At 38.2% G+C, this 72,089-nt stretch overlaps 3 protein-coding genes across 24 annotated transcripts; 2 read left to right on the top strand and 1 right to left on the bottom strand.

Annotated features, from left to right (window-relative positions):
- The first annotated feature begins 13,617 nt into the window (after nucleotides 1–13,617).
- Nucleotides 13,618–25,020, top strand: LOC131255802 (dynamin-related protein 12A-like). Of its 22 annotated transcripts, none has more exons than XM_058256644.1 (8): nucleotides 13,748–14,049; nucleotides 19,563–19,723; nucleotides 19,876–19,907; nucleotides 20,198–20,510; nucleotides 20,604–20,667; nucleotides 20,759–20,866; nucleotides 24,457–24,500; nucleotides 24,598–25,020. In XM_058256644.1, the coding sequence occupies exons 4-8, from the start codon at nucleotides 20,427–20,429 to the stop codon at nucleotides 24,775–24,777; spliced, it is 480 nt and encodes a 159-aa protein (XP_058112627.1). In that variant the 5' UTR covers nucleotides 13,748–14,049; nucleotides 19,563–19,723; nucleotides 19,876–19,907; nucleotides 20,198–20,426; the 3' UTR covers nucleotides 24,778–25,020. The 22 variants fall into 22 exon arrangements, with proteins under 22 accessions (XP_058112615.1, XP_058112631.1, XP_058112627.1 ...); XM_058256636.1 differs by having other exon boundaries at nucleotides 13,751–14,049; nucleotides 20,170–20,510; XM_058256638.1 differs by having other exon boundaries at nucleotides 13,751–14,049; nucleotides 20,179–20,510.
- Nucleotides 25,021–29,287: 4,267 nt separating this feature from the next.
- On the bottom strand, nucleotides 29,288–32,668 carry LOC131255213 (receptor-like protein 53). The gene is made up of 5 exons (XM_058255908.1): nucleotides 32,011–32,668; nucleotides 31,738–31,863; nucleotides 30,836–31,593; nucleotides 29,567–30,571; nucleotides 29,288–29,314 (listed from the first exon to the last, which is right to left on the bottom strand). Exons 1-5 carry the CDS (start codon nucleotides 32,666–32,668, stop codon nucleotides 29,288–29,290), a joined length of 2,574 nt encoding a protein of 857 aa, XP_058111891.1.
- A 28,236-nt stretch (nucleotides 32,669–60,904) lies between these two features.
- On the top strand, nucleotides 60,905–65,914 carry LOC131256502 (condensin-2 complex subunit H2-like). The gene is made up of 3 exons (XM_058257373.1): nucleotides 60,905–61,117; nucleotides 61,220–61,319; nucleotides 65,510–65,914. Exons 1-3 carry the CDS (start codon nucleotides 60,928–60,930, stop codon nucleotides 65,520–65,522), a joined length of 303 nt encoding a protein of 100 aa, XP_058113356.1. The 5' UTR covers nucleotides 60,905–60,927; the 3' UTR covers nucleotides 65,523–65,914.
- Nucleotides 65,915–72,089: the final 6,175 nt, after the last annotated feature.

A 72,089-nucleotide genomic window follows, 5' to 3' on the forward strand; every position in this document is an offset into this window, starting at 1 on the left:
GCCAACTAGAATTATACGCGTTTGAAATCAGAGCACTGAAAGGTATTTCATAATTGTTCATGGCATTAGATTGCACATGTAAGAACTCTTGGAATGCAGGAATTGTAGGACATTCCTTCATCAAATGTATGTTACTTGTGCACATGTCGTAAACAGTTTCAAGGGTATACTTGGGTTTGACCGTTTTTAACTTCTTTAATTTTATGGCATTAACTTTCTTGTGAAGCTATCCACCCTGGCATTGACATTGTCTTTTTCCCTTGAGACATAAATTTCTAATTTTCCAAGAACTGAGTTGACTTGGGATGAGTCGACTTGGCTTAAGTATCCTGAGATTGCGCGTTTTCACCTAGCATATCAAAGTAGTCCTACACATAATCGGGATCCTCATTCAAAACTCCCCATTACACATCATCTCTATAAATTGAGGCATGAATGAAGTTGGTTCTTCATTAAAAAAAGAAAAAATGCTTTTCTAATCCCAAGGGTTGGTCAAGTGAGAGAGAGAGAGAGAGAGTTGCCTTGTAAACGATGTTTGGTACACTTAATTAAATGGTATGAAATTGCATGTTTGGAAATGTCATGGTATTTTGACCGTCCAATCTCACATTTGAAATCAAACTCTTCCTTCAAGAAAAAACATTGATTTAAGTAAAACCTATGCTTAGTACACCAAGAAACTACAATCAACGGACCAGATTTACATTAATGTTGGTCACCTGTGCATATATGCAACTCAAATGTCATATGTAAATAGCACATAAGGATGCACGGCATTGATAAAATACATACATCAATGTGGGGCCCATAGATGTACTAGATTTCACAATCCAACAAAAATCTACTAGTATTTACTGTCGGGACTCAAATGATATGGTACCTAAATCAATCTAATTCTTGCCGTGGTTTCCAAAAAGCCAGGTGAAATTTATTTGAGACCAAATGCAATTTCATACCATCTAATCCCATGTTCCAAACAGGAGCCAGGCTAATCCAGTCTCAGGACAGGATAGTAGAGAATTGCCTTGTAAACCCTTAAGTGACAGGCTGAGCCAGATAAGTAGTTGTGCACTGTCTAAACCTGACCTAATTGAGTAACGGGCCTAAATTTCGAGCCTGAGTCAAGCCCTCAGGACCAGTACTCCAGACCAAGCACGTCCTGAGGTGGGTTGGACCGGTGCATTGACAGCCCTATGAGTAATCCGGCTGATTCAATCATTTGTTCTGCTTGGGTGTTCTCCTATGGTTGTTGCATTGTATTCTATGGTGTGGCCCACCCAATATATAGGTGAAATGGCCTGATATTTTGTGCGTCCTACACCTCTCCTAACGATAAAATGAGACAGAGGAGGCACGCGGATTCATGTGATCTTTGAAATACAGCCATCCATGGCAGAGCCGTCCTGTTGTTCGCTTTTGAGGGATGCGGGCAGAAAAATGAGTCAACAATTAAAGAAGGGGCGGCCTAGGTGAGGAACCAAGTTCAACATTTATATGGGTTGGATTAATGCCCATTCCACTTTTAGGCGAAATCGATGGTTTTATTTTTAACATTTTTAATCGGCCAAGTTAACATTTCCAGGTCACTATTTCCAACAATCAATGCTTTTGATAGTTGAACTAGATCGAAGCCAAGGTTTCCATGGTTTAGATCAGTGCCCAAGAACTATTTGACAAATTCAACGGTTTAAATCAATGGTTTAAGTCACTGAACATGGATATAGTGTATCTTGATTATTAGACAAAGCCACATCTACCACAAACTGTTCATCTGGTTTCAACGACCTAGATCTGTGAACATAGCGTGATTAAAGCCAAAAGAACAGTCAGATTATCTAGAAGTTTCGACATCACTCACGTGAACGGACCATTTCATTTTGGGCCGTCTATTTGATCGTTGGCTGTCCATTGATTGCAACTGGGGCAATTTTGTCTTTTACCTCCCAGGTGGAGAAAAGACAAGAAAACGTTTATGAACAGTTGAGATTTGACAACGTGCAGGGAGATGGATGATCCTTGACGGTCTATCTGTACAGATATCCATCAATGGTATGATGTCCGTCCAACTGGAGATCCTCACCGGAACTGTTACAAACAAAAATCAATCCTACAATCTTCTAACATTAGCCCATCAAATCGTACCAGGTGGACGGTTGGATCGTCATATCATGCAGCAACAGTGGTTCCATCACGGAAGGGCTAATGGTGATGAACTTCAAGCGCGATTGATGCAAAAACAAATGAAATTGATATTCCAAATTCCAAAGCAGTTCGTTCTACCCGCACACTACGTGCAAACAGACGGTAAATACTAAGATTACCAATAAAAAAAATAAAAAATAAAATAAAATAAAATAAGGTGTTGTATCAAAATATGTACCTTAACAGCCATTAACATAGCCATTAATGACTGCACGTAATCATTTGTGGTGTGTTATTAGCTGACATGGATGGAGGAGTTCATCTGGATCAGATCCAATCCATCCAACAGATGGGCCACTTCATTTTAAGTATTGATACCAAACATAACACTGATCCAATACTCAAGTAGGTTTAAATATAAGAAAGAGTGTAAAATCTGCCTGGTGCTGCCTGTCTGAGTTTAAGACCGACCCAATTTTTATTTAGGTTCATATGCAGGAGGCGCCTGATGGACGGCGTGGATCTCAAGCATTCTCCCCCACATAGTGATTGGGCAGATGGTCAGGCCAGGCCAAACTTTGTTAAGCCTGGCCCATTGTTCAACGTACGCCCGGGCTCAGCCCAGGCTGCGACGAGCCAAAATAGCAGTTGGGCGAGGGTTTCTTTGATGGAGCAAGGGCTACAAAATGAATATGACCTCTCAACAAATTAAAATGAGGTTTTACATATTGTCTATATATTACAAAATTGCCCTTCCTAATGGGCATGGTCAGGCTGAGCTGACAGGCAGTTTGTACAAGGTCTAAAGGTGGGTGATTGAGATACGGGTATGAATTTTAAGATGGGCCTAAAAGCCCAACAAGTAAGTTACAGTATAATTACATTTTTAGATCAAAACACTCTTAGATGGATGTTATTAAAAACATTGCTTGTGATTCACACTCTTAGCTTGAAAATTGTCTTATTTATTTCAAAATGCCTCAAGCTTACTAAATCATTCTAGTCTGAATAGTATAGCCCATAACCTTGAATTCCCTACAAAATCACGACCATAAGCTCGGAGTTGTCATTTTAGACATATGCTCCAACCACAATGGGAACGTCTCTGGGAAGGGTTGAGAACGTCTAACCTAAGAGTTTTTTTTTATAAAGAATGTATATAACGAGAATTCACAGGAAAAGGGGTGTCAATGGGATGGGTGCCAGGCGAACTCTGTCCAAACCGGTACGATATTGTACAACATAGACCTCGGCCCTGTCCAAGCCCGTGACGAACCAAAAAAGTTTAACCCGAGCCTGGGCCTGGCTAAGATATTTATGCTAGGCCTGAGTATAAGTGTTTCTTAGATGGATCATAGGCTACAAACAAATATAAAAATGCAATAGAATAAATGAACACTTTTATTTATTGTATGTATTATAAAATTTCCCTTACAAACCTTAATGGGCTTATCCTGGATGGGCTCATGGACTGTTGTACACTGTCCAAACCCAGCATGTTTGAGAGATGTGTCTAAATTTATGCTCGGCTGGCTCAAAAGCACCGCCCATTGACAGCGCAATCGACACCTTGAAAGGATCTGTAAAGCGGTAGATAAGACCTAATGGGATGTCTCGAACAGCTCTGAGTGATGAGCCGGTGCACATGATCTGAACCATTTGTTTGGTGGGTCCTATTATGGATTGGCAAAATCATGAATTTCTCACTCATCCGACACCGAATAAAGGTTTGGAAAGGAATATTGGCAGTGGTCAGATCAATTTTAAAAGGTCGACCGCTAGGACGGTTATGATTGTGTGATGGATGCCTTTTGGGACAATGGACAGCAACAAATTAGAAAATTGAAAGAGATATGATCAGTGGTCTGGATCATGGACTACTTCCCTCATTTCCATTTTTGTGTGGGAGGGAGCAGATGATTAAAGTCCTCAGGTTTTATTTTTAGGGGTAGTATACGGCCAATCTCGCAATCGTGTGTAACACCTAACCCAAACCCAATACCTGCGTCCAAATGTGTGTAGACGTCCACGGCATTGTGTGTATTCCATCTAATCCACACATCAGATGAGTCCCACAATAATGATGAAAATCCATACTAAAACTTTCTAATTCTATAAGTATATTACTATATGGCCACACCATGGAAAGTAATGAAAATCCGTCCTAAAACTTTCTAATTCTAGACAATGATTAGATCGGCATTGCTTCCCAACTTAGTGGGGCTACAGGTTAGATTAGATCAGCATTTTCCTACAAACAGAATGGCATGATTTTTATTTATTTATTTGTTTAACAGAAGCTAGTTGCCTCCGCCTCACCCACCCGAAGTTGCTATGGTCGGAAGCTAATGGAGCCCACCGATATGAACAAAAGAACAAGGCAGACCCGTAACTCAAGTGAACTGGGATGGAATGCCTACCATCGAAACCTTTATGGGATACACAAATTTTGGATCAGGTAATGTTTTTGTTTTCATTTCATCTCAGTTAGAATGACCCTATGAACGGTTTGGATGACATATAAACATTATGGTGGGCTCCAAAATGGTCTCAGCGGTAGGTATTTTCATCCCTACTGTTTCCTGTAGTGTGACCCACTTGACTTTTGCATTTATCTTAATTTTTGAATTGTGTCCTTTCATGAGCTGGAAAAACTGATGGACAGGATGGATTTTTCAATGACATCACGGTAAGCTGCATGTAGCTTCTGACCAAAGGAACTTCATGTGGGCATGGGATATAGGCAAGTGGTCATCTAAACAACATGCCAAAGCGCTGTGAAAAGCATCAAACAAGCAAGTTTTGATAGCGGAAGCGGATTGAGTCCTACCCCGGCCGGTACAGACCAGGTCCGGGCAAGTGATATGTGAGGCCTACTGTAATATATGGAGCCTGGAGGACATCTGTGGAGCCCACCGCAATATATGGAGCCTGGACAGACTAGGTTCTGGCAGGGTATCTGTGGGGCCCACCGTGATATATGGATCTTATCTACACTGTCCATATCCATTTTCCCACATCATTTTATGATATAACCCCAAAAATGAGGCAGATCCAAGGCTAAGTAGGCTTGAATGAGCAAGAATGCATAGCATCCATCGGAGGTCCACTTGAATGGAATATATCCTGAAAATTTATACATTAATCATAAAATCCTAAAATGGACGACCCTAAGTTATTTAGTCACTGCTCCAATTAGGTGAGTGCAATTTTTGGCCTATGCTCCTTTTACAAGAGGGCCACATGTATATATAGTGAATAAGCTGCCATTATTAAATAAAATAATCATATAGCTTGCACCAAAAGAAGAAGATGAACAATAAATTAGCCGAAACTTCTAAACCAGGCATTACTATGGAATGCACAGCCTACCAATCTTTCATGTAATGGATCATCTGAGGTGTGATACTAGTGGTGAATCACATGCCCCTACTCTGATAATGAGAAAGTTGTACATGTTAAAGGAGGAAATAGATATATAGTAGCACGACATCCTTATGAGATGCATCGTGAAACAAAAGGTTTGTGATATGCTCATAGATGTCAGGAGCAACGGAAAGTTTGTATCGAAGATTATAGTAGAAAAGCTACAACTGGAGGTAGAAAAACATCACTCTTTTTATAACATTGAATGGAATAAGGAAAAACACCACTCTTTATATACTATTGGATGGAAAGGAGATAAGCGGAACAAAGGTAACTGAACAATGCCATATTCCCTTCTCCATTAGTAAATATTATAATGATGAAGTAATGTGTGACATAGCCGATATGAATATTTATCACATGTTACTTAGTCAACCATGACAATAACATATTAATGCTACACATAAAGATTAAGATCAATATATTTATTTTTGTTAAATATGATAAAAAAGATTATCCTCGTTCCTATAGGAATGGAGAACAAACTTAAGACTTTTAAAGTGGAGGGATAGTCTCTGTAATTGAACAAGATTTCGTTGAACAATTTGAGGAGACACGAGAGATAAATGCATTAGTTGAAAAGAAATGTATTTAGAGCCCATGAACATCCTAAAGGATTTGAAACTAATGTTGCATGAGTTTAATGCGATTGTACTCGATGAACTTCCTAAGGAAATACCTCTCATGCGAGATATACAAAACCACATTGATGTTATCCTAAGAATAAGTCTGCCTAATTGCTCACATTATCATAAAGAATGCGAGAACTTGCAAGCACAAGTAGTGAAATTAATCTATAGAAGTCAAGTCAGAGAGAGCATAGGTACATATGATATGCCAGCTCAAGAGCCTAATACAAAGTACAAAGAAATGTTTAATAAACATAGGTGCTAGAAGTTATTTGAGTATCATGAGGCAAGTCCCTTGAGTTACTTGATAGCGAGTTTTTTCCACTTGAAGGGGGTCTGATGTAGAACGTGACACAAATATATTCTTAGCATAAGTGAACCAAAAGAAGGTGAACTGTCAATTAGCCATAACTTTTGATCTGTGTATGGTTACCGAAAGCACAACCTATCAATCTTTACCATAACGGGCCATCCAAGGTCAACTCACCCACTATGTAAGTCATATCAATTCATCTCATAGGTAAATGCATTATTCCAACTAAAAAACGTGATTTTAGGAAAAAAAAAATTAATTTTATTAATTTCAATTTTTGTGGTTTTTGTTTTTAAGTTGTATATTTCCATCCTATATATATATATATATATATATATATTACTTGTAATTATGCTTAGAAATTTTTTACCCAAAGTTTATTTAAAATTTTTAGTTTTAGAAGTAAAGTTTTGAAAGAGTTTTGTTAGAATTATAACTTTTATTAGGATAGAATTTTGATGTTTGTTGTATTTACAAATTTTAGTTTTTTTTTTCTTTATTAATTGTGTAATTGAGATAATTAGACAATATATATTATTCAATAAAACATTTGAGTTTTATCTTTTTTTATTATTTTTAAGTAGAATCAAAAAAATTCTATTGTGAATTCAAAGGTTTTATTAACTGAGGAAGATGATGACCATGGGTATATATATTGAGCCTCACAGTGGCTAGAGCAATCCTTGTAAATATCCTCTACATGTATGACAGTCATAATCTCTCTCTTGTCGGCCGATGGATTCCAAGATCCTAATCTCTCTCTTCGTGGCCTACCAATGGATTCCCAATAAGAGATATACAACAATCGTCTACGTTCAAATGCAAAAGGTCAGAGTATTGACCGTTGGGATCTTCTAATCTGATAAATTCATGCAACATGCTAGTTAGATGTTTAATCTAAAGAGATCAATGGTCTGGATTAGAAAACCATGAGTCCAATCTATCAGAGTTGAAAACGGATGGACTTCTTATGAAGATAGGGGACCATGTATGATATTATTCCCGTTCATTGTGTAGGTAATCGCAGCGCGTATACAGACCAATGCGATGGACTAAATAGCGATGGGTTCGTATTTGGTGATCAGGTCCGTTCATCCCGTGGGGCCACCATAAAAATGTTGAGCGGGACCATTCTTCAGGTGGTCCTGCATCATAAGAATGGTCTAGTACAAGAAACTTCCCAAATTGTGCACCACCCTGATGAGTGGCGAGCCTAATTTTGGTCCAAGGCATAATTACGGTGGGCCCGACCAGATAATAGTTCAGAGCATGACAACTTCGCCACGTACGCACGGGTGGAGTAATCACCTCTTCATTTTCTCCTGAGTTGCGGCTATGCTTTGTATCCTCGCATCCTCTGTCTGTAGAAGGCCCAACGGTTGGGTGATCCGTACCGATGATCTGATTCAGCCCAATGGTGCGAGGAGCTTGATGCAAATATCTCCTCATTTGCACAATCCTAATCCTTCAATTGGTAGCCTGCAACAAGGAGATAAAAGAAAAGAAATACAACATTGGTTTACTTCAACTGAAAAAAAAGGCCCAACATTGGATGGCTAAGATCTACGAAAATTGGTGAGCTACGGTCCACCTACGGTCCGCCCATCACATGAATAGTATGGATCACCGAGCCATGGGCCCCAACATATATACCCCTGCATATTGTGTTATCAGCTTGAGCAAGTGGTCCGCACCTCCACGATCAAACGGTCAACACATTAAGCTTTGCAAAGCCCACACGCGTGTATAAGGTAGGTCATGAACATTAGTGGTGGCGCAATAGCCAAACCATCCATCAAGTAGGTGACCTTGTAGATATTCTGGCACATTCAGCAGGGGGTCCACAATGTTAGAAAGAGTTCAACAGATAAGAAAACTTCAGACTAGTTTTCTCATCGGCACATGAATAATGAATGGGACTGGTTTTTAGGTCCAGGAAATCGGCGTGCGATGGGATTTCACCACCTATGGGTTTTGAACCCAAGGCCTCGTGGTGAAACTCCTCAAAGTCTACTACTAAGATAAGGATTCAAACCTTATTACACCAATTCATGCCGGAGGTAAAAATGTCAGTAGGTGAGGATACACTAAGGGAAATAGTTTAGAAGGTGAGTGTTGCTGTATATACTTATTCCAATCACATAGTCCACTTAAATCTTAGAGAGGATTGATTTATGGACCCTAGGTCTAACATGAGGTGACGTACCTGATGGTTTGAGCTGGAGTCTTTTGGTTTGAGCTGGAGTTTTTTTTTTTCCCCTCACGCGGACATACACCGAATAGGTATTCGAACCCATGACCTTAGCGTTGAAACTCTTGTGAGTACTAAGCCATGAATAAGGACCCATCCAAGGTGGATTTAATGTAAACATCACTGTGTCCTCAATCAAGCCGCTACCCAACCAACCCCCTTTGCTTGCCCCTCCCACCTAGCTCCAAATCGAAGGGAAGGTACTCAAATGGGGTAGCTTATGGAAACCTTTTGGAAAAGAGTATTGGAATGCAAAGTTCATATTAAGCATGCAGGTTCATTTTGTAAAATTCTCTTATTATTTAAGAATTTTTTTTAAAAACCTGCATACTTAATATGAAATTTATAAAAGACTATAGTTAGAAAATGAAACAATCAGCCCTAACAGTATAATATTGTCCACTTTGTCTGAGGGCGCACGACTTTGTTTTCAGGGTTCACCCAAGGCTCACCCCAAAACATGTTATAACATCGAAGGTCGAACCCCACATATAGCCAGGACTTTGAACGACTGCCCAAGCGATGTGGGACAAGTTTCGTGCACAGTCACCAGGTACAGTAGCTTGCCCAGCACGATAGCTCACCCCAGGCACCCAGCCCCACCCATATTGTGCCCGCCCACATTGTAACAGGGAGAGGGTAGCTGTTACGCCGCTGCGTAATGGTAACCGGGTTGTCGCATTCTCCCACTGTTGAAACAGACTCGTCCTCGGCTTTGATACCAAATGAAATGGCCAGCCCCAACAATATAATATTGTCCGTTTTGCCCGTGGGCACACGACTTTGTTCTCAGGGTTCACCCAAGGCTCACCCCAAAACGCGTTATGCCATTGAAGGTCAAACCCCACATATAGCTAGGACTTCGAATGACTGCCCAAGCGATGTGGGACAAGTTCCATCCACAATCACCAGCTATAGTGGCTCGCCCAGCACGGTAGCTCGCCCAGACACCTAGCCCCACCCACATTGTAACAGGGAGAGGGTAGCTACTACGCCGATGCGTAACGATGACCGGGTCGTCACATTCTCCCACTGTTGGAATAAAGTCGTCCTCGGCTCTGATACCAAATGAAACGGCCAGCCCCAACAGTATAATATTGTCTGCTTTGCTTGAGGGCGCACGACTTTGCTCGAAGGTGCACGACTTTGTTCTCAGAGTTTGCCTAAGGCTCACCCCAAAATGCGTTATACCATTGAAGGTCGAACTCCACATATAGTCAAGACTTCGAACGGCTGCCCAAGTGATGTGGGACAAGTTTCGTCCACAGTCACCAGTTATAATAGCTGGCCCGGCGCGGTAGCTCGCCCAAGCACCCAACCCTACCCACATCACGTCTGCCCACATTGTAACGGTGACCGGGTCATCACAGAAAAGGTTTTTAAAAAGCCATCTCATTAATCAAGATAATTATCGTTCCACTATCATTACCGCTGCCTTGCCAGCAAATGGGTGGGTGGGCCATGTTTATGTAAAACTCACCTCATCCACAAGGTGCACCACCCTATGTTAGGTTAATGACCCAAAGATTAGCTCCATTCACCCCATGTTAGGCCAAGAACCCAAAAATTGGCTCCATAAGTGAATCAGGTGGACCAAAGGATAGGAAACAATATATAAGACAATGCTTATCCTCTAAACTATTTCCATTAGTGCGGTCCATGTGAATCATGCATAGGTGTGATATTTTTGCCATATACATAAATTTTTGTGTAGAATCTAATGGTTGGAGTGGATTTAAATAATTATCATGGTGAGCTATATATAAATCAAGGGTCGACATCTCTAGGATAACTATTTCCTTTGTTGTCACCAGGATCAATACTATCTTTATGTCTTTGGGCCTAATATTGGACTAAATATCTAAAGGTTGGAGTGGATCTTACGTAGACGCCGTGATGGGTCTGTTTAAACCAATAGTGACATCCCATACAATTCTCCCTCTTAAATAATCTATCTGTACCATTAAAGAGGGATGTCGGGACTTGATTTTTAATGAGCCTCATGGCGATGTTTACAAGAGATCCACTCTGACCGTTAGATGTGTAATCCCAATTTAGGTTTAAAGCCAAAACATCATATTGGCTTGTAATTCAGGTGAGCCATGCCAAAGAAAACAGTAGGAGATAGACATTTACCCTTGCTTTTTTTAGGGACTGCTATGGTGACCATACAAAATCTACTTCATCCATTAGATACCACACAAAAATTCAGGACTAGGGCATAAAAATCAGCCCATCTATAATTCAGGTGGGCCATACCAACCCTTGATTTTATGCCGAATACACTAATCATCTTTCAAATTTAGTAATGCAGCAACAAAATTGTACCATTGTGTTAGAGAAATGGTCCAGTGCTCTGACAGCACTATGACTTACAGTGCCCCTGGTTGGATTCGGATACTTGGACAGTCAATGCATTGATTTAAACTATTCATTAACTGGGAGCGGATTGGATACTGAACGCTTCTGTAGCCTTTTGACTACTGAAGTGACGCGGTAAAATGGCATTGGTTAGATACCAATAAGCTGTTTCGTTCCAATAAATGCTCTTCCAACGTAGATCCAGTAGTGGATGGTTTCCGTCTAGGCCGTGAACGCACTTAGCCACGCACAGGTAATTGTTTTTCTTAAGAAAAAAAAGAAGCGGATTTCTTGTTTCCTGCGCTGGAACCAGGTGGGGCTCACTGTGATGTTTGTGAGAAATCCTACCTGTCCATCCGTTTTTTGAGTTCAATTCAGGACATGAAGCCAAAAATGAACCGTTTCCAGAGCTTAAGTGGGCCAAAAACGTGATAATTGAACTTTTACAGTTGAAATATTTGTGGGCCACCGAAGTTTTGAGTCATGCTAATATTTGTGATTTCAGTTCATCCCAATAGGAATAAAGTTATTAACAGTATGGATGGCTGGTAAACATCACTGTAGAACCCAGGTAGATTTTAACGGTAGGAATTTCCCTAACCACATTTTCTTTTAGTATGGCCCACTTGAGCTTTGGATACGGTTCATTTTTGGCAACATATCCTGAAATGAACTCAAAAAACGAATGAAAGGGGCAGATTTCTCACAAACATCACAGTGGCCCCACCTGTTCCCAGCGCAGGAACTTCCTGCGAAAGCCTTCCGCAGGAAATCACGTCCAGAAAAAAGGCATGGCATGTGGAGTTTGGAAAAGTTTACCGGTATGTGGCGAAGGAAGCGGATTGCGTACTGAGTAAACTCAGTGGGGTCTACCATGATTTATATATTTTATCCAGTCTGTCCATCCATTCTGTCCATCCATTTTATAAGATAATTTTAGGGCCTTAGCTCAAAACCTACTCATATAAAAGACAAAAGTCAGCCACACCAAAAGAAACATCATGAATTGAATTTATATCATTGAAAAATTTGGGCTACAGAAGTTTTGGATCAAGATTATATTTGTTATTTTTACTTTCATCCATGTTTTTTGATCCTTTGAACAGTTTGGATGAAAAATAAACATCACATTGAGGCCTGGGAAGGTTTCAATGGTGGAAATCATTATTTCCACTGTTTCCTACGGTATGGTCCACTTGAGATTTTTATAACCTTTAATTTTGGGTCAACGCCTAAAATTAGATGAAAATACAGATGAAAGGTGTGGATAAATTACATAAATTCACAGTGGGCCCAACTTCTTAGCATTACATTCCAATTTCGTGGCCGAGTGGGTGCAAGGCAGAAACGGAGAAAGATCCGGAGAAAGATCCGTTAACGGATCTAACGGAGTAGCATTTATACCAAGGGAACATACCAGTGGTATCTAACCAATGGCGCTTTGCCACATCGTTCAGTATCCAATCCGCTCCCTCATTAACTATACTTTTTGCATGGTGGCCCATTAAATGTGTTCTGAACTAACAGACGGTTTAGATTGATTGATCGAGCTATCCAAGTGAATCCATGCAACTAGCTGTACTATGAGTTAAGAGGCGACAATGGGCTGGGTTTGGGCCAGGTCCGACTAAGGCCTCCCAACATTTATGCATAAGGCCTAGGCCTAGCCTGAATCGAGCATGGGCCTAACACAGCGTGTGGAAGCCTGAGCAGAAAAAAAAAAAAAAAAAGGCCAACCCAACCCATGACAAGTATATTTAGGGACCATTTTGTTTTTTATTCTGGTTAGCTTGATAGTATACCCCACTTTCAGTTCACACTTCACTGTTGGTGACCCCCGTTAGGGATGGATACCAAGGCCTCAGTGTTGAAACCAGGTATCTTTTACTCAGTCTACCACTTGAGCTATAGATCAGGGTGTATTTAGGGACGTTTGGAAAGTTAGTTACTTACTGCAAGGTACTTACGTAATAAGTAGCTTATTTTGGTTTATTCTTATTAATGATAAAAGTACATGGCATGTTAGGTAGACACTGTACTTATTAGCCAAAAAGTAGAAAGGCAGGTTTGGTTTTTCAGCGACACAAGTATTTATCTTTCAAGTTCACCGTCCATTATAAGTAGCTTATCTTGGTTTATTCTTATTAATGATATATAAAAGTACGTAGCATGTTGGGTAGACATTGTACTTATTAGCCAAAAAATAGAAAGGCAGGTTTGGTTTTTCAGCCACACAAGTATTTATCTTTCAAGTTCACTGTCCATTATGTTGGGCCAACCTTTGATGTGGATTTTTCATTGCGTAGGTACACTTGAAAATAGAGTCCTTACATTTTTGGATGGTACCGTAAAGCGAGCTCGAAAGAAAACAATTGCAAAGGAAAAAGGGACGACGAACTTGGTCACAAAACACATGTAGCAACATGGGCTTGGTGGTTTCAATGGTCCGCACGGTTTTTATTTTGTGGGGTATGTAGGCGATTTAAAGAAAGGAGCGCCCCCGCCCACTTCAACATCTCATTCCAACCGCTCATCTCGCCTCACTATCATTGGTGGAATATGGACCTCTCTCTTCACAGCTGGTGCATTCGGCCTCTGGTACTACTTCCCACTCATCGATCCTGCCTTGATTCATTTCTCCTTTCCTCTTTTTATTTTGAGATTTTGATTCAAAGATGTCTGTTTTGAAATGGGATCGGAAGGCCGGAGAAGACGAAAGTGCAGAGCGCGCTGAGCGGCGCCCTGGACAGCACTCTGGTGGCGCTCGCCACAACCAACCTCAGCATCATTGCTAGTGAGGTCCCGGTGTATTATGTTGTCTTGGAGTATCTGCTGCCCGTCGCCGTTCATTTGCTGCTCTTCAGAGCAGATCTGCGTCACATCCTGCAGTCCACCGGTGCTGCTTTTGGCTTTCTTGCTTGGATTAGGTAACTCTTATTAGCGAATAGTAGGGCTTTTGATAGTGCTTTACTTTGGAAGTCTACTAAAATTGTATATGCCATCGTGGCCCCACCATGAAGATCGCCTCTTGCAACATTAGGTTGGTACACTTGTCAGGTGGGCCACACATGTACATCAGTTTTAGACTGTTGTCAGGTCTGATCTATATCTCCAGTGTTTCTGCATGTGGTGGCCCACTTGTTTGGTGGACTGATCTGATTTTCGTGTCAGGTGTTCTTCATTGTTTTGGTCCACTGTATGGACAGTCTTGAATGTTCTAGGCATGACTTGTTTGCACATGAACTAGGTTCAGGACTAAATCCTTAAGTAGATTTTAAGAGGATAAGGTCTTTTATTAGATGTTTCTTTTATAATTAGAATTAAAGAGACATAATGATTAAAAAGAGAGTAAAAAAGAAAGGTAAAAGATAGGATTGAAGAACGTTTCAATGTTGCTACCTTTAAGGTTGCCCCATACTATTATATCAGTTTGCAAGTGGGTTAAAAGCAAACCCGCCTCCAGGATACAACAAGCCCAACCTTTCGATCTGAGAATTGTGTCCTTATATTTGCAAAATCAAAGTGGGTGCCTACCAGACACAACAACCTCAAATATGCCCAAGAATAAGAGAAATTACTAAGTTGTGTCATTCAGAATAGGATTACAAAATAGCAGAAAACTGAATCTTGGTCTAAGAAAGCTGTAGAGATTTGAGAGACAGGAAGAGAGAGAGGAGAGGCTTAGAGTCTTTGGAGCATATTCAGCCACTCTGAATAGATACAGACCCCTTCAGATGCTTTTTGATGGGTTTGCTATATTTCGAAATCTGCCATCACCCCAATTCAAATTACAATGATCTCTAGATCCAACCCATCTAATCACACCTAATTGACCCAGGGGCACAATCCAACAGTCTGATCAAGCAAGTGCAAAGTGTACTTCAAGCGCCCTTCCTCATGCATGCACCACAATGGCCTGAGGCACTCATGTGCCTGCTGATGGGGTTGCTAAGCACCTATGAGCAAACACAGTAAGGCTTGCATATGAGAATACTATACTAGAAAATCAACCTTTTATGAAGCTTAAAATATTCCCATGTATATCTGATGTGGGACTATTTTAAAAGACAAAAAGGGAGAGAGATGCAAAAAACACAAAGTCCTTTTCATGAAAACAAAACCACACCTTTTCTCATCTTTTCAGAATTTCCATTTTCTTATTTTAATACAAAATTCATCATTTCATATCTACAAAATTGGCATTGAGTTTTGATCAAATAAGTGGTCCATTTATTTGTTTGTTTATTTTGAAAAACACTGAAATAAACTGTATTTAATCATCGAGCTATTTTAATTTTTAAGGTTTTTACCTTAATTACTTTCCTCCATTTGTGTTATTTGTTACTAATGTCTTAGAAATAAAAAGGTTGACCCCAATTAGTTGGGCACAATACCTTTCACTGACATTGAAAATGCAACAGTGATCAAGAGCTTCTGTATGATGTAGAAGGTATACCAGTATTTTAAACTTAAAAATTACATTATGTAGTTCTTTAATGTAGCTCTACACTTCACAAATTGAAAATTACCATCCCGCGGTGACCGCATCACTTCCTGGATTATTCATCTGTTTTGGGTGGAATCCATCCAACTTAGAGCTGTTTTTCAATTACAAGTTCTGACATTTCATATCTTCTACAGTTTCCCCTTTGAAAACTTGGAGGAGTTTCCTTTTGCTGATGTGTGTTCCGAAGTAACCATAGTTTTCAGCAAAAATTAGTAGGATTTACAGAAACGCAACACTGAAACAGCATACCACTTAATTCCACCAGTTGTAGCTATTGCAATTTTCAAAATTTGAACAGTAAATACAGGAACTCCCTCAAGCCTTCTTCTATGTTCTGTGGGATCATCTTAAGAAGCTTCTTCGCTGCTTTGACCTGAAAAAGAAGCAAATCATTCCATATAAATGGTACCATATAACAAGAGAAGCTCTGTTTCTTACCTGTTTTCTGCTTGGAACAAATTGAAACATGTGAGACCTTTCCTGCATAACAAATGGTAAACAATGTTGAAACTAGACCAAGGAAAATGATCATATAGTGATAGTCAACACAAATGAGTTCATAAAGATGATGCAAGTAGATATGTCATGTAATTAGCAATTTGGCAACTGAAATAAAATTGTTTATGGAACACAAAGTCTCATTTTCTAAAAGACTCTAATTGTCCAAAAGAAAATAAATAGTCCTGCAAGTCTGCACCTTTCAAATGCCGACTGATATTGCAGTAGAATTATAAAACATATGCAGCTTTGTTAGATAATATGTACTACATGGAAGGTGGAAGAGAGTCAATCATTTGCACAAAACTTATTCAACTCAAAATTATAGTCATACTAAACCTCCTCGAGTTGTGGATACCTTATGGTTAGTTTACAATATTCTAGGAAATGTGACATCAATTTGTTATTTATGGTTAAACCAAGAAATCTCTCATCAAAACCTTTTTCACGAGTCTCATGATCTTGCTATTTAAACTATAGAACACAGATAGATGTAGATATAGACAACCAACAATAATTGGATCATTCGGAAAAACTGGAGTACCCAACTCAGATGCTTGGATATTTGCATAAGGTATCCGCTACACAGAGACTTGGAATTCTAATTCAAATGGGGTTTTGAACTCTTGACATAGATTTGTTGAACCATTGTTTCTTTTTTGTTTTCTTTTCTTTCCTTTTCTTTCCTTTTCTTCTTCTTCTTCTTCTTCTTCTTTTTTTTGACAAGATTGCTCACTCCATTCAGAAACTGTATCTGTTAATGAGGCACCTTATACGATTTTTTAATGTACTTAGATGATGCATGGTTTGTTTTAAGATTAAAATGTGTAAGTGGTTGTTTTAAGTTATCAAATTTGAAGGAAAAAGTCAAACTTGTGTACTAGTTGCTATTTTCTATGGATTGTTTTGTTTTGTTTATCATCTCCTCACTTTATGTAATGGATTAAGGGAGCTATTGGTTTTATCCTCTATGAATTTTCCTTTTTTGTATTTAAGCATGAACTCTTGCAAAAATTGCATGAACCTACAGTTGCCATCTCCTCTAAAATTTCAGTGCACCCACAAATGATATAGGGCAAGGTGTTCCATATCCGTTACGATTCGCCTATAAATGCCGATGTGTATAGGTAACGGCCATGACCGTTATGCGATACAAGGGTAAAATGGGGCAGTTGGTTTTTGGGACCGTATCAGCCGTTATGGTGGTCGTAAAGGCCGTTACGGGGCATAATGATCGTTACCTCCATAACGGTCAAAAAACAACCACTTTTTTCTATTTAAATCTATTTCTCTCCTTAGCTTTTTCACTTTTCTTGTTCCAAAAAGTCTCGTAGATCATTTTACAAAAGATTTCGACCACTCTTACTAAAGTTTTTAAGATTAAAACTATAAATTGAAGTGATTTGATCGAATAGATCTTGAAAAAAAAAATATATTTAAAAAAGTAGTATTTATGCCTTTTTTATTTCTAGTTGTAATGCTTGATTGTAATGTGTAAACATTAGATACATATAATCATATTCACAAATTCACTAGACGGCCCGATACAACATTCTCACCAAAGAGTGGACCGTTACTCTACAATAGACATGTTCAAAACAAAAAACGAATACATATATAGAATATTTACATTGTTCTGGATTTTCTACATAAATTTTCATAATTTTTCGGTCAAAAGAACATTTTCAACCATTACAAGAGTCAAACCATTATAGGAGTCGAACATTTTCATAATTTTTCTGTCAAAAGAACATTTTCAACCATTTTCAAAAAATGGTCCCTATGATTGATAATTGCAGTTCTTATCTTGGTTTCTCATGAATGTTTTATTTAGTAGGGAATCATTTCGCAAAGAATCATGGATTAGATCTACACAAGATTGTATTAATGCAGGGGCATTTTCACACTGGGTTCGAGTGGGGTCGCTTGTTGGATGTAGGGGCAAACTTGGGGTGGATGACCCATGCGATTTGGGGTCCACGGGGGAGATCTCGTGTTCGAGACTCCTTACTAGGGGTGAGTAATGCGCATTTCATACCAGGCTCGATTGGAATAGCCCGTGGGATGCGGGGACACACTTGGGTGGGCGGCCCATGTGATTTGGGGCCCACGAAGGGAGTTCAGGCGAGGTCCTAACCCATGAGATGTGGGGCCTGGGCTATGAGATAAAGGGATTAATTCGCCATACTCTAACAGTTCGAGCTTTTAAAGCAAGTGGTTAATTGTCCTGCATCAAATTGGTATCAGAGCGGGAGGTCTCGTGTTCGAGACTCCTCACCGGGGGTGATTAATACAGGGGCATTTTCACACTGGGCTCAAGTGGGGTCGCCTGTTGGATGCAGGGGCATACTCGGGGTGGGTGACCCATGCGATTTGGGGTCCACGGGGGAGATCTCGTGTTCGAGACTCCTTACTAGGGGTGAGTAATGCACATTTCATACCAGGCTCGATTGGAATAGCCCGTGGGATGCGGGGACACACTTGGGTGGGCGGCCCATGTGATTTGGGGCCCACGAAGGGAGTTCAGGCGAGGTCCTAACCCATGAGATGTGGGGCCTGGGCTATGAGATAAAGGGATTAATTCGCCATACTTTAACAGTTCGAGCTTTTAGAACAAGTGGTTAATTGTCATGCATCATGTATTCAAACAGGCTATTGATACAGGTCTCAAAGTCCAGTTCTGTAAAAGTGGAGAAGCTTATGAATGTCGAACGATACTCCTATGTGGTGTACATTAGCTCGACTGTGAGGTCTTTTGCATTCAGTCATAAATGGATGGAAAATAGAACTTTGACAAAGTTCCAAAGTCTTACATATTACTTCTACGTTTTGTACTAGCCACTTGAAATTTTTGATACATATTGGCCAATATGATATGAATTTGTCAATAATCTGCTGACCTCTACCAAAATAAAGGGGTTTGGATCTTCCAATCTGATGGAGATTTGTAGGGCATCCTCCATCTATAGTTCAGGTTCCAATCCTTTTATTTTAGATTACATCTTCATTATGAATCTGGAAAGTTGCATTCCCATAGCTTTTATCATGACAACGAACCTTGAGTGAGCAAACAAGCTCCAATTCAAATACCTTATTATATGTCATTGAAGCTTTTGACACTGGATGTGTACTGTTTGGTAGCTATTGGCTCAAAACCTGGTAGAAAATTATTCATGTCTTCTTCTTCTTCTTCTTCTTCTTCTTTTTTGGTCTGTGTGTGTGTGCGGGTTACGGGGGACTTGTTGGATCATCTAACTAGCTGGGATGTTGGAACATAATCTATTATTGCAGTTTAATGTAGACCAGTGTATTTGGAAAAGTTGCACCAGTCCTCTATCTAGACCAGTGTATTTGGATGTAAGCTATTGCAGATTGCGATTTCTCATTGATTGTGCTTAAAAGATGAACTTCATTTCTCTGGCCTACTGATCACAGTGCTACGAAGGGAAACAACTTTTTGAATTTGATTGGGCTCACATGATAACATCTCGCCTTGTATTGTTGTGGACGATTTGCAAAGAACAACACTTCACAATTGCCCGATGCAAAGATGAAGAAATTTACAGAAGATGCTATCAAATTCAAAATGGATGACAGTATGTGGATTCATAATTTTCACACTATCCTTTGTGTTTATGTTTTAATTGAAATGAACATAAAGTTTGAAGTTTACTGTTTTTTCTTTGGTTTTTCTATGAATGAAGCATACCTTCAATGTCATGATATTTCCTTTCTTGGGTTTTTGCAGCTGCTGAACTGTATGACTTTGATGATGAGAAGGTACATGTTGATTTCCCTAATTTTAATATTTGAAGATGGGCACTATGAGTTGTTGCTAATGTATTTAATTCTTTCATAAGCTCTGTTTATTGATTTATTGCCTAAAAAAATGTATTCCCAACCCCCTCCCCCCCCCCCCCCCCCATCATTTTCCTTCATCTCTGAAACCCTCATAGGGAGCTTTTGATTCCCGTCGATCTCTTTGTCCAAATAATCGGATCAATGTAAAATGGAGAAAATTGATCTCTCCTGCTTCTTCTAGATTATGCAGATTTGTCATCCATTCGCAGAACCGATCCGATGATAGCAACTTCAGAACAGTTGGATTTAAGATGGATGGATGGGATGGAAGTTGGATCAAGTTGGTTGGGAGAAGCATTTTTGGTTTTGCTGCTGCAGCTACCACTGTGATTGCCATCAGCTGCGATTCCTTGGGCCTCGCGGAGTCTCTCATCATCGCTTTCCCTGCTTCTCGTGGAGGGCTTGATCGGCCTCGTGAATAGGATTGAGAGGGCCTATATGGTCCTTGGCGACTACAGTGGCGACAACTCCTTGCTAACTCTTTGGGAAGCCCTTCCGTTCGTCGCTGTCATCAGTGGACAGGTTTGTCTCTCAATCTGTTTCCATATACTTCAGCTTCTTCATTTTTGTTGAGTTGTGTGGTTTATACTTTGATTTTATTTCATTTGATTGCAGAATTCTGCAAAATCATCGATTTTGGAGAGCATCGTCAAGCGGGATTTTCTTCTTAGGGGATCTGGTTGGAGTCTGAATTTTTTTTTTAATTCTTTTACTTGTATTATTTATTTTTTTGAGTTTTTTCTATGGTGGATCTTGTGGTATTCTTGAAGGGATTGTCATATGTCAGCCATTGGTTCTGCAGCTGCACAAGATAGACAAAGGACAGATGGAGTATGTTGAGTTTCTTCACTCGCCAAAGAGGAGATTTTTAGGTTTAGGTAAATCTTGTTTTTCTATTGCTTCGTAGATTCGATGTTTGATTTATGGGTCTTTTTTGCCCCGAAATCTCCCCTATATTGTCGCTGCTTCTTGATTTTATTTTCACCTTGAATTCTCTCAATTCTAATTCGACGAGTACACGCATACAGCAACAAACATCTTCAAGTAGGCAGAGGAACTGCAGAGGCAAAGTAATTACTCTCTACTGCCATTGATCCGAAATGTTTTAAAAAAAATAAAATAAAATTAAATAAGGTATTTCCACCAAGCTCTTTTTTTAATCATTATTTAATAAGTAGGTTGATTAGATTATTAAATGAATACATGGATATGAAAAACTAACATTGAATCATGAGGGAATGGAAAACTACAGATTTCATCTGTTACTCTGCTCTACTTTCTGGTCCGTGAATTTGTTTTTGTTTTTGTTTTTTTATTTTTTGTGAAATTCAATACAGTGGTTGATGAAGGATTTATTTATTTATATATATGATGAATTCTGCCCCTTTTTCTCAATAATCAAGAAAATTAGAATTCCTCAAAAAATCATTTTCACTTGAAGGTATTCAACTCGGATATGTTCGCAAGCGCAAATTGGGTTAACTTTGTACATGAGTCTGTCCCTCATTCTTGGATCTTTTGTCGCAAACTTCTCTGGAAAGTAGAAATTAGCTATTGTTTCTAGCTTTTGATGCATTGATGATATAAAAAAGTTTATTCTTTTTTTTTTTTTTTTTTTTAAATAAAAATAAATTATGGGATGTGATTGTAGGATGTGCATTTCCAATATATTAACTGTAAGTTGCAGGTATCTTTGTTATCTACTAAAAATTTTCAGTAAAATTATTCTTATTCAATGTATAGAATGTGATATTTTTAACAAAAAACAATTGAGGCAATAACTTACAATGCATTTTGCATATTTACAAACAAGTCTGTCCGCAAACATATTAGGATAGAGAATGTTAAAAATTCACCCTACAAAAAAAAGCAAGGAACTTGTAACATTATGGTTAAGTTGGATTTCTGCCACCAATAACGATCCAGCCTCCGGTGGTGATAAACAATCGTAAACTTTAATTTTATTTTGATCTTTTTTCCCAAAAAATCCAATTAGATTCTTGTTTCATGTATTTAAAGCATTATGTTGTTGCAACTTAAAAGTAGTCCATGGGGATCCATATGTGCTGATGAGCACAGGACTTGCATGTCATTGTAACGCTTGTTGTGCATCGCCTTTGTATTCTTTTTTACGAAAGAGTTACCAAAGGTGCAATTGGTGTTTCTAGGATTTGGTTCATGAGGGAGGAGAAGTATCTTATCCATCATTGTTATTGCTAAGTTTGTAATAAAAACTTTCTTTGTTTTGTAACAATTGATGATGAAGCTGCACGACAGTAGGTGTGTTGTTAGCTCTGCAGATTTTACCTGTTCCCTGTTCTGCATAGCCTTTGGTTTGCTCATTTAAAATGTGGTACTATATTTTGGTTTCGTAGGTTAGTTCGAGAAAAGTGTTCACAATCAACAATTAATTTGATTTTGGGAGAAGAAAACACCCTTTTGAGTAATTCTTAACTGATTCGCCTGCCATTGCATGGTTACTACACCCCACGCATCACGCATTGTTATAAAGATTAAGCTTTCCACTAAAGTTGAAATACTACTTTCTCACATAAAGTAACCTGGAAAAGACTGAAAAACAACAAATCTTCTTTAAACTCTCCCAAAGTTGAGTATTCACCTAATTAGGATAAAACTCCCACATTCCTACATAAGGGTATCTACACCAAACATTTACCATAATTGTATTTTTCTAAAATCAGTTTAAATATCATTTCCAAACACAGTTTCAGGAAATACAAAACCAACCATCCTTACAAATGCCCTAGAATATGGATGTTTGATCCTTATGGCCTAACCAGAAAAGAACAATCTGTAAATCCAGGAAAAGGGACCCTGTAAGACCTTGTAAGCATATGACAAGAGTAAAAGTATGTTCTGTCAACTAAAATTTTGAATAAGGCGATATTTATGTTCTATATTTGTATTTGGACCAACATGGCAAATTCTTTTGATGATATGCCACGAAACAAAACCGATCCATCTACCAAACTGTAGTGGTAAAATATCTATTTTTTCCTACCTTGTATTTGTCTTTTTAATGCCTTTCCATTCCAGGAAACTTTGAAGAACATATTGGAAATTGGATATCCAAGAGATGACACTGGATATGAAAATTCACCTCAATCAGAGTATATTGACATCCCCCAGTACAGGCGAGCAACACGTGTGTTTGCAGCAACCCTTACTCACCAACAGCTTTGATTCTGTTCACTCATCATTACCTCCTAGCTTTGCCACACTACTGACAAGCTGTTCAACAGAAAATTTGAAAGGTTATGATATGCAGACAAGAAGTGTTGTAGTCCTGGCATATTGTTGTGTAGATTTTCTTTTGTACATTGTTCAAAAAGCTTGTGGCCTGACTGAAAGCCTGGTTGAGTTGACCTGTTCAAAAAGGTGGCAAAACATTCCAAGTTGATGATTTACTTGGAGTATTAGCAGTTTCAACCCAGCAAGTTTCTGGCTTGTTGAAAATGAAGTGAAACTTTCAATTTCTTCTGGGAATTGCTAGCATTTTGTTTGGTATCATCTTTTTGTTGATTCCGTTAACTCCTTTACTGCTTCCAACACAAGGAAAACCCAACTGAAATTGGTGAACGTTTGGCTTGTATTTAGGGCTGTACATGAACCGAGTTAGCTCGGTTAGCTCGCTCGACTCGACTCGAAAAAGCTCGATTCGGCTTGGTTCGAAACTGAGTTCGAGCCGAGTCAAGCTGATTTTTTGAGCTCGAAAAAATTTCGAACCGAGTTCGAGCTTGCCTGAGCTCGACTCGACTTGGATCGAACCCCAACTCGAATCGAACTCGGATCAAACCAGTTCGGTGACTCGGTTACTTTGATATTGATGTTCCTCACCAAGTGTTTGATGCAATGACTCTCAACGAAGTGTCTGCTGGTGGCAAGGAAGGTATGTATATGAAACAAATATCCTTTTTTTTTTTTTCTTGATTTTAATGTTGCCTACAAGGTGTTTGATGAAATACCTGTAAAACTGTTGCTGCTCTTTTACATACAGTGAGAATTTGAAGGTGCAGTTCATGTGTTTGTGAAAATGCCGCACAAGCGAACTTGGCTTGAACTGGCCTGAGCTGCTGACTGAACCGAGCCGAGCTGGCCAGTTAGGCTCGAGAACCGAGCCGAGCCGAGTCGAGTTGTGCCAAGCTCGACTCGTGTACACCTCTACTTGTAGTCTTGGTTTCTGCTAGCTTTTTTTTTTTCCCAGTTAGCTTGTTAGTACACCCCCACTGTCAGGTCACACTTCAGTGTTAGCCACCCCCACAAGGGATTCGATACCATGACCTCAGTGTTGAAACGAGGTATCTTCACTCAGTCTGCCACTTGAGCTATGGATCAGGGTGAGGTTTCTGCTAGCTTGTAATTGAAAGGTCCCCTTCATGGTTACTCTTGTAATATGTTTTCTCTTTCTGTATCAATTTCCTCTGACCAATGTTTACAAATGTTGCAGAGGCACCTGAACCAATGGAAATAGAATTCATGTACCAAATCATTGTATTGTTTTTTCTCTTGACCATTCAATTTCTTTGATACAATGTTCCTGCTCCTCCAATATATGTTTATTTATTTATTTTGTTCTTTTTGTTAGCAGAGATACTTGTTGGATTCTTTTGATTACACAACTAGCTCAAAGTATTTGTTAGAGTTAGAGTTAGAACCTACATCAAGTAATTTGATTACACATTGGATTTCAGGGCTATGGACCGCGAAGATGATCAGCCCAACAGTTCCATCCATGTTCAACAAGCTAATGCATGAAGTGGCTCGATGAGAGCTTTACCAGTTCGGTCTTCTCCATTTCATTCGACAGTGTGGCCAATCTAGGAGGGGACCACGTGAAGGATTTTTATTTATTTTTATGTATTCAAGACCATTTTCAACGTATTGTTGTAAATATTATATAATTTATTGTAAAGTATTACAAATTTGTTTAATATTCATTTTTAATTGTACCCTAACAGTTTTTAGGTTTCAAATATTAAAAAATACAGGTTCCAACCAAAAAAATAAAATAAAAATTTACTGGCTTTTGTTGTGGGTTGCACGGCTTTTAACGGTGCTTCTCAAACCTTTGTTGTACTTTGGAAGACATTTATCGACACTTGGACAAACTTTTATTGATGTTTTTAATGTTCCTAGGTGCTTTTTCAGTGATTACTGGTGGCCAGCAATCACTTTTGCCGGCGCTTTTTAAAAGGGGTGCGCTGCCAAAGACTTTTCCCGGCGCTTTTTCAGCTTTCCCAGACACTTTTTAAGTGATTACCGGGCTAGTAGATGTGCCGGAAAAAGGAAAATGGGCGCTGGAAAAGTCTACTCGATCACGGTGGCCAGAAAAATTGCCAGTAAATGATGATGAGCATTAGTAAAGCCTTTGCCAGCGCACCTTTTTTTCAGCGCTTGTCTAAGTACTGATAAAGCTTTCCACGGCGCTATTTTTGACCTTTACTGGTGCTTTTGACTGCCGATAAAAGTCAATTTTCTTGTAGTGTATTTAAAAATCAATTTCAAACCTCAAAGAAAAAAAATGCAAAGGATTTAAAGGTAACGGCAAGATGCATCATAAAACTTAGGGAAGAAAACCATAATGGTCCATTCATCCGGTAGGTTACTGTTGAACTGAGTGAACGGCCAGTGGTCCAACTCAATCTATGTGTATATCCAACCTAGTGATGGGTTGTTCTAACTTTTTTCTTCAAGCAATCCTCGTGGTATAGCCACTAGTTTTACAGGTATGCATGATGAGAGGTGCTTTTGTCATTTTAAGATATTAATATAAGTAGCCTGGCCAAGGGCAAATGCATATATCCTGCACTCACACCAAAACATACAAGACTTCTTGCGTGACATGCAACAACTCCTGTAGGCTGGACTCTTAGTAACAATATAAAATCATGCCTAAAATTTCTATGTTAACAATGTGTGGTCTGCATGTGTTTTGGATCAAGATGACTCTTGGATTATTATCTATTCATCCTAATTAGACTAGTTTGATGAATGGATTGGATAGAATATACACACCATTCAGGCCACACACATAACCTATGGTTGGTGTCCCCTCTTGCATTATTTCTTGTGTTTAGGCCCAACTTAGTTGTGGATGGAGATGAATTTTTGTCTTATGCCCTAAAGTTTCAGGCATACCTAATTTAGGGACTGGATGTCGGGCACACAAAATAGTGGGCTTAGAGCTCAACTGTTGTGATCGAGCTGTGCTATAGGCCGACCTTAAAGGCATGCATGAAAAACTATATATGATAAAAAAAAAAAAAAGAAACTCAATAATACAAGTGTGGCCCACTTGATGATCTTTAGGTTGGGACTTACCTTTATAGGGATGGGTGTCATATATATTGTCACTTTAGTTATATAAATTCTTAAATGTAAGGGAGCAACCTACTGTTGGTGTGAAATTTGGAGTTCCAAGCTATGAGAAAAGCATGAATACCTTTTATTTTTGCGCGTTCCCTTTGAAAAGTGCCCATGATTTGCAAATGGTCTCATTTGTAAGCCCTCGTGTCTGTGCAATAAGCTCATGTATGGCAACACATGTTGCAACATGGGATATAAGTGTGAGATCCAATCCATCCATTAGGTTGGTTTGATCTTTTACATGTTTTCCTAAAATAAATTTGGTCCGCTAAGCATGTAGCCCCTTAAAAGTAGATCAACCTGATTCTTGAGCTAGGGAATGAATATGGTGATACTTTTCTGATGGATGGTTGGATTTTGGCTTCATAGTTCCATGCTGGTATTATGGCATGTAGATGAGCTTTGTTGCACATGCATATGGGCTTAGCAAAGCTCTCGAAAGTTGATGGATGTGAGATTGTAAATGGGATAGAAAAAGTATGATATGTAACCCACCAACCCTGTTCGAAGTATCGGTATCACTACAAGTTTCGCTAGCTAGGGATACGGAAACAATATCGATATTGCTAATAATTTCACTGATAATTGGAAATGCGGGGAAACATAGGAAAAACGGTGGAATTTTCAACGAAGCTTAAAGAGATGTTAAAATGTACATATTTGCATATTTAGAAATAAAAAAAATTACAAAAAATAAAATAAAAATGCATACATAATAAGTTTCCATTTAATGGGGCCTTAAAAGCATGTGTTGTTGTAAGAAATCAATCCAACCATCCCCTCCGGCCTATTTAACCATCCAACCTTCCATCCAAACATCCATCAATATTGCAAAATATCAACAACATGTGATATTTCACTGTGAAATCTTCAGTAATCGAAAAGGAAACAAAAGATTGTGGTCTCAATATCTTGCATGTTGCGATATTGATAATATCAAAATATTATCAATATTATCAATGACAAATTGAACACTACATACGACCATACCATGAAAAAGAAATTTAAAATAAAATTTTTTCTAATAAAGAAAATTTTGATGATATGAATACGTTGGTGATATTATTGAAATATCGTCAATACACTTATGATACAAGCATTACCTACAATTTATATAGTCGAAGATATTGGCGATACGTTGGCGATATTGATGCATTGGCAATGCAAGCAACCCCTAAAATTTACATAGTTGAAAATATTAACGATTACATTAGCGATATTGATACGTTGGCGATACTTAGCGATACATTGCTAATACTTGAAATTTCTGATACTAGTAGCATTATCGGTATCGCTGAGCTTAAGATAAAGATAATATCGGAGATATTTCAAACACTGCCCACCAACAACTATTAATTTGGGTATATTTGATACATCAACACTTCCTTTTCCCTTATGCTAGCTAGAAGGTGTGTAGAGTTAAGCACTTGGACACAATCATCCAGAATGAAAATTAAGCTAAATAGCTTATCTCTCCGTATCAGGTAGGATACATTTTTTCTTGTTTATTCTTCTTTACAAAAAGGTGGGAGCACACCACTTGCAATTTTATTGATATGGAAAACAACCATTTACAATCCTAAACAAAGACAAAAAAATAATTTAAAAAAAATTAAAAAAATCCAAACAAAGGCATGGCTAAACCAAACAAAATTAGCCACCTCAAATCAACAGCATACATACCTAAACATTTCTTGGAGAAGCTAGGAGCCATGAACAACCATAACTTAAATCCACTTATGGTCATCGCTTTAGAGCAAATATTGCTGAGGAAAAAAAAAATCAATGAAATTATCTTATCTATAAATTTATTGTATTTTTTCCTTCCCTTTGCCCATAATGTTAAGAGTCCAGAAAAGAACTCACATTCCTACTCCATATCTGACTCCAAATCCTATCCACATGAATTTTCAGTCCAACTCTAAATTTGAGTATTTTCAAAGTTTGGTTGGTATTACTAATGGTGGTGCAATGCATTTTCTCAATAGTGGAGGTCCATATAATTTCGAATTTCTTTGAAATGATTCATTTGTAAATGTAAAAAACCGTTTAATTTGTGGTATGCTTCCACAAGGTGATTTTGTGAAAGGTTCAATATCGAGATGAATGTTAGCTTTGTCAGTTGCCAAGAAATCTCTCCTAAGATATTGATCTAATCCATCCATATGCGGGATTTCTTTTTATATTTATTTATTGGAAAACCATGGCTGGGATGGTTAGGATTTTTTGATAAAATTGATTCCTTAGAATCGTAAGCAATAGATGATGGGCCTAACCGATGGATGGCTCACTGCTGAATAGGCCCACTTTCCCATAAATTTTGTTCACTGACCACTAAATAGTTATTGTTCAGATGGTATGAATCATCTTATTGGTGAGATTTTTACATGGTGGCCTAAGAAATGTGTTATGGACATAATGCACACCCCATATTGCTTGGTTAGACTGGCCAAGTGTCCCCTCGCAAGTAGAAAACTGCATGTTATGGTGCCTTGAGAGCAAATGATGATTTCCACACTTCTTTTTGGCATCACAAAAGTCCAACTCAAAAATCACCAATGGTAACCAGTGATTACTCTTACACTCCACATACAAAAATGTGGGTAGGTGAAAGAAGTTTGCATGTGATGATTCAAAAAACACAAAATATAAAAATATGCATAAAACGCCAATCTTCTTCTTCTGAACGTTGGCTTAGCCCACGTTTGTCTAGACAATTGGGAAAAGACCATTGGCTAGGTAGGCTACATTGGTTAGATCATCCAGCTCATAGATTAAGTTATCTTGTTGCTAAGGTGGGCCAAAATTTGAAAACAAAGAGACAACTTAGACATTCTTTTTCCCTTTCTTGCAGAAATGTGGGAGCACACCACATGTAATTTTATTTATTTGAAAGTGTTCCGTACAACCATTCAAGCAGGTGCAAATGCAACAAACAACTGCAGCATATATGATAAAGACCAAGCAAAAACATAAAATTACAAAAAGGAGAAAACAACTAAAACTTTTTTCTTGTAGCCACAAACTATACAAACATACTTACCCTAGCTCCAAGCATCTCACCGTCATTGCCATTTAGGAAACACCATGGAAGGAAAAATTAAGGAAAGCATTCTATCAATAAATATATAGAATTCTCTCCTTCCCTTCCTCCAAAGTGCTAGCATCCAGAAAAGCATCCCTACACCTACTCCATGTCCAACTCCAAATCCTATCCACATTAATTCCCAATCATATTTCCTTTCAGATTGCAATGTTGACAGAGGGGATGGTGGTGCACTCTCTACATCTTCACATTTCTTTAGTAGTGGAGGTCCACACAATCCCGAGTTCTCTTTGAATGATTCACTGTTAAATGTAAGAAACTGCCGGCTTTGTGGTATTTTTCCCACGAGGAAATTCTGTGAGAGATTCAACACTGCAAGGAATGTTAGATCTGTTAGCTGCCAAGGGATCTCTCCTGACAGTTTATTATGTGAGAGATCTAATGACTCCAGATCCCTTAGATTCTGTAGTGATGTTGGAATTCCGCCTGTTAAATCATTGTTGGACATATTGAGCACAAGTAGTGACTTTAGAACCCCAATCGATTCTGGGATATCCCCATGAAATTTGTTTTCCGAGAGATCCACTACAGTAAAGGCCGTAAGGATCTTTACTAGTTCCATCTGTAGCCCTTTGCTGACTAAAGACACTTTGTTTTGATAGTATATGTTTTGATAGTATATGGAACTTCCGCTACTACGGTTACCAGATATCATTTTGCCAAGGATCAAAGATTGGGATTTGTCCTCCTCCATCATTGCCTTCCAACTCTTGAACATATTTGATGGCAAATTACCCTCAAAGCTATTGAAAGAGAGGTCGAAAATTTGTAACAGTGGAAAAGCTTGAGGATGCCCAATGGTGCCATGAAATTGGTTGGATCTCAAGATGAGAACACGCAACTGGGACAAAGCTTCCAACCATAAAGGGAAGGTGTCTTGTATTTGATTTTTTCCAAGGTTTAATACCTCCAACATTTTGCAATTGGCCAAAGACTTTGGTACTTGGCCCTTTAATTGATTCCCACTGAGATCAAGCGTTTGTATGTTACATCCCTCTTTAAATGTATGAAGTAAGGTGCCATTGAAAGCATTTCCTTGAAGATTCAACACACTAAGGGTACCACCAATCTCACCCAAACATGGTGGAATCTGACCAATGAAGTGATTTTGAGATAAATCAAGGACTTGTAGGGATGTTGCATTGCAAACTGATCGAGGGATTTCACCACCAAGGCTATTGTTTGAAACTGAAAAGAAAAAGATGGAATGTGGTGGGATAGGAAGTGAGCCTTCTAGCTTGTTGGAGCTAATGTCCAGAACACTTAAGTAACTCAACGAAAGATAGGGAGATGGTTCTACTCCCCACAGAACATTGTGAGAAAGATTTAAAGAGTTTAAAGACCCATTGCCAACCTCCCATATCCATTTGGGTATTTCACCACTAATTTTATTGTTGGAAAGGTCCAATTCCCTCAACCCCTCTTGATTTCTCAAGAAATTTGGAAATGTGCTGATGTTGCAAGAACGTAGCAACAAATATTCAATCTGGGGGATGGAAACAAATGTGAAATTACCACTGCCATCTTGGACTGACAAGTTGTTATCTGAAAGATCCAGGGAGTAAAGGTTTTTGAAGTTTTGAAATAAGCCTAGCTCCACAGCACCACTGAAATTATTGGAAGAAAGGGAAAGTATCTGAAGCTTGGTAAGTTGAAAGATAAATCTGGGTATCATCCCCTGCAATTTATTGTTGCCCAAAAGGATGTACTCCAGCTGTGAAGAAGAGGCATTGTGGAACCCGCCAAGTTGACCACTAAGTTGGTTACCTGTGAGATCTAACCTCTGTAATGATGGGAGTGAAAGCAATGATGATGGAATGGTCCCGTTAAGCAAATTATTCCCTAAGTCTATCACTTTGAGATTCAGAAGCTCATTTCCATATGAAGAAGGAATTGGGCCGCTCAATTTATTGGATGAAAGATACAGATATTGCAGTTTGGTAAGGTTCAAAAGTGAGGGTGGTAATGATCCTGATAAATTGCAATTTGTGAGGCGTAAATGAGTCAAGAATTGGAGATTAATGAGAGAATCTATTGCAGAGGAGAGATCGTTATGGCTGAGGTCAAGTTCAGATAAGAAATGGAGCTGTGAAAGGGAAGAATAGATGGAGCCTGAAATATCACAATCTCGTAAGATCAACTGGCGGAGACTCCCTGGGAAGCTGGGCATTGCAGAGGATAGATTGTTATAGGTCAGGTCGAGTTCAGATAAGAAATGGAGCTGTGAAAGGGAAGAAAAGATGGAGCCTGAAAGACCACATTCATATAAGATCAACTTGCGGAGACTCCCTGGGAAGCTGGGCACTGCAGAAGAGAGATTGTTATAGCTGAGGTAGAGTTCAGATAAGAAATGGAGATGTGAAAGGGAAGAAAAGATGGAGCCTGAAAGACCACAATCATATAAGATCAACTTGCGGAGACTCCCAGGGAAGCTGGGCACTGCAGAGGAGAGATTGTTATAGGTGAGGTCGAGTTCAGATAAGAAATGGAGCTGTGAAAGTGAAGAAAAGATGGAGCCTGAAAGAAGACAATCTATTAAGCTCAACTTGCGGAGATAAGGGAGTGGCAAATCTAAGGTCTGGCCCTGCAGTAAGATGTGTACCCAGTCCAGATAGAGTTCACTCAGATTGGACAGGTTTTGGACGACGGCTCCAATGTTTGGGTTTTCGAGTTTCAGGTATTTACTGTCGGAACCATTCCTATATTCATTGCGAGAAAGATCGAGAGAAACCAAAGTGGTCAAGCGGGAGATTTCCAGTGGGATTTGGCCATAAAAATGCAACCGAGAGAGGTTGAGATGGGTCAAACTGGTGAGCTGGTCAAACCCAGATGGGATTGGAGAGCCATCAAAATCATTGTAAGCGAGGTTGAGCCTCTGGAGACTCCGAAGACGAAAGAGGCTGTCAAAATCAATCCGACCAGAGATAAAGAGCTCACTGAGGTCGAGGCTGATCACGTGACCAGTGGGTCCATCGCACGTGATGCCTTCCCAAGAGCAGCAATCGGTATTGTTTGAATTCCAAGAGGGAAGGCTGTGCCTGTAAGGAGAGAAGTGAAAACCATGCTTGAGGTGGAGTAAAGCAGCGAAGTGATGATGGTTGCATTGTTGGGCAGTGAGAAAGAGGAGAGATGATAAAAAGAAGAGAATCAGAAATGTTGGGTTTTTAGAAGAAAAGAGATGAGCCATTGGTTAATAGTGTTTGGGATGTGTATGAATAGAAAGCGTGAGGTCTATTTATAGACAGAAAGTGAAGAGGTTTGACTACTATTAGACTCGTACGTGTGAAATAAGGGCTTTTTGGGGGATTAAAGGGTTGGTGGGATGGGATTAAAAAATAATTATATCCAAAGATACCTCTGATTCGTGGACACCCTCTTTTTTGAAATAGGATTTGGTTTCCAATTTTTAAATTAATCAACCCTTTTATACAAACGCCAGTTTTGTAATATTTTATGGATGGGCTTGGGTGTTAAAACAGGGCCAAAGAAACAACGGGTTTAATGTTGCTTTCACCAAGTTTGTTTACTGAGGTATGGTTAAAATAATCCAAAAGGGTGGAGTTGGAATGCCCAAATCTAGGGGATAAAATTCCCAAAATTAAGTGAAATTGGCACGGGAATTCCCATTCTCTCTCTTCCCTTTTCCATTCTTCCCAAACATGATAAATTCAAGGGTGGGCCCTATTAATTTTAATCCCCGAAACAACCCTAACCCTTTGGCCGGATATTGGGGGGAATTATTATTGGGGTTTCAATAAAATTTTTGGGATTGTGGAACCTGGGATTAATAATTCATTCCAATTGTTTGGGCCCAAATTTGGGTTAAACCTTTATCCCTTCCAATTAAAAAACACGAGCTTTTAAAGGGGTTGGTGGGATTTGGAATGTGCGGTTTCTGGATTGCTTAAGACCATGGGATTGTTATGATCACCATGTTTGGCACGCGGAATCCCAATTTGGTTTAACCCCCAAAATAAGTTCCAAACCCCAAAGGGCCCTGGGGTGAGATTTATAACGGTTTGAAACACCCAATGGGTTAGTTTCAAATTTTTTGGGCATTTTATTTTAATGGTGAGACAAAATTAAAAAATAAAAATCCAAGGATAGGAACAATTTAATCCAAAAAAAATAAATCCTTTTGCCACGTAATTATAAAATTTTTAAAATAAACTTGGGTGGGCCATAATTTTAGGGAAAACAATTATTACTTTTGCGGCCATTACTTTGGTTTTTTTGGGTTAAAAATTTCCCAAATAGGTGCGGGTTAATAAAACCATTGTGGGCCCTGTAACTTTGATTCCATTTGAATTAATAAATCCGAGCTCCAAACCTATTTCTGCCCAGCCTACAAAAAAAGCCTTTCATCTAAGTGGGCCCACCATGATGTTTATGAGAAATTCCCACCTTAAATTTTAGGATATAAGACCAGAAATGAGGAGGATCCAAAACTCAAGTGGGCTGCGGTGAGGATTCAGTGACCACTGTTTGAAACATTCTAATGGCTAATAAGTTTCATAATTTTTTGGCATTTTCACTTCTTTAAGTGGGAACGACCTTATAAACATAAAAACATCAAGGTAGATTTGCATTGCATTGATGGTACTGGTTAGTGGTCGATGTTCTATAAGCCCACCGTAATGTATATTTTTATACACTTTGGTGGACCATACCATAGGAAACAAGGGTGATTGACTGCCCGCCATACTTTGTGGTTGGTTAAAACATTTCCGGATTAGGTGCGCCCAGGTCTCACCCAACGCAGTGTGGTCCTCCTGTGGAGCCCACGTTGATGCATGTATTGGATATCCGAGCTATCCATCCATATTTCTGCTCCTTTTGAGGGCATTAACAAAAAAAAAAAAAAGCACTTCCAAATCTCAAGTGGACCACAGTGCTGATTGAATTCCCACCATTAAAAATTTCCTAGGACTCAATGTAATACCGGCCGTGAGTTTATTTGCCATCAAACCTGTTGATGAGGACACAACGACCTGGATGAAGGGAAAAACAAATATCAGCTTCATCAAAAACTTTTGTAGCCAACAAAAATTTTGTAGCAGTTGAGATTCAACGACTACTGTTCCTCCAATGTAGATTTGAATCTGCTTCATTTTTTTGGCTCATGCTCTCTAAAATGACCTGTAAAAACTGATGGATGATGTTGGTATATATACATCATATGGCAGGGCTCATACAATACCACTCATATACAATATATACATCATGGCGGATCGCCTACGTACCATGTCACTGGCGAGTGGCTACTGATCGCTGCTATATAGGGCCTATCATGATGTACTTTTTTTAATCCACACTGTCCATCCATTTTACTAAGATAATTTTAGGGCATGTGCCCAGAAATGAAGGAGATTCAATTCTCAGGTGGACCATTCTAGAGGAAACAGTGGTGATTAAACAGCCACCATTAAAAACTTCTTATGAGTTATAAAAGTTTTGGATCAAGCTGGTTTCAGTTTTTATCCTTCATCCAGGACTGCTCTTATCAGTAGTGGATGACAAATGAACATCGTGATGAGCATTATGGTGGGCATTCAATTAGCATCCTTTGTTATGGTATGGTCCACCTGAGATTTGGATCCTCTTAATTTTTGGGTTCATGACCTAAAAGAAGCTGGAAAAATGAATGGGTGGCCTGCATATACAATACATACATCAAGGTGGGCCTACAGTCATGGCCGCACCTAATCTGGAAACCTCATCCTAACCATGCAATCTGTGTCCAAAGAAATTTGTTGTTTTTTATTTTATTTTTTGTGATTTTTTATAATAATATTCTTTACTAATTTTACTTTTAGATATCTATTTAATTTTTTTAAGCAACTTTATTAATTGGAGGATATTTTAATTATTTTAGAAAAAATCATAAGGGAAGTGGGAGAAAACTAACATAATGTACCTTGACAATAACCTAGGGTTGTACACGAGCCAAGCAAGCTCCAAAAGCTTGCTCAGCTCGGCTCGATCTACCTCGGCTTGACTTAGCTTGAACAACGACTTGAGGCGAGCCAAGTTTCATATGACCTAGCTCGTTTTAAAAATGAGCTGAGTTTGATCATAATGGATCTTGACTCAACTTGAACTCGGCTCAGCTTGAGCTCGACTTGAATATTATATATATATAGACACACACACACACACACACATATATATATAGACACACACACACACACACACATACATCTACACATTATATATATTTTTTTAAAATTAAAACTTAAACCCTATCCTATTCGTATATCCCTTTCTTACCATTTCCCTTCCTTACCTAACTCGCATGCGCCTGAGCTTCACTTTCTCCCTCTCTTGTGCTTGAGCTGAGCTCCACACATCATGGTGTTCCTACACACCATGCCGAGGACTTAGCCTCTCTCTCTCTCTCTCTCTCTCTCTCTCTCTCTCTCTCTCTCTCTCTCTCTCTCTCTCTCTCTCTCTCTCAGCACCAACAATAAGGTACCTCTATAGTTTTATCTAATATTGTGTGTGTGTGTGTGTGTGTGTGTGTGTGTATTATTAATTGAATATTTGATTTTATTTGATTTAGGAGTTGGGTCGAGTGTGGGTTGGGTTAGTTAGGTCAGGTGGCTAGGTTGAGTCATGTGTCAATTGGGTCAGGTTGCTGAATTGAGTCGGGTGCGGGTTGGGTGCTAGGTTGGGAGTAGGCTTGCCTCGACTCAATCCACTAGCTTGCATCGAGCTCGACTCGAAAGGTTTAGCAAATAATCCAAGCCCCGTTGGTAAACTCAAGTCCTAGCTGGAGCTTGAGGAGAGCACGGATGAGTCAAGCCAAGCTAGGCCCACCTCAAGTCGACTCGACTCGATGTACAACCCTACAATAACTTCATTGAGGAATTACCTTAACAAAAATTTAATTTATAAAGGTATCAGGATGTAAATGCCACCTTAATAGGGTACCATTTGGTAAATTTCCTTTGATAGAATTTAAATAAGCTGCATGACAAAAACAATGAGGATTGAACATCAACAGTTAAAATGATCGTGGGCTATAGAAGTTTTAGATCAGGCTAATACTTTCATATTTTCAATTCCTCCCAGTAAAAGTGACTTTATGAACGGTATAGATGATATCTAAACATAAACTGTAGGCATTTTCCTACCCACCTTTTCTTGTTGTATGACTCACTTGAGTTTTGGATCTACTTCATATTTTGGTTAATGTCATAACAGAGTATGGAAAAATGGATGGACAGGGTGGATTTCTCACAAACATCAAAGCCAGCCCCACCTACCTTATTGGGCTGCTTTTTCCTATTGTGCTGCCACTTAAATTTTGGATCTGCCTCATTTTTGGGCTTATGCCCCAACAAAACCTGGAAAAATGGATGGATAGAGTGGATTTCTCACAAACATCACAGTTTGGTCCCACTTAGCTTCTAAGTATAGGAACTTCCAGCCACAGTCTGTCCAAACAATCCACGTACTGGATTTAGATATTCAGACGGTCTTGATCCTTTTAAGCAACATAGATGGATAACGTAGATTTCTCACAAATTTCACATTGGCCCACTCAGCCTCTGAGCATAGAAACTTCCTGTGATAAGTTGTCCTAGGTAATCTGCATCCCACATTTTGATATTTAGATGGACCAGATCCTTTTAGGCAAGGCATCTACACACTAATAATCAACTGACTACATGAACTAGTATCATTGGCTGTGATCATTCAAGGAAGGCAACATCAAGTGTCCCATTTACCATCTCTATCTTATAAATGCCATCTATCCATTTTTCTTCAAATGGAACACTTCCACACACAACACATATACATATGCATGAATTTAACATTGCCGATTAGACGTGGGGCCCAACGTGCTTTAATTTCCAAATGGTCTTGGAATTCCTAACTCAACAATCTACCAGGTTAAGCAAGCCATGACCGTAAGTAGGTCAAGCACGGACACCATTTATTCATGCAAAAGTGTCCGTGCACTTTTTTTTTTTCCATTTCTTACTAAGTTGGTAAATTATGTTAGAATATTTGGTTGAATTAAATAGACTATTAAAAATCGAGAACCAAAAAAAGGAAAATAAATTTTGAGAAAGAAGAACTTATTGAATTGAGTCGAGGAGTGACTGAGTCACTCGACTTGAAATCGAATTTTCTCCCCTTGGACAGCGTCCCAAGTGCAATAGGTTTCCAGAGCAATCGACCTCCAGGATACAACGACTATGACCTGGTCCCAGTGGTGCACTCACTGTACACGGGCTCGAACCACTTGCAGTTTAATTCGAAAGTGCTGAGTTGACTCAGTGATGAACTCAGTAAAATTCTTAAAATTATATCAGAGAGAGTTTTATAAAAGAGATAATAATTTCATATGTTTAAAACTAGAATCGGTAGTCTTTATATAGACTCCGAAGTGGTGCATAAGCACCCTTTACAAAAGGTTAGGTCCGTTGGGTTTAAACCCAACAGGGGCGACCAATCGGAAGGGATGCATCTTTCTGATTTAAAACGAAAAAGCGCAAGTGTGAGTACACTCTCACACATACAGTCTTGCGAGTACCCATACACACACCCACGCGAGTACACACACACTGCACCCGCACTCGCGCCCAGCCCAGCAGTCCTGTCCCATCTCGTCGCGTCGCGCACGCACAGGCACACGGACACGGACACGGACATGGGCACGGACACGGACTCGGACTCGGCTCGGCTTGGCTCAGCACGGCTCGGCTCGGCTCGGCGCGCACGCGCGCGCGTGTGGTCAATGTCATAGATTAGAGCTATTGGCATAGCCCCCCATAGGACCAAATTCACATGCCCCCTGAAAGAGGCTCAAGCCCTAGGCAAAAAGACTATCTTATATACAAGATAGTTTACTATGTCAAATCCGATGTGGGATAAAACCCACAACTCAAAAGTACTACAACTTTTCAAAAATGGAGCGAAATTACTGAAAATTTAAAAATTCAAATTTTAATACTACTTTAAAACAAAATATAACAATCTCCCATATGTTTTAAAATAAAACCCTTTCGGATTAAAGTGTAATAGTTGTGCAATGGTGTCGGTGTCACCATAGACTTGAACCGACATTAGAGTAAGCAAGACAGGTCTACAGGAATCAGGTGACACCATAGTCTTGAACCTGAATCCTTTTAATGTAGATCGCAAGTACATGCCACTCACACAACTCTTCCTCTGCAAGTGATTCTGCGGTTCGGTGCGTTTCAGCCATACACCATTACCTGGATTTCATGAGTGTTCAAGAGAATTCACCTAGATTCTTATAGGAAGCGACCTCCACCTCCACACCCATATAGGTAAATTCCATCAAGTGTATGCAGCAACTGTATACACCACCAAATATATGGCTATGGATTCATTAAGAGTTCTAACAACTCATCCTTCTACGTTGCTGTTCGCACTGTACACCATAGAAGGGGCTCATACAACTCAGTGCAATCGTCTACCTCGTGTCTTGTTGTTTACCCATTGAACCTATCTCATGGGATCTCCACTTGTATAGGTTGGGTTGCGGACACTGACAGCTTATATATTAGGCTCAGCCCCATTCCCTTCGATGTATCATTGACTAACCTTTTAGATAGTCCTTTGGTCAGACGATCTGTTAAATTCTTTTCTGACCTCACAAAGTCAATAGATATGACTCCATCACACAACATATGTTTCACTATGTTGTATCTGAGTCTAATATGCCTGCTCTTTTCATTATATATTTTACTCTTTGCTTTCGTTATAGTTGCTTGACAGTCACAATGAATAGATACGGCCGATACAGGCTTTGGCCACAATGGTATATTAGCTACAAAATAAGATGACAAAGTGTCGCACAATTACCTTCTCTTGTGTGGCAATGGATTATAAGATGGGTCAGAAATTGATCCGGACTGCTTACAATTAACTAACAGCTTTGAAAGATACACATCATGGTGTTCCTACACACAAACCAATGGTTTGCATCCCATCCCTATTGTTTCCTTTGATGTGACCAACTTTGAATTGTAGGTTTGGTTGTTTTTTTTTTCCCATGGCCCCAAATCCAAGACATAATAACTGGCGGACAGATGTTATAACTTTGGGGGCAGATTAAGAACTACCCTCGCTGTTCGGAGCTTGGGGCAAGGGAAAGCTCCAAGCAGCTATCGAGGGGCCACCATTATATATGTTTGGATTTTATTCAATACCATCCATCCATTTTCTCATATTATTTTAGATTATTAGCCCAAAAATAGGACGTTCCACTTCTTTAGTCTTCTAAATCCTTTGTCCTTACTCTTGCAACCGTTCCTCTTCTCTCGACCTCCATTCTACTTTTGGCCTTCTTGATAGTGCCCTATCTTTTCGCTTGACCGATTTTCTCTCACTTGGACTTCTCTGCAGAATTGTATGTACAAACTGGATGGAAAACTCCCTTAAGCCTCATTAGTGTAAACAATGTAAGAATGCTTCAGAAACTTCTTTGAGTTCGAGCCATGTGCAGTGCCTAGGTTTTGGATTATGTTGTTTCTAACCCTGGTTTTCACCTGAGTCATTTAATGAGCAGAAGACTCTAATGAGGTAATTGGTGTGGGTGATTTACAATTGACTAACAGCTATGATGAAAGACACACATCAAAGTGTCTCCCCACATAAACCAATGGTTGGTATCCAATTACCATTGTTTCCTATGGTGTGGTCCAATTGAGTTATGGATCTGGTTAGTTTTTCCTTGGGGGAACCCAAATCCAACACATAGCCTGATGGAGAGAGTGGATGTTACATATATAACATTATGGCCCCACATAGGTTTAAGAGTCACATGTGTAAATTATGGGAGTCACTCATCAAAGTAGTCACAATAGGGATGGGATGCACTTCCACACACAACACGGCACATATACATGCATGACTTTGACAGTTGCCATTAGATGTGTGCCAACATGCTTTAATTTCCAACTGCTCTTGGAATTCCTAACACAACAATCTCACCAGGTCAAGCTAGCCATGACCATCAGTAGGTCAAGTATCGTGGAACCGTTTATTTATGCAAAGGAGTCCGTGCACTATTTTTTATTTTTTTTAATTTTTTAACCATTGACTACCCTCATTTCTCAATTTCTTACCAACTTTATAAATTATAGTTAGCAAATAGTACAAGCTACAAAATAAGATGACAAAGTGTACGTCGCACAATTACCTTCTCTCGTGTGGCAATGGATTATAAGATGGGTCAGAAATTGATCCGGATGGCTTACAATTAACTAATAGCTTTGAAAGATACACATCATGGTGTTCCTACACACAAACCAATGGTTTGCATCCCATCCCTATTGTTTCCTTTGATGTGACCAACTTTGAATTGTAGATTCGGTTGTTTTTTTTTTTCCCATGGCCCCAAATCCAAGACATAATAATTGGTGGACAGATGTCATAACTTTGGGGGCAGATTAAGAACTACCCTCGCCTGTTCAGAGCTTGGGGCAGGGGAAAGCTCCAAGCAGCTATCGAGGGGCCACCATTATATATGTTTGGATTTTATCCAATACCGTCCATCCATTTTCTCATATTATTTTAGATTATTAGCCCAAAAATAGGACGTTCCACTTCTTTAGTCTTCTAAATCCTTTGTCCTTACTCTTGCAACCGTTCCTCTTCTCTCGACCTCCATTCTACTTTTGGCCTTCTTGATAGTGCCCTATCTTTTCGCTTGACCGATTTTCTCTCACTTGGACTTCTCTGCAGAATTGTATGTACAAAACTGGATGGAAAACTCCCTTAAGCCTCATTAGTGTAAACAATGTAAAAATGCTTCAGAAACTTCTTTGAGTTCGAGCCATGTGCAGTGCCTAGGTTTTGGATTATGTTGTTTCTAACCCTGGTTTTCACCTGAGTCATTTAATGAGCAGAAGACTCTAATGAGGTAATTGGTGTGGGTGATTTACAATTGACTAACAGCTATGATGAAAGACACACATCAAAGTGTCTCCCCACATAAACCAATGGTTGGTATCCAATTACCATTGTTTCCTATGGTGTGGTCCAATTGAGTTATGGATCTGGTTAGTTTTTCCTTGGGGGAACCCAAATCCAACACATAGCCTGATGGAGAGAGTGGATGTTACATATATAACATTATGGCCCCACATAGGTTTAAGAGTCACATGTGTAAATTATGGGAGTCACTCATCAAAGTAGTCACAATAGGGATGGGATGCACTTCCACACACAACACGGCACATATACATGCATGACTTTGACAGTTGCCATTAGATGTGTGCCAACATGCTTTAATTTCCAACTGCTCTTGGAATTCCTAACACAACAATCTCACCAGGTCAAGCTAGCCATGACCATCAGTAGGTCAAGTATCGTGGAACCGTTTATTTATGCAAAGGAGTCCGTGCACTATTTTTTATTTTTTTTAATTTTTTAACCATTGACTACCCTCATTTCTCAATTTCTTACCAACTTTATAAATTATAGTTAGCAAATAGTACAAGCTACAAAATAAGATGACAAAGTGTACGTCGCACAATTACCTTCTCTCGTGTGGCAATGGATTATAAGATGGGTCAGAAATTGATCCGGATGGCTTACAATTAACTAATAGCTTTGAAAGATACACATCATGGTGTTCCTACACACAAACCAATGGTTTGCATCCCATCCCTATTGTTTCCTTTGATGTGACCAACTTTGAATTGTAGATTCGGTTGTTTTTTTTTTTCCCATGGCCCCAAATCCAAGACATAATAATTGGTGGACAGATGTCATAACTTTGGGGGCAGATTAAGAACTACCCTCGCCTGTTCAGAGCTTGGGGCAGGGGAAAGCTCCAAGCAGCTATCGAGGGGCCACCATTATATATGTTTGGATTTTATCCAATACCGTCCATCCATTTTCTCATATTATTTTAGATTATTAGCCCAAAAATAGGACGTTCCACTTCTTTAGTCTTCTAAATCCTTTGTCCTTACTCTTGCAACCGTTCCTCTTCTCTCGACCTCCATTCTACTTTTGGCCTTCTTGATAGTGCCCTATCTTTTCGCTTGACCGATTTTCTCTCACTTGGACTTCTCTGCAGAATTGTATGTACAAAACTGGATGGAAAACTCCCTTAAGCCTCATTAGTGTAAACAATGTAAAAATGCTTCAGAAACTTCTTTGAGTTCGAGCCATGTGCAGTGCCTAGGTTTTGGATTATGTTGTTTCTAACCCTGGTTTTCACCTGAGTCATTTAATGAGCAGAAGACTCTAATGAGGTAATTGGTGTGGGTGATTTACAATTGACTAACAGCTATGATGAAAGACACACATCAAAGTGTCTCCCCACATAAACCAATGGTTGGTATCCAATTACCATTGTTTCCTATGGTGTGGTCCAATTGAGTTATGGATCTGGTTAGTTTTTCCTTGGGGGAACCCAAATCCAACACATAGCCTGATGGAGAGAGTGGATGTTACATATATAACATTATGGCCCCACATAGGTTTAAGAGTCACATGTGTAAATTATGGGAGTCACTCATCAAAGTAGTCACAATAGGGATGGGATGCACTTCCACACACAACACGGCACATATACATGCATGACTTTGACAGTTGCCATTAGATGTGTGCCAACATGCTTTAATTTCCAACTGCTCTTGGAATTCCTAACACAACAATCTCACCAGGTCAAGCTAGCCATGACCATCAGTAGGTCAAGTATCGTGGAACCGTTTATTTATGCAAAGGAGTCCGTGCACTATTTTTTATTTTTTTAATTTTTTAACCATTGACTACCCTCATTTCTCAATTTCTTACCAACTTTATAAATTATAGTTAGCAAATAGTACAAGCTACAAAATAAGATGACAAAGTGTACGTCGCACAATTACCTTCTCTCGTGTGGCAATGGATTATAAGATGGGTCAGAAATTGATCCGGATGGCTTACAATTAACTAATAGCTTTGAAAGATACACATCATGGTGTTCCTACACACAAACCAATGGTTTGCATCCCATCCCTATTGTTTCCTTTGATGTGACCAACTTTGAATTGTAGATTCGGTTGTTTTTTTTTTTCCCATGGCCCCAAATCCAAGACATAATAATTGGTGGACAGATGTCATAACTTTGGGGGCAGATTAAGAACTACCCTCGCCTGTTCAGAGCTTGGGGCAGGGGAAAGCTCCAAGCAGCTATCGAGGGGCCACCATTATATATGTTTGGATTTTATCCAATACCGTCCATCCATTTTCTCATATTATTTTAGATTATTAGCCCAAAAATAGGACGTTCCACTTCTTTAGTCTTCTAAATCCTTTGTCCTTACTCTTGCAACCGTTCCTCTTCTCTCGACCTCCATTCTACTTTTGGCCTTCTTGATAGTGCCCTATCTTTTCGCTTGACCGATTTTCTCTCACTTGGACTTCTCTGCAGAATTGTATGTACAAAACTGGATGGAAAACTCCCTTAAGCCTCATTAGTGTAAACAATGTAAAAATGCTTCAGAAACTTCTTTGAGTTCGAGCCATGTGCAGTGCCTAGGTTTTGGATTATGTTGTTTCTAACCCTGGTTTTCACCTGAGTCATTTAATGAGCAGAAGACTCTAATGAGGTAATTGGTGTGGGTGATTTACAATTGACTAACAGCTATGATGAAAGACACACATCAAAGTGTCTCCCCACATAAACCAATGGTTGGTATCCAATTACCATTGTTTCCTATGGTGTGGTCCAATTGAGTTATGGATCTGGTTAGTTTTTCCTTGGGGGAACCCAAATCCAACACATAGCCTGATGGAGAGAGTGGATGTTACATATATAACATTATGGCCCCACATAGGTTTAAGAGTCACATGTGTAAATTATGGGAGTCACTCATCAAAGTAGTCACAATAGGGATGGGATGCACTTCCACACACAACACGGCACATATACATGCATGACTTTGACAGTTGCCATTAGATGTGTGCCAACATGCTTTAATTTCCAACTGCTCTTGGAATTCCTAACACAACAATCTCACCAGGTCAAGCTAGCCATGACCATCAGTAGGTCAAGTATCGTGGAACCGTTTATTTATGCAAAGGAGTCCGTGCACTATTTTTTATTTTTTTAAATTTTTTAACCATTGACTACCCTCATTTCTCAATTTCTTACCAACTTTATAAATTATAGTTAGCAAATAGTACAAGCTACAAAATAAGATGACAAAGTGTACGTCGCACAATTACCTTCTCTCGTGTGGCAATGGATTATAAGATGGGTCAGAAATTGATCCGGATGGCTTACAATTAACTAATAGCTTTGAAAGATACACATCATGGTGTTCCTACACACAAACCAATGGTTTGCATCCCATCCCTATTGTTTCCTTTGATGTGACCAACTTTGAATTGTAGATTCGGTTGTTTTTTTTTTTCCCATGGCCCCAAATCCAAGACATAATAATTGGTGGACAGATGTCATAACTTTGGGGGCAGATTAAGAACTACCCTCGCCTGTTCAGAGCTTGGGGCAGGGGAAAGCTCCAAGCAGCTATCGAGGGGCCACCATTATATATGTTTGGATTTTATCCAATACCGTCCATCCATTTTCTCATATTATTTTAGATTATTAGCCCAAAAATAGGACGTTCCACTTCTTTAGTCTTCTAAATCCTTTGTCCTTACTCTTGCAACCGTTCCTCTTCTCTCGACCTCCATTCTACTTTTGGCCTTCTTGATAGTGCCCTATCTTTTCGCTTGACCGATTTTCTCTCACTTGGACTTCTCTGCAGAATTGTATGTACAAAACTGGATGGAAAACTCCCTTAAGCCTCATTAGTGTAAACAATGTAAAAATGCTTCAGAAACTTCTTTGAGTTCGAGCCATGTGCAGTGCCTAGGTTTTGGATTATGTTGTTTCTAACCCTGGTTTTCACCTGAGTCATTTAATGAGCAGAAGACTCTAATGAGGTAATTGGTGTGGGTGATTTACAATTGACTAACAGCTATGATGAAAGACACACATCAAAGTGTCTCCCCACATAAACCAATGGTTGGTATCCAATTACCATTGTTTCCTATGGTGTGGTCCAATTGAGTTATGGATCTGGTTAGTTTTTCCTTGGGGGAACCCAAATCCAACACATAGCCTGATGGAGAGAGTGGATGTTACATATATAACATTATGGCCCCACATAGGTTTAAGAGTCACATGTGTAAATTATGGGAGTCACTCATCAAAGTAGTCACAATAGGGATGGGATGCACTTCCACACACAACACGGCACATATACATGCATGACTTTGACAGTTGCCATTAGATGTGTGCCAACATGCTTTAATTTCCAACTGCTCTTGGAATTCCTAACACAACAATCTCACCAGGTCAAGCTAGCCATGACCATCAGTAGGTCAAGTATCGTGGAACCGTTTATTTATGCAAAGGAGTCCGTGCACTATTTTTTATTTTTTTTAATTTTTTAACCATTGACTACCCTCATTTCTCAATTTCTTACCAACTTTATAAATTATAGTTAGCAAATAGTACAAGCTACAAAATAAGATGACAAAGTGTACGTCGCACAATTACCTTCTCTCGTGTGGCAATGGATTATAAGATGGGTCAGAAATTGATCCGGATGGCTTACAATTAACTAATAGCTTTGAAAGATACACATCATGGTGTTCCTACACACAAACCAATGGTTTGCATCCCATCCCTATTGTTTCCTTTGATGTGACCAACTTTGAATTGTAGATTCGGTTGTTTTTTTTTTCCCATGGCCCCAAATCCAAGACATAATAATTGGTGGACAGATGTCATAACTTTGGGGGCAGATTAAGAACTACCCTCGCCTGTTCAGAGCTTGGGGCAGGGGAAAGCTCCAAGCAGCTATCGAGGGGCCACCATTATATATGTTTGGATTTTATCCAATACCGTCCATCCATTTTCTCATATTATTTTAGATTATTAGCCCAAAAATAGGACGTTCCACTTCTTTAGTCTTCTAAATCCTTTGTCCTTACTCTTGCAACCGTTCCTCTTCTCTCGACCTCCATTCTACTTTTGGCCTTCTTGATAGTGCCCTATCTTTTCGCTTGACCGATTTTCTCTCACTTGGACTTCTCTGCAGAATTGTATGTACAAAACTGGATGGAAAACTCCCTTAAGCCTCATTAGTGTAAACAATGTAAAAATGCTTCAGAAACTTCTTTGAGTTCGAGCCATGTGCAGTGCCTAGGTTTTGGATTATGTTGTTTCTAACCCTGGTTTTCACCTGAGTCATTTAATGAGCAGAAGACTCTAATGAGGTAATTGGTGTGGGTGATTTACAATTGACTAACAGCTATGATGAAAGACACACATCAAAGTGTCTCCCCACATAAACCAATGGTTGGTATCCAATTACCATTGTTTCCTATGGTGTGGTCCAATTGAGTTATGGATCTGGTTAGTTTTTCCTTGGGGGAACCCAAATCCAACACATAGCCTGATGGAGAGAGTGGATGTTACATATATAACATTATGGCCCCACATAGGTTTAAGAGTCACATGTGTAAATTATGGGAGTCACTCATCAAAGTAGTCACAATAGGGATGGGATGCACTTCCACACACAACACGGCACATATACATGCATGACTTTGACAGTTGCCATTAGATGTGTGCCAACATGCTTTAATTTCCAACTGCTCTTGGAATTCCTAACACAACAATCTCACCAGGTCAAGCTAGCCATGACCATCAGTAGGTCAAGTATCGTGGAACCGTTTATTTATGCAAAGGAGTCCGTGCACTATTTTTTATTTTTTTTAATTTTTTAACCATTGACTACCCTCATTTCTCAATTTCTTACCAACTTTATAAATTATAGTTAGCAAATAGTACAAGCTACAAAATAAGATGACAAAGTGTACGTCGCACAATTACCTTCTCTCGTGTGGCAATGGATTATAAGATGGGTCAGAAATTGATCCGGATGGCTTACAATTAACTAATAGCTTTGAAAGATACACATCATGGTGTTCCTACACACAAACCAATGGTTTGCATCCCATCCCTATTGTTTCCTTTGATGTGACCAACTTTGAATTGTAGATTCGGTTGTTTTTTTTTTCCCATGGCCCCAAATCCAAGACATAATAATTGGTGGACAGATGTCATAACTTTGGGGGCAGATTAAGAACTACCCTCGCTGTTCGGAGCTTGGGGCAAGGGAAAGCTCCAAGCAGCTATCGAGGGGCCACCATTATATATGTTTGGATTTTATCCAATACCGTCCATCCATTTTCTCATATTATTTTAGATTATTAGCCCAAAAATAGGACGTTCCACTTCTTTAGTCTTCTAAATCCTTTGTCCTTACTCTTGCAACCGTTCCTCTTCTCTCGACCTCCATTCTACTTTTGGCCTTCTTGATAGTGCCCTATCTTTTCGCTTGACCGATTTTCTCTCACTTGGACTTCTCTGCAGAATTGTATGTACAAAACTGGATGGAAAACTCCCTTAAGCCTCATTAGTGTAAACAATGTAAAAATGCTTCAGAAACTTCTTTGAGTTCGAGCCATGTGCAGTGCCTAGGTTTTGGATTATGTTGTTTCTAACCCTGGTTTTCACCTGAGTCATTTAATGAGCAGAAGACTCTAATGAGGTAATTGGTGTGGGTGATTTACAATTGACTAACAGCTATGATGAAAGACACACATCAAAGTGTCTCCCCACATAAACCAATGGTTGGTATCCAATTACCATTGTTTCCTATGGTGTGGTCCAATTGAGTTATGGATCTGGTTAGTTTTTCCTTGGGGGAACCCAAATCCAACACATAGCCTGATGGAGAGAGTGGATGTTACATATATAACATTATGGCCCCACATAGGTTTAAGAGTCACATGTGTAAATTATGGGAGTCACTCATCAAAGTAGTCACAATAGGGATGGGATGCACTTCCACACACAACACGGCACATATACATGCATGACTTTGACAGTTGCCATTAGATGTGTGCCAACATGCTTTAATTTCCAACTGCTCTTGGAATTCCTAACACAACAATCTCACCAGGTCAAGCTAGCCATGACCATCAGTAGGTCAAGTATCGTGGAACCGTTTATTTATGCAAAGGAGTCCGTGCACTATTTTTTATTTTTTTAAATTTTTTAACCATTGACTACCCTCATTTCTCAATTTCTTACCAACTTTATAAATTATAGTTAGCAAATAGTACAAGCTACAAAATAAGATGACAAAGTGTACGTCGCACAATTACCTTCTCTCGTGTGGCAATGGATTATAAGATGGGTCAGAAATTGATCCGGATGGCTTACAATTAACTAATAGCTTTGAAAGATACACATCATGGTGTTCCTACACACAAACCAATGGTTTGCATCCCATCCCTATTGTTTCCTTTGATGTGACCAACTTTGAATTGTAGATTCGGTTGTTTTTTTTTTTCCCATGGCCCCAAATCCAAGACATAATAATTGGTGGACAGATGTCATAACTTTGGGGGCAGATTAAGAACTACCCTCGCCTGTTCAGAGCTTGGGGCAGGGGAAAGCTCCAAGCAGCTATCGAGGGGCCACCATTATATATGTTTGGATTTTATCCAATACCGTCCATCCATTTTCTCATATTATTTTAGATTATTAGCCCAAAAATAGGACGTTCCACTTCTTTAGTCTTCTAAATCCTTTGTCCTTACTCTTGCAACCGTTCCTCTTCTCTCGACCTCCATTCTACTTTTGGCCTTCTTGATAGTGCCCTATCTTTTCGCTTGACCGATTTTCTCTCACTTGGACTTCTCTGCAGAATTGTATGTACAAACTGGATGGAAAACTCCCTTAAGCCTCATTAGTGTAAACAATGTAAGAATGCTTCAGAAACTTCTTTGAGTTCGAGCCATGTGCAGTGCCTAGGTTTTGGATTATGTTGTTTCTAACCCTGGTTTTCACCTGAGTCATTTAATGAGCAGAAGACTCTAATGAGGTAATTGGTGTGGGTGATTTACAATTGACTAACAGCTATGATGAAAGACACACATCAAAGTGTCTCCCCACATAAACCAATGGTTGGTATCCAATTACCATTGTTTCCTATGGTGTGGTCCAATTGAGTTATGGATCTGGTTAGTTTTTCCTTGGGGGAACCCAAATCCAACACATAGCCTGATGGAGAGAGTGGATGTTACATATATAACATTATGGCCCCACATAGGTTTAAGAGTCACATGTGTAAATTATGGGAGTCACTCATCAAAGTAGTCACAATAGGGATGGGATGCACTTCCACACACAACACGGCACATATACATGCATGACTTTGACAGTTGCCATTAGATGTGTGCCAACATGCTTTAATTTCCAATTGGTCTTGGAATTCCTAACACAACAATCTCACCAGGTCAAGCTAGCCATGACCATCAGTAGGTCAAGTATCGTGGAACCGTTTATTTATGCAAAGGAGTCCGTGCACTATTTTTTATTTTTTTAAATTTTTTAACCATTGACTACCCTCATTTCTCAATTTCTTACCAACTTTATAAATTATAGTTAGCAAATAGTACAAGCTACAAAATAAGATGACAAAGTGTACGTCGCACAATTACCTTCTCTCGTGTGGCAATGGATTATAAGATGGGTCAGAAATTGATCCGGATGGCTTACAATTAACTAATAGCTTTGAAAGATACACATCATGGTGTTCCTACACACAAACCAATGGTTTGCATCCCATCCCTATTGTTTCCTTTGATGTGACCAACTTTGAATTGTAGATTCGGTTGTTTTTTTTTTTCCCATGGCCCCAAATCCAAGACATAATAATTGGTGGACAGATGTCATAACTTTGGGGGCAGATTAAGAACTACCCTCGCTGTTCGGAGCTTGGGGCAAGGGAAAGCTCCAAGCAGCTATCGAGGGGCCACCATTATATATGTTTGGATTTTATCCAATACCGTCCATCCATTTTCTCATATTATTTTAGATTATTAGCCCAAAAATAGGACGTTCCACTTCTTTAGTCTTCTAAATCCTTTGTCCTTACTCTTGCAACCGTTCCTCTTCTCTCGACCTCCATTCTACTTTTGGCCTTCTTGATAGTGCCCTATCTTTTCGCTTGACCGATTTTCTCTCACTTGGACTTCTCTGCAGAATTGTATGTACAAACTGGATGGAAAACTCCCTTAAGCCTCATTAGTGTAAACAATGTAAGAATGCTTCAGAAACTTCTTTGAGTTCGAGCCATGTGCAGTGCCTAGGTTTTGGATTATGTTGTTTCTAACCCTGGTTTTCACCTGAGTCATTTAATGAGCAGAAGACTCTAATGAGGTAATTGGTGTGGGTGATTTACAATTGACTAACAGCTATGATGAAAGACACACATCAAAGTGTCTCCCCACATAAACCAATGGTTGGTATCCAATTACCATTGTTTCCTATGGTGTGGTCCAATTGAGTTATGGATCTGGTTAGTTTTTCCTTGGGGGAACCCAAATCCAACACATAGCCTGATGGAGAGAGTGGATGTTACATATATAACATTATGGCCCCACATAGGTTTAAGAGTCACATGTGTAAATTATGGGAGTCACTCATCAAAGTAGTCACAATAGGGATGGGATGCACTTCCACACACAACACGGCACATATACATGCATGACTTTGACAGTTGCCATTAGATGTGTGCCAACATGCTTTAATTTCCAACTGCTCTTGGAATTCCTAACACAACAATCTCACCAGGTCAAGCTAGCCATGACCATCAGTAGGTCAAGTATCGTGGAACCGTTTATTTATGCAAAGGAGTCCGTGCACTATTTTTTATTTTTTTTAATTTTTTAACCATTGACTACCCTCATTTCTCAATTTCTTACCAACTTTATAAATTATAGTTAGCAAATAGTACAAGCTACAAAATAAGATGACAAAGTGTACGTCGCACAATTACCTTCTCTCGTGTGGCAATGGATTATAAGATGGGTCAGAAATTGATCCGGATGGCTTACAATTAACTAATAGCTTTGAAAGATACACATCATGGTGTTCCTACACACAAACCAATGGTTTGCATCCCATCCCTATTGTTTCCTTTGATGTGACCAACTTTGAATTGTAGATTCGGTTGTTTTTTTTTTTCCCATGGCCCCAAATCCAAGACATAATAATTGGTGGACAGATGTCATAACTTTGGGGGCAGATTAAGAACTACCCTCGCTGTTCGGAGCTTGGGGCAAGGGAAAGCTCCAAGCAGCTATCGAGGGGCCACCATTATATATGTTTGGATTTTATCCAATACCGTCCATCCATTTTCTCATATTATTTTAGATTATTAGCCCAAAAATAGGACGTTCCACTTCTTTAGTCTTCTAAATCCTTTGTCCTTACTCTTGCAACCGTTCCTCTTCTCTCGACCTCCATTCTACTTTTGGCCTTCTTGATAGTGCCCTATCTTTTCGCTTGACCGATTTTCTCTCACTTGGACTTCTCTGCAGAATTGTATGTACAAAACTGGATGGAAAACTCCCTTAAGCCTCATTAGTGTAAACAATGTAAAAATGCTTCAGAAACTTCTTTGAGTTCGAGCCATGTGCAGTGCCTAGGTTTTGGATTATGTTGTTTCTAACCCTGGTTTTCACCTGAGTCATTTAATGAGCAGAAGACTCTAATGAGGTAATTGGTGTGGGTGATTTACAATTGACTAACAGCTATGATGAAAGACACACATCAAAGTGTCTCCCCACATAAACCAATGGTTGGTATCCAATTACCATTGTTTCCTATGGTGTGGTCCAATTGAGTTATGGATCTGGTTAGTTTTTCCTTGGGGGAACCCAAATCCAACACATAGCCTGATGGAGAGAGTGGATGTTACATATATAACATTATGGCCCCACATAGGTTTAAGAGTCACATGTGTAAATTATGGGAGTCACTCATCAAAGTAGTCACAATAGGGATGGGATGCACTTCCACACACAACACGGCACATATACATGCATGACTTTGACAGTTGCCATTAGATGTGTGCCAACATGCTTTAATTTCCAACTGCTCTTGGAATTCCTAACACAACAATCTCACCAGGTCAAGCTAGCCATGACCATCAGTAGGTCAAGTATCGTGGAACCGTTTATTTATGCAAAGGAGTCCGTGCACTATTTTTTATTTTTTTTAATTTTTTAACCATTGACTACCCTCATTTCTCAATTTCTTACCAACTTTATAAATTATAGTTAGCAAATAGTACAAGCTACAAAATAAGATGACAAAGTGTACGTCGCACAATTACCTTCTCTCGTGTGGCAATGGATTATAAGATGGGTCAGAAATTGATCCGGATGGCTTACAATTAACTAATAGCTTTGAAAGATACACATCATGGTGTTCCTACACACAAACCAATGGTTTGCATCCCATCCCTATTGTTTCCTTTGATGTGACCAACTTTGAATTGTAGGTTTGGTTGTTTTTTTTTTCCCATGGCCCCAAATCCAAGACATAATAACTGGCGGACAGATGTTATAACTTTGGGGGCAGATTAAGAACTACCCTCGCTGTTCGGAGCTTGGGGCAAGGGAAAGCTCCAAGCAGCTATCGAGGGGCCACCATTATATATGTTTGGATTTTATTCAATACCATCCATCCATTTTCTCATATTATTTTAGATTATTAGCCCAAAAATAGGACGTTCCACTTCTTTAGTCTTCTAAATCCTTTGTCCTTACTCTTGCAACCGTTCCTCTTCTCTCGACCTCCATTCTACTTTTGGCCTTCTTGATAGTGCCCTATCTTTTCGCTTGACCGATTTTCTCTCACTTGGACTTCTCTGCAGAATTGTATGTACAAAACTGGATGGAAAACTCCCTTAAGCCTCATTAGTGTAAACAATGTAAAAATGCTTCAGAAACTTCTTTGAGTTCGAGCCATGTGCAGTGCCTAGGTTTTGGATTATGTTGTTTCTAACCCTGGTTTTCACCTGAGTCATTTAATGAGCAGAAGACTCTAATGAGGTAATTGGTGTGGGTGATTTACAATTGACTAACAGCTATGATGAAAGACACACATCAAAGTGTCTCCCCACATAAACCAATGGTTGGTATCCAATTACCATTGTTTCCTATGGTGTGGTCCAATTGAGTTATGGATCTGGTTAGTTTTTCCTTGGGGGAACCCAAATCCAACACATAGCCTGATGGAGAGAGTGGATGTTACATATATAACATTATGGCCCCACATAGGTTTAAGAGTCACATGTGTAAATTATGGGAGTCACTCATCAAAGTAGTCACAATAGGGATGGGATGCACTTCCACACACAACACGACACATATACATGCATGACTTTGACAGTTGCCATTAGATGTGTGCCAACATGCTTTAATTTCCAACTGCTCTTGGAATTCCTAACACAACAATCTCACAAGGTCAAGCCAGCCATGACCATCAGCAGGTCAAGTATCGTGGAACCGTTTATTTATGCAAAGGAGTCCGTGCACTATTTATTATTATTTTTATTATTTTTATTATTTTTAATTTTTTAACCATTGACTACCCGAATTTCTTAATTTCTTACCAACTTTATAAATTATAGTTAGCAAACAGTACAAGCTACAAAATAAGATGACAAAGTGTCGCACAATTACCTTCTCTCGTGTGGCAATGGATTATAAGATGGGTTAGAAATTGATCCGGATGGCTTACAATTAACTAATAGCTTTGAAAGATACACATCATGGTGTTCCTACACACAAACCAATGGTTTGCATCCCATCCCTATTGTTTCCTTTGATGTGACCAACTTTGAATTGTAGATTCGGTTGTTTTTTTTTTTTTTTTCCCATGGCCCCAAATCCAAGACATAATAACTGGTGGACAGATGTCATAACTTTGGGGGCAGATTAAGAACTACCCTCGCCGTTCAGAGCTTGGGGTAGGGGAAAGCTCCAAGCAGCAATCGAGGGGCCACCATTATATATGTTTGGATTTTATCCAATACCATCCATCCATTTTCTCATATTATTTTAGATTATTAGCCCAAAAATAGGACGTTCCACTTCTTTAGTCTTCTAAATCCTTTGTCCTTACTCTTGCAACCGTTCCTCTTCTCTCGACCTCCATTCTACTTTTGGCCTTCTTGATAGTGCCCTATCTTTCCGCTTGACCGATTTTCTCTCACTTGGACTTCTCTGCAGAATTGTATGTACAAAACTGGATGGAAAACTCCCTTAAGCCTCATTAGTGTAAACAATGTAAAAATGCTTCAGAAACTTCTTTGAGTTCGAGCCATGTGCAGTGCCTAGGTTTTGGATTATGTTGTTTCTAACCTTGGTTTTCACCTGACTCATTTAATGAGCAGAAGACTCTAATGAGGTAATTGGTGTGGGTGATTTACAATTGACTAACAGCTATGATGAAAGATACACATCAAAGTGTCTCCCCACATAAACCAATGGTTGGTATCCAATTACCATTGTTTCCTATGGTGTGGTCCAATTGAGTTATGGATCTGGTTAGTTTTTCCTTGGGGGAACCCAAATCCAACACATAGCCTGATGGAGAGAGTGGATGTTACATATATAACATTATGGCCCTACATAGGTTTAAGAGTCACATGTGTAAATTATGGGAGTCACTCATCAAAGTAGTCACAATAATTTTTTTAAAAAAAACAAAATTTTTTAAAATTCCCTTGGTTTAAAAAATTTAAAAGTGAAATTTGGGTTCCAATAGACGAAGACATTAATAACAAAATCCCGAATTTACCCTGTCTTGAACCAACCTTTTAATTTGGGTTCCAAAAATTTCCCCAAATTTCCCCCTTTCCCTTTCCAATAAACCCTGGTTTGGGGTTAAAAACCTATTCAGAATTTAAAAAAATTTTCCCTTTAAAAGTGTCCAGTTTGAAAATTTTGGCCCTAACTTTTAGCAACGAACCAAGACCGTCGCTAATAATTTTCCCGCTTTATTAAAAATTTTCCCGCTAAAAGTTTTAGTAACGAATATTTTCGTCGCTAAAAATTTTTTTTAAGGCTATGGCCGATACATTGTAAGGCTGCGGGACGAAGAGTTCACATCTTGGACATGTGTGCCATGTCCACGAGTACAGAATCATTGATAAGGGAAAGGAAAAGAGTTTCACACTCTAGCCTTTTTCCCATTTTTAAAAAATGATTGTTAATCTATTTTTTGGGACCAACTTTTTAGGTTTGGGTTTTTTTCCCCCCCCAAAAAGAATAAAAACCAAATTTAAATTTGGGGGGTTGAAACCCTTCCCTTTCCTTGGGGGGGAAAAAAATTATTAATTTTTTTATTAATCCTCCATACTTAATTTTTTAAATTACCCAAAAAGGGAACCACCCTTTTTTCCACCTTTTTCCTTTTTCCAACCTTTTTTTGGTTTTTTTTTTTTCCGGGCCCCATTTTTAATTTTTCCCGGATGAAAGGGGATAAAAAACCCTTTGGGTGGGAAAAAAACCCCTAACCCCTTTTTGTTAAAATTTTTTTTTTTTTCCCTTTTTTTTTTTAATTTTTCCCAAAATGGATTTTTAAAAATTTTTTTTTTCTCCCCCTAAATGGATTTAGGTACATAGGTTAGGCCTTGATTAGTTTCCTTTTAAAACCCAAAATTTGAGAATCTTTGAAGACTATTGTCTGTGTTTGCTTGAGTTATGGTTCAAATGGGAGGGTCCCCCAAAAAGGTTTTTAAATGGTCCACACTCATTATCGAGGCAATAACAAAAAATTCCTAAAAAAATTTTGGGTAACCTTTAAAAAGGGTTATTAATTTTAAATTTTTCCCCAAAACCAATTTTAAATTTTTACCATTTTCCCTATTTTTTTCCCCAATTATTTTTTTAAAGTTTTTAGCGTGTTTAAATTAAATTTTCACCATTGAAAATTAAAAAGGCCCCAAAAAAGGTTTAAAATCCTTGGTTTTTAACAACCCGAAAATTTTGTTTTTTTTCCCCCCAAAAAATTAAGGTTTTTTTTCCCAAAGGGGCCCAAAAATTTTTAATTTTAACCTTTTGGGGAAAAAAAACCCCTTTTCCAAAGGGGAAAGAAGACTTAAACCTTTTATTTTAAAGGATCCCCCCCCTTTTTTTTTTTTATTTTTTTTTTAACCCTTTTTGTCCCTTTTTTTTTTTTTTTTAAAATTAAATTTGGTTTTAGAGGACGGGTTAATTTTTTTACCTTTAGAGTTAAATGTTTGTAATGAACCTATAAGTTCTTCTACTTTCATCTCATCTATATTCTTACACTCTTCTATATAGATTATTTTGGGAGTGAACCTATTCGACAAGGATCTAAGAATTTTCGTGGATTTCAGTGCTATGGAAAATAAAAGTCGTGCGAACTTTGGAAATCTTGCAATATTTTGTGGAAAATTCTATTTTCCGATTATATTCTCCTGAATATTGCAAGGTTTATAGAATTTCCAAATTTTAATTTCCTGTGATTTTATTCTGAAATTATCAGGATTTTTATGAAAATAAATGTCTAAAAGTTTAAATAAATTCATTTTTACTAACATTTTGAAAGTTTAAAATTATTTATTAATTTATAATAAATATATATTTTTTAAAATTTATTTCCGATTCATGTTGTTGTTGTTTAATCGTATTTATTGGATAATTTCATGATATTTGGTCCACCAAAACCAACAGTTTTTTACTTGCCATAAATGATCCAAAATCTATCTACTGATGCATCTGGGGATTAACAAGTGCTGATTCATGATCATTATTAGAGGAGTGCCTTCGGTTTCAATTAATATGTTTATTTTTAGTTTTCTCCTAGTGATCACAGGGTACCTTGCCAAAAAACCCCTTTTTTTTAAACCTTTTTTCCCTTTGGGTTCCCTTCCTTATCCCTCTTTTGGTTCTTAACCCTTTTTCCGCCTTTTGCTTACTTATTTTCAATTTGAAAATTGGAAAATCCCTTAACCCTTTTTAAAATTAAAAATTTAAATTCTTTTTCCTTTCCATTTTTTCAAGATTCCTCCTCACACCTGTTTTCATTGTCCTTATTACTTACTTTAATTTCCTAATTTGGGGATTTAAATTTAAAATGGAAAAACAAAAAGTTCCCCAAAAACCTGGGGTTCCAATTTTGTTTCCCCCAATTGGTTTTTTTATTTTTCCTTGGGGAACCCAAACCCAAAATGTGATGGGGGTTTTCATTTAAAAATTTCCCCAAATTTTGGAATTTTTTGGGATAATTCGATTAAAAGGGGGGGAACTTCCCAACACCAAAAAACCATTTTTGTTGTTTTTCCCATCAATTTCCAATTTTTAATTTAACCAAAAAGGCCCCAAATAATATCTTCTCCAATTTTCTCATCATTTTTTTTTTTTTAATTTTTAACCTAAGATCCATGTTTGTTATCTGCGTTATAAATTTAGTTACAAAAGAAAAAAAATTACAAATCTTCCCTTTTTCCTTTTTTCCCTGGTTTAAAATGGGTCAAATTTTGGGGTTTTAACCTTTTTGAAAAAATCAGGGTTTCCTAAAAAAAATGGTTTGTCCCAATTTTTTCCTTTGAACCAATTTAAGTGTTCTTTTTTTTTTGGTCTTTCAAGAAAATTTCCTTGAAAAAAAAAACTTTTTGAAACCCCCTTTAAAAAAACCCCCTTTTTGAGGAAGTTGTTTAATCCAATGTATATTTTTCATATTATTTTAATTAAAAAAAGGCTTCCCCACCAAATTTTTCCTTTCCTTAACCTTTTTTTCCACCTCCTTTTTTTGGCCTTTTGAATCCTACCCTTACCTTTTCCTTTGGCTTTTGGAATTTTTAAAATGGAAAACCCTTAATTTAAGTGTAAACAATTAAAATTTAAATTTTTATTCGCCTTCTCCTTTTTTTATTTTTTTAATGGTTTTCAAGTTTTAAACAAAATTTATTTCAGGGCAATTCTTTAAAAATATAAAGCAATCCTCATTGCGATGAATATTCATGCCTTATGGTCTATTGGTGGTTTGGATCTTTTTTTTTTCCCAAATAAAATAAAGGGGTTTTTTATAAATAGCAATAAATTTGGCCCATTTAAATTTGGGGAATTTAAAAGGGGAATCCCTTCCCAAAAAGGGGGGACCCAACCAAGGGCCCTTTATTTTTGATTTTTAAATCCTTTAATTTTTCCCCTTTTAATTTAAAACCCAAAAAATTAAAAAGTTGACCACATTACAGGTGTGGATCGTTTTTTTTATTTTTTTATTTTTTTTTTAACCCCCTTTCCAATTTCTTAAATTTTAAAATTTATTAAAAAGAAAAAAAATAAGAAATGAAAATTTCTAAATTTTTTGTGGGCAAAATTTGATGGGTAAATTTTTAAATTTTTACTTTAAAAAATAGGGCCTAAAAAAAATGGTTTGTTCCCCCTTTGTTTCCTTTTTGATTTGAAAATTTTGGGTTTTTTTTCCCATCGGCGTGGAATTAGTTTTAGGGGTTTGGGGAAATTTGGGAAAATCCGATTTTTCGGGTTTCACTTGAAATTGGGGAATTTTTTTTTTTTCCAATGCCCCTTTTTAAATTTTTTTAATTTTGCCCAAAAAAGGGTTCCCCTTTAGTTTTAAATCCTTTTCCAGCCCTTCCTCTTTCCTTTTTTTTTTTTTAAGGCCCTATTTTTTTCCTTTTTCCAATTTTTTTTAGCCCATCTTAAATATAGGAATATGACACAGGTAAACTGCACAATGGGATTAAATTTTTATTACCGTTATTTTTTTTTTTCTAACCCATGTATAATACTAAATATCTAATAAATTGGGGGGATTTAAATTTTTAAAAAGAAAAAAAGGTTAGACTATTTATACAATTTCATATAAGATATGTTTTAATTGATCTTCTTACTTTGATCTTGTTTTAATATAATTAAACAATAACCAGAAAATTATCATGATTGCTGCGATGATAAATGAAATAATTCCTTCCCAAACCCGGACTTAAAGTATTTGGGTTTTTAATGTTGAAATCAATTTCCCCTTCTTAATTTAAAAACCCAAAAGGCCCCAATCCTGGGTTTAAATTTTTTTTTAAAAATTCCTGCCTTTTTTTTTTTTTTTTTTCCTTCCCCCTTTTCCTTTTTCCAACTTTTAAAATTTTTGCAAAATAAATACAAAATGATGAAAATTTCCCCAATTATTTTTGTAATGGTTTAAAATTGAGGCCGGGGCTTAAATTTAATTTTAAAAACCCATTTTTCCCTTTCCAATTTTTTTTAATTTTTCCTTTTTAACCAACTTTGAATTTAGACTTTTTTTTCCCCCCCAAACCAAAATTAAAATTTTTCTAATTTGGGGGCAATTAAGAAACCCTGTTAGTTGGGGGGGAAACCAAATCCCCCTTTTAAAGTTTGGATTTTATTGTAAATTCTTTTTTTTTTTTTGATTAAAAAAATAGGGGTTCCAATTTTTCTTTAAATTTTTCCTTAGCCCTTCCCCCCCCCCATTCTTTTTGGCCTTTTGATTGCCCTTTTTTGCCCTTTTTCCATTTTCTCAAATTAAAATGATTTAAACCCATTTTAAAAAAGGAAAATTAAATTTTTTTTTTTTTGGGATTATTTTTTTAATTTGTTTTCCCTGAGAAATAAAAGTTTGAAAGGTGTTGGGGTTTACAATTACTCCCTTGATGAAAAAAAAAGTGTTCCCCAAAAAAGGTTGGCCTTACCATTGTTTTAGGTTTCCAAGGTTTTCACCGGGCCCCCAAACCCAAAGGGTTTTTAAAATTACAATTTAATTTGGCCCTGTTTTTAGGTCAAGTTAAAATGGGGACTTCAAAAAGGTTACAAAGGGTTTGTGATTCCCAAAGGTTCCAAGCTTTTACCCCTTAATTTAAAAAATTTTACCAATCCTCCATACCTTTAAATTTGGTTTTTTTTTCAGAAAAATCTGTCCAATTTTTTTTTTTAATTTTTTAAATTCTCTCCTTTTTCTTTCAATTTTTTTTCCCAAATTTATAAAATTTGTTCAAATGTCCCAAAATTTTTCCTTTTTTTTTTTGGCCAATGGTTGGTATCCAATTACCATTGTTTCCTATGGTGTGGTCCAATTGAGTTATGGATCTGGTTAGTTTTTCCTTGGGGGAACCCAAATCCAACACATAGCCTGATGGAGAGAGTGGATGTTACATATATAACATTATGGCCCTACATAGGTTTAAGAGTCACATGTGTAAATTATGGGAGTCACTCATCAAAGTAGTCACAATAGGGATGGGATGCACTTCCACACACAACACGGCACATATACATGCATGACTTTGACAGTTGCCATTAGATGTGTGCCAACATGCTTTAATTTCCAACTGCTCTTGGAATTCCTAACACAACAATCTCACCAGGTCAAGCCAGCCATGACCATCAGCAGGTCAAGTATCGTGGAACCGTTTATTTATGCAAAGGAGTTCGTGCACTATTTTTTATTATTTTTATTATTTTTATTATAAAATAACAGTCCATGGAATCGCATCGGCAGCCGTCCCACCAAAGATGACAGAAAAAGAAGAGCATGGCAGCACCAACGACGCTAGTTTCCACATCCTGCAGCCCAATCGCGACCCTAAATCAAACTGGGCCGTTGATCTCACCAAGAACCTCAATGACTATCTTCTCAAGATCTGTTTTAAAGAAATCACAATTGAAGATGAAGGCGGCCACCCCTCCGTGAATTTTGCCGAAGGTCCCGTTCTTATTCGCATCCCCTTTGTTCTCATTGCTTTTTCCATGATTTCTCATTCCGTCAAGGGGTTCTTTTGAAAATTTTCATTTTCCTATTTTGTAGCTGCTCTGCTTTTTCAAGGTTCGATTCAGGTGTATAGTCGGAAAGTGGAATATCTATATTCTTTGGTTTTGCATGCGTTGGAGTTCATTTCTCAGAAGATGTTTGAATTCTGACTGGTGTTTTGTTTCCTCTTTTTTTTTTTCTTTTTCTTTTTTTAAAATTTAATATTTTATTAGGTGCAAATGTATAGAAGGATTCCAAACATTTATTTGAATAATTCCCTGGATGAACTATTTTGAATATTGATTTTGGGAAGGAAAGGGGACTGGTTAATGCACTTTCCATTTTTCTGTGTTTCCCCAAAAACAGTGGAATGGTGTGTGATGCAACTGCGCCTCACCCAGACACCCATGTTTCATATGTATGCACAAGAAAATGACCAAACGGGGTCCACTTAATCACATGTGGTAAGAATTCCTATCTAAGTAGTTTTTATATGCATGATTTTATTTTAGAAACTCTATTATGAACATTTCCTTATTTGATTACTACAGTATCTTAGAAAGTCCAGCTGTATTAGAAGGCTTTATTTGTTGCCCCTGGAAAGTGTAGTTTTGTGAAGCGAAAAGGAAACTGTGCAGTCACCTCCATAAATATGGTTCGTAGCAACACACACTAATTAGAATGAAGTTTTTGTAGCTTTGTTTTTTTCATGGTAGGAGTATTGGAGATGGGATAATTCTATTGACTCTAGTACAAGGCTGAAGGTTTGCTGCCTGCTGGTGTTGTGCTCAGTCTCTTTGGTTCTTCAAGTTTCTTCTTACACATGAATTTTACTGTCTGTTATCACTATCTTACTATCTTCCCTTCATGAATTGTATGGTACTTTGCTCGAGTTTGATAAATCTACTCATGCACACGCATATTTCAATCCAACCGTTTAAATTTCTGGTCCTACTGCAGATATAGCCAAGACTAAATATCACCTATAGATGTTATCAGGCCCCATGCAGTACATCCTAACAGTGGTGAACTTTGACTATTCCAGACAATTGGAAATCCACATTGCAAACAATCCAGGCTTTAATAAGTGAAAGTCTTCTAATTCAGTTAATAGGTGATGGTGAACAATACGATACCCAATACACTGATTTTAAACCTCACTTGTAACATTGGTGCAGCTCAAAACCTCATACAAGAAAAATACAGGATCTGAATCAAAAAGTTGCAGAAAATAAACCAAATTCTGTTTATAACTGCCTTCTAACTTTACTTATTCAAAACAACAAGTAAACTCTCCTCAACAAACTCTAATATTCTTCTAAAGAGAGAAAATGTTGATTTACAACTAACCGGTAAAGAGGATGAATCAAGAAGTATCAACTATAGGGCAACAAAATCTAATTCACCCAATAAAAAATAAAAAAATAAAAAAATAAAAAACCATAGGGGTAGAGAAACTAACAATTAACAAATGCCCCAGATTCTTCAAGTCCACTGGCATACCCATATTGCATATGACATGATGGATATGACTATGAGTAAGATGCAACATGTTTAATTTATTCTATTTATTTGTTTTGCCCTCTTTTTTTATTTGTTTTTATTTTTTAATACCCGTTTGGAGGCACCAATATTGTATGTGTTTGGGAGTCATGAAATCGTAGTCCGGTGGACTTGATTTCATCCAGAAATTTCTATCGCTTTCACGTCAACAAGTGGAATTGCGATTTTGGTTCCCTTTAACGGAAAAGGAATAGTCTTCTTTATTGCCGAATCTACTTTCCTTGCATTTCCAAACATGATGCCTTTTTAATGCAGGGTATCCCCTTCCATCCAATTTCCCATAGATGGATTTTATGAAAAATTCCCAAAAGACAACCATTTCTATATCATTTTGTCCTGTCTTGAGAGATCTAAAACTCAACAGAGTAATGAGCTCCTTCTCATAACCTATCATGTTTCTTTTGAAATAGGAGTCCAAACAATTTGGTTACTGACTGTCTCATAGCTGTCAGTCTTTCTGAACTGATAAGTTGTAAAGGCTGCTGAACAATCTACCTGTCCTTCCAAAACCTGTTCAAATGCAATCTTAATATAGACTTCAAATTGGCTTATATGTGCTTTTTTAATTTCTACTAAATGATTTTCTGGTAATGAGAAGATGAAACTGTTGGGAGGTTGTCTGTGGTAAATCACACACCTAATGTAATTTAATATAATGGAAAGCATAGGAGTCCATGAAGTACATGCGCACCTCATCCACAACCATTGGATGTATGGAACGGTTGGGATTTTGGCGGAATTCTCGTTGGAGAGAGAGCGCGCATTGCGCGAGTAATAGAAGTGAGATATAGACTCTCTCGTACATGCATACCTCTCACGAAGTACTCTCTCATTCCCCCCCCCCCCCTCTCTCACATCTTCCTCCATCGCGACCAATGCCAAACGCTGTTGCACAACACACGTCAGCTCTCTCAGCCTCTCTTGCCTCTCCCTCTCATGCAACCAACGCCAGCTCTCTCCCTCCAACGCAACTAGCACCATCTCTCTCTCTCTCCCTTCAATGCAACAAGAGCCTTACGAAACCTCTGCTATCTCTCTGTTTTGGGCTGATGCTAGTCAGGGCTTCTAAGACTTGGGAATTAACTGGTTAGGAATTTGAGTTTTTAAATTTTTTTTTTAAAAAAACCAAATGTACCGTACAAGTACGATGTAGAGAAATTATCAACTATGTCAAACCACGAGGATAGGAGAGGACTTGGAGATTCGGCGGGAAACTCGAGGCCAAAGAATGTGATTTGCTAAAGAGAGAATCAGAGGTAGTGAAAAATTAGAAATGACAAAAAAGGAACTTCATATGGTTTGAAGTTCAAGAATTGGGGAATCATATTAATACTTTACATATCACAACAGATGATGTTAGTGTCAATGTAACCATGAAGAAGTGAATATCACCTTGTAATTCGGATGATGGATGGTATGTTTTGGTCCACTAGCCTGAATGGGTGATTGGTGGAAAGTCCTTTAAACACAACTCTGATTTCTGTTGAAAAGTTAATCATGCAAAGTCTTACATCTGAATATATATATATATATATATATATATATATATATATATATATATATATATATATATATATATATATATATGTAACATAATGATATTCCTGATATGATTGTTGCATTGACTGAGCCAAATGGGCCTTCTCCGGCCAAAATCCCATTCATAGATTGTAAATCTACACCAACTACTAAAGATGCATAAATTCAGACCACATTGAGAATGCTTCTCAACTAAAGATTTGAAGGGCCATTGAGACTCTTGGGGTACACCTGGTCTTTGCAATTCTCTAATGTGGTTGACGGCCACTTTCCTTTACTACATCCCTCATCTAACCTTCTAGGTAGTGTTGCATGTCCCCATTGAGAACTTAAGCCACTAGTGATGAAATTCTAGCTGATGAGAGATTACCAAAGGAATGATCAGGCCCGCAAGATGCACCGCCAGATGAGCACAGATACTGCCTCCACACATGTGGGGATACCACGCATTGCTAGCTCTAGTTCTTAAGGTGCCGATCTTTGATCCATCAAACACACACCTATTCGTGACAAGATTCTATTTGATGGTGATTTTAGATCTATTCGTGAACATTGGCAATTCCCTTGGTGGGAAGAGTGATGCTGAATTGAAAATGAAGGCCATGGCTTCATCGGCCCCACATTAAGTGGCTATAAAGTGTGCGGTTACACACATCTGAAGGGTTTTGATGGTGAGCAGCTTGTGCTCACTTTTTTTTTTTCCTGATGTTATAAGCAATATGATCTTTGGATTTATCTTGTTTTTAAGCTGAAACAGATACACACGCAAACCACATGGCATTTGTTGTCAAGTGGCACTCTCTCAAGTTTGCATATTGTTTCTGGCTGAGAACGTCTCCTATGTCGATGCATTTGACAACCCAAAAGGCATTACCATCTTCTTATAATATCTACTCATCACAATCCGGAATCTGAATTTGATGGTACCAGATAGATGGTCACTGCATATCATCACATTGCTGCAGTTGAATGCAGCAGGTTGTATGCATGATCGTTGAATCGATCAGCTTCTGCGATGTGTTTTTTTTTTCTCCATTTTTCTCCTATGAATGCAACAACTTTGTTTATTACTCTCTTATTTGAATTTGATGTGGATATTTTTTTAGTAACTTTTGCTATTCTTTATTGCTATTTGATTAGAGTAGTTTGTAATTGTACTTATTAGATCTTGGGGCCGCCAAAGTTTTGGATCAAGCTGATATTTGTGTTTTCCCTTCATCCTGGTTTGTGTGACCTTATGAACAGATTGGATGGCTAAAAAAACATCATGGTGGTAGTCGGAAGTTAATTTCCAAAGTAACTGAAGTTTGGAGCTCATCTCTTTGTACCAATGATAGGGAAGTTAATTTCAGTTTCCATTATTTCCACTCTATTGAACTTTAGTTGTTAAAATTTCAAAAATTGTGGTTTTGAATTTAATTTGGGTGTTGGAAGGAAAAGACAATCAGTAATAAAACTGCATCTAAAGAAGTCTACCTCCCATGAAGAAAGAGAACAACATGGTACATTTCTTGTTCTTTAGACCATGATTCATTTTTGCATCATTTTGCAAATGCTATGATTTCAAATCCCATTTTTGCATAAAAAATCAGGAAAAAAAATCTTCTTAATTAGTTGAAAATTTGCCCATGTATGGAAGCATTCATAGTTAGATAGCAATTCCTTAAAAGTGTATAGAGTAGACCTTTCATTGCTTCAAGTTGACTGGAAAAACATTGCTTTTTATCAAGCTTACAGTCATGCCAAGTGCCATGAGGATTAGCAACAGTAGGTGCCAAAATGTTCTTTATCTAGAAAGTTTGCTTTATCTCAAGCTTGCAGTCATGCCAAGTGCCATGAGGATCAGCAACACCAGGTGCCAAAATGTTCCTGATTATACATATGCTTGTTGGGCTCCTTTTGGTTGATCAATTAGAAAATTAGAAAAGAACATTTTGTTGGGCTCCTTTTGGTTGAAGCTGCTGCTGATCTCATGAAGGCTAATTTGTTAATTCTGGAGGATGTTACATTATTTCGGACATTTGATTATTTTCTTTACGTGGATGCGGTATCTAGTGGCAGTCTCATGGATGATGCAATGATACAATCTTGCGGACATTCTTTTTCTGAGAATGGTGGACTAGAGGATGTGCTCATAGAACTGATCACCTACAGTCGGCTGCATGATATACACATAGAATTGATCACCTACAGCAAAATGCATGCTCGCTTGGCATAGGGTGGCAATGGGCCGGACTAGGGCCAGGGCCAGGCTGGAGTTGGCCTTTAGCTCTACAGGGCTGACACAGACGAAGGCTTGGACAAGTAAGAAAAAGAGTTAAACAACCAAAGGTTTGGAATAGTCCCATCTATGATTTTTATTTATTTATTTTGGATATCCTCCATCCTTTCTGAAAACCATCATATAAATGGTTCAGATCATTGAAACATTACATCAATGAGCTTTGTTCGTTGAATTTGGACTGTTGAAAATTTCTCATCATGTTCATTTGTATTGCAATCATCAGGTGGTTATGGTTGTCTTATTAGATGTTATGGTTTTTTGGTTTTTCTTTTTTGGTTTTATATATTGCACAATTTTGCATCTTCCTTAGATATTAGTTTAATGTTGATTCTAATATCACCAAAATTCATCTCTAATCTTGAGATCTGCATTTCTGTGATCTTTATCTAGTTTGAATTTTCTAAAATGGTTGTGGGAAGTTAAGCCACGTTGCAGTCATCTAAGTTTCTACATCTTTTATATCCTATCTTTAAAAAAAAAAATTAAAAATTAAAAAGAAAGAAAGATGAATTTTTCATTTTGTAGCATAACGAGCATAGCATCAAGTGCTTTTTATGTGTAGAAGAAATTTTGCTACAATTTGCTCCCAAGGCTTTCTCTATACAACTTATGCTCTTTGCTATGCAGCTCCTTCTCCGAGAATGGCCAAATGTACTTTCGCTCTTGGCAGGTCTAATTGTCATCAAGACACTTATAATAACTGTGATAGGTCGTTGTGTTGGATTAACTTTTTAAGAAAGTGTACGAATTGGACTACTTCTATCACAAGGAGGTGAGTTTGGTTTTATAGTATTTTTACTAGCAAACAGGTCAGTCACTATATATCTTCATGATAGTGTACATGATTATTGATCATTTCCAAATATGTTGTGTCATGATTCTCTATTGTGAGCAGGCTTGGAGTACTGCCACTTGAGCTGAACAAGTTGCTTATAATCATTGTTGTGTTGTCAATGGTATTGACCCCATTCCTCAATGAAGTTGGAAGGAAAGCTACTGAGATCATTGATGAGAAGTTTGAGGGGAAGGACGTATGTATCTAAACTCAGTAGCTATGTCTATTTTTACAAATTTAGTGGGTATTGCTATACCTATATTAGTTGGTATTTTGAATAGCTGAATTTTTATTTTGTCTTTGGCTGTTACAGATTTTACTTGTTTAGAAATGAGAAGATCAGTGTATGCTCCCAAGTATTGTCTTTCTTTTTTATGTCATCTCGTTATTATCTTTCTCTATAATTTAGTTCTTCAGTTTCGGGGCATAACTTTTTCATATGACTACTTGTTTGTATGATGAAATTTTTTTTTCAGCCATGTGCAGTAAGCTTTTAGATTAAAGCGAGCTGAGAATAGGGTGTTAGTTGATGGCAAATTGATAACCAGTAGAGGCACATCCATGGAGTTCTCGCTTGCGATTGTTGAGAAGCTATTTGGCTGCGAGAAGGCATTGGATCTTGCTGTCAATGAAAACTTTAAATAGACATATAACTATTATGTTGGTATTGTACAATTTTGTGAATGTATTAAAATGAATAATTGTATTTGATTGAATGAATGGAGTATTGTGTTTGATTGAATGAATGAAGGATTGTGTTTGATTGAATGAATGAATGATTTAGTTGTGAAGTTTGATTAGAATGAATGAATGAATGATCCATTAGGGCATGTACAATGGAAAGAGATGCCATTATTATATTTTATTTAAATAAAAAATAAGCATTAGCTACGGCTATTAATCGTAGCCCTTTATCTGGAAACCGTAGTTGTTTCTAATTTAAGCCTATTGCTACGGTTCTTGTTCTACTTTTAGCTACAGATATAATCCGTAGCTATATATACTTTAAGCTACGGAAAGTATTGCTACGGATTTAATCCGTACCTATTGTCTCTATAGCTATGGATTAAATCCGTAGCCATAGCTGTAAGACCTACGGCTACGGCACCAATGGCTATGGTCGTGCTACGGACTTTAACCGTAGCTATAGTCCTTTAGCTACGGCTTTTATCCGTAGCCTTTGCCCATTTTTCTGGTAGTGTACAAAATAAGATGACAAAGTGTCGCACAATTACCTTCTCTCGTGTGGTAATGGATTATAAGATGGGTCAGAAATTGATCCGGATGGCTTACAATTAACTAACAGCTTTGAAAGATACACATAATAGTGTTCCCACACACAAACCAATGGTTTGCATCCCATCCCTATTGTTTCCTTTGATGTGACCAACTTTTAATTATAGATTTGGTTGTTATTTTTTTTTTCCCCTGGCCCCAAATCCAAGACATAATAACTGGTGGACAGATGTTATAACTTTGGGGGCAGATTAAGAACTACCCTCGCTGTTCGGAGCTTGGGGCAAGGGAAAGCTCCAAGCAGCTATCGAGGGGCCACCATTATATATGTTTGGATTTTATCCAATACCGTCCATCCATTTTCTCATATTATTTTAGATTATTAGCCCAAAAATAAAACGTTTCTCTTCTTTAGTCTTCTAAATCCTTTGTCCTTATTCTTACAACCATTCCTCTTCTCTTGACCTCCATTCTACTTTTGGCCTTCTTGATAGTGCCCTATCTTTCTGCTTGACCGATTTTCTCTCACTTGGACTTCTCTGCAGAATTGTATGTACAAAACTGGATGGAAAACTCCCTTAAGCCTCATCAGTATAAACAATGTAAAAATGCTTCAGAAACTTCTTTGAGTTCGAGCCATGTGCAATGCCTAGGTTTTGGATTATGTTGTTTCTAACCCTTGTTTTCACCTGACTCATTTAATGAGCAGAAGACTCTAATGAGGTAATTGGTGTGGGTGATTTACAATTGACTAACAGCTATGATGAAAGATACACATCAAAGTGTCTCCCCACATAAACCAATGGTTGGTATCCAATTACCATTGTTTCCTATGGTGTGGTCCAATTGAGTTATGGTTCCTTGGGGGAACCCAAATCCAACACATAGCTTGATGGAGAGAGTGGATGTTACATATATAACATTATGGCCCCACATAGGTTTAAGAGTCACATGTGTAAATTATGGGAGTCACTCATCAAAGTAGTCACAATAGGGATGGGATGCACTTCCACACACAACACGACACATATACATGCATGACTTTGACAGTTGCCATTAGATGTGCCAACATGCTTTAATTTCCAACTGCTCTGGGAATTCCTAACACAACAATCTCACCAGGTCAAGCCAGCCATGACCATCAGCAGGTCAAGTATCGTGGAACCGTTTATTTATGCAAAGGAGTCCGTGCACTATTTTTTATTATTTTTATTATTTTTAATTTTTTAACCATTGACTACCCTCATTTCTCAATTTCTTATCGACTTTATAAATTATAGTTAGCAAACAGTACAAGCTACAAAATAAGATGACAAAGTGTCACACAATTACCTTCTCTCGTGTGGCAATGGATTATAAGATGGGTCAGAAATTGATCCGAATGGCTTACAATTAACTAACAGCTTTGAAAGATACACATCATGGTGTTCTTACACACAAACCAATGGTTTGCATCCCATCCCTATTGTTTCCTTTGATGTGACCAACTTTGAATTGTAGATTTGGTTGTTTTTTTTTCCCATGGCCCCAAATCCAAGACATAATAACTGGTGGACAGATGTTATAACTTTGGGGGCACATTAAGAACTACCGTCGCTGTTCGGAGCTTGGGGCAAGGGAAAGCTCCAAGTAGCTATCGAGGGGCCACCATTATATATGTTTGGATTTTATCCAATACTGTCCATCCATTTTCTCATATTATTTTAGATTATTAGCCCAAAAATAAGACGTTTCTCTTCTTTAGTCTTCTAAATCCTTTGTCCTTATTCTTGCAACCGTTCCTCTTCTCTCGAACTCCATTCTACTTTTGGCCTTCTTGATAGTGCCCTATCTTTCCGCTTGACCGATTTTCTCTCACTTGGACTTCTCTGTAGAATTGTATGTACAAAACTGGATGGAAAACTCCCTTAAGCCTCATTAGTGAAAACAATGTAAAAATGCTACAAAAACTTCTTTGAGTTCGAGCCATGTGCAGTGCCTAGGTTTTAGATTATGTTGTTTCTAACCCTTATTTTCACCTGACTCATTTAATGAGCAGAAGACTCTAATGAGGTAATTGGTGTGGGTGATTTACAATTGACTAACAACTATGATGAAAGACACACATCAAAGTGTCTCCCCACATAAACCAATGGTTGGTATCCAATTACCATTGTTTCCTATGGTGTGGTCCAATTGAGTTATGGATCTAGTTAGTTTTTCCTTGGGGGAACCCAAATCCAACACATAGCCTGATGGAGAGAGTGGATGTTACATATATAACTTGATGGCCCCACATAGGTTTAAGAGTCACATGTGTAAATTATGGGAGTCACTCATCAAAGTAGTCACCATCTTTTCAGATTCCTAGCCTTATAAGTCGCGTAAATTACGGAAGCCACTTTTTAGAGTAGTTACCATTTTTCCCGATACCTTGTATTCCAAGTGAGGTCAATGGAGTAGTCTCCATCTTGCAGATGCCTTGCCTCACAAGTAATAGATCCGGTATACCCAGTTATTCACATGAAAATAGATGCAGATTGGCCATGACAAGATGAGTAGCAAAACTTGCCACTGAAGTGATGTCACCGAGTTATGTGGGTCCCACCATGATGTATGTGTTTTATCTACCCAGTCCATCCATTTGGAGATATCATTTTAGGGCATGATCCAAAGAATAGGCAGATTCAAAGCTATAGTGGCACCAAAGAAAATAGCGGAGAGAGTGACCCTACCGTTGAAACCTGCCTACGGTCCACCGTGATGTTTATTTGAGATCCAACCTGTTCATAACTTAGACAGACATTAAAGAAGGGAAAAAACAAATATGAGCTTGATTAGAAACTTTTGTAGCCCTTAGAAGTTTTTTAATGGTGGGCGTCACTCTCTCCACTGTTTTCTTTGATGGGGTCCACTCGAGCTTTGGATCTTACTCATTCTTTGGATTATGCCCTAAAATGGTCTCTCCAAATGGATGGACGGTGTGGATATAACACATACATCATGGTGACCCACAAAACTTGGTGAGGTCACTTCAGTAGCGAGTCTTGGTACTCAGGCCCGTTTGTTAAATCTGAAATCTAAAGTTTGAATCTAAAATCTGAAGCCTAAATATGAAATCTGAAGTTAAAAAATTTGTTTGATATTTATGGTTGAAGTCTGAAAATTAAATACTGAATTTGAAACAACCTGTTTGTTAACAAGGATATGAGATGTCTGAAATATGTTAATTTGACACATTTGCCCTTGTCTCCCATTTGAAAATGTTTTACATTATTAAGAAATTACTTTTTATTAAATGAAAATAAAAATATTATATTTAATTCAAATAAACTAAAATACTTAATAAAAAATTAAAATATCATTATTCATAAGGCCCTTAATTCCTCTTAGCGGGAAGATTGTTACTATGTGTCATCTACGCTTGAGCACTTGTAGCAACAGAACCTTCAAATAAGGCCCATATAACTGCTGAGACAATGGTGAGATTC

The sequence above is a fragment of the Magnolia sinica genome, chromosome 9, assembly GCF_029962835.1.
Source record: "Magnolia sinica isolate HGM2019 chromosome 9, MsV1, whole genome shotgun sequence".
In the NCBI taxonomy this organism is placed as follows: Eukaryota; Viridiplantae; Streptophyta; class Magnoliopsida; order Magnoliales; family Magnoliaceae; genus Magnolia; species Magnolia sinica.

Coding starts and splice junctions, on each gene's coding strand:
- LOC131255802 (XM_058256632.1), top strand. CDS start 19,392: ATGTTGGAACATAATCTATTATTGCAGTTTAATGTAGACCAGTGTATT. Junction 19,724..19,875: donor CAAATTCAAAATGGATGACA/GTATGTGGATTC, acceptor GGGTTTTTGCAG/CTGCTGAACTGTATGACTTT. Junction 19,908..20,083: donor ATGACTTTGATGATGAGAAG/GTACATGTTGAT, acceptor AAACCCTCATAG/GGAGCTTTTGATTCCCGTCG.
- LOC131255213 (XM_058255908.1), bottom strand. CDS start 32,668: ATGGCTCATCTCTTTTCTTCTAAAAACCCAACATTTCTGATTCTCTTC. Junction 31,594..31,737: donor GTTGATCTTATATGAATGTG/GTCTTTCAGGCT, acceptor GTGATATTTCAG/GCTCCATCTATTCTTCCCTT. Junction 30,572..30,835: donor TACCCAAATGGATATGGGAG/GTTGGCAATGGG, acceptor TTCATTGGTCAG/ATTCCACCATGTTTGGGTGA.
- LOC131256502 (XM_058257373.1), top strand. CDS start 60,928: ATGACAGAAAAAGAAGAGCATGGCAGCACCAACGACGCTAGTTTCCAC. Junction 61,118..61,219: donor CTCCGTGAATTTTGCCGAAG/GTCCCGTTCTTA, acceptor CCTATTTTGTAG/CTGCTCTGCTTTTTCAAGGT.